General features: G+C 36.8%; 1 protein-coding gene and 1 long non-coding RNA gene across 2 annotated transcripts; one reads left to right on the forward strand and one right to left on the reverse strand.

Moving 5' to 3' along the window:
* The first annotated feature begins 263 nt into the window (after nt 1–263).
* On the forward strand, nt 264–8,020 carry LOC149796081 (uncharacterized). Its single transcript, XR_016422484.1, has 3 exons — nt 264–2,587; nt 3,264–3,307; nt 3,437–8,020. It is a non-coding gene; the product is annotated as an uncharacterized LOC149796081 (long non-coding RNA).
* Nucleotides 8,021–8,170: 150 nt separating this feature from the next.
* On the reverse strand, nt 8,171–34,276 carry LOC149796082 (phosphoserine aminotransferase-like). Its single transcript, XM_089965994.1, has 10 exons — nt 34,122–34,276; nt 29,175–29,235; nt 26,663–26,732; nt 22,726–22,931; nt 20,676–20,753; nt 18,956–19,050; nt 14,580–14,749; nt 10,536–10,664; nt 10,182–10,319; nt 8,171–9,156 (listed from the first exon to the last, which is right to left on the reverse strand). The coding sequence occupies exons 1-10, from the start codon at nt 34,179–34,181 to the stop codon at nt 9,051–9,053; spliced, it is 1,113 nt and encodes a 370-aa protein (XP_089822120.1). The 5' UTR covers nt 34,182–34,276; the 3' UTR covers nt 8,171–9,050.
* Nucleotides 34,277–72,089: the final 37,813 nt, after the last annotated feature.

Below are 72,089 nucleotides of genomic sequence, written 5' to 3' on the forward strand. Positions count from 1 at the left end.
ATATCATGTGAGAGAGTGTTGCTGATGGTTCACCCAAGGTAAGTAAAGTTGCTGACTGCTTCCAGGGTGACACCATAGATTTTGATGGAAGTGGCAATGGTGTTATCTTGCACGCTGACGTTTGTCTTTTCCAGATTGATGGTGAGCCCAAACCGATTGCAAACGGTCCCCCAGTCTCTGGAGGGCATCCTCGGTGTGGGTCACAAGAGCCGCGTAATCTGCAAAAAGCATCTCCCTGATGAGCACCGACCTCACTTTGGTCTTTGAGTGCAGTCATGCCAGGTTGAACAGCCTCCTGTCGGACCTGGTGTGTTGATATATGCCATCATTGGGCAAGTCGAAGGCGTAGGACAGGAGCAGGAAGAATATCCCGAAAAGGGTTGGCGCCAGCATGCAGACCTGCTTCACGTCGCTGTTGATTGGGAAGGAGGCTGAGGAGGATCCATCGTACAGGACTGTTCATATCAGCATGGAAAGAGATTATCATCCTGCGGAGTTTTGGGGGGCAACCGATCTTAATGAGAAGTTCAAAAAGGCCCTTCCTGTTGACCAAGTCAAAGGCTTTGCACAATTTTCCATACATTTGGGCTTGTTTTTTTTCTTCTTCTTTCTTCAAATGTTTCTTCAGTGACATATCTATAATACAGGCAACTGCTGTTGGCAGCTGACAAGATGGCTCATTCTGTCAGACTCAAGACCACATAGTTGCATCCTACCATTGGAAAAGATGGGTTGGCTAATGTGTCCTCGGTAAAGGCACTTTACTCCCAGTTGCCTTGGCTATAATTAACCTACTTACATTTCTTTGCAGGAAAACATGAAAACAAGCCACATATTTGTATTGTCGGGAATTCTAACCACATTATAGTCAGCATGTGTATTAGTTTAAGACCAGTCATTCATTGTAATGATTGCCTGTTATCAGTTACAAATATTATAACCTTAAAGTGCCATACCAGTGTAGATAAAGGAAATACAATTCAATATTATTTGAATAGAAAATCAAGTCTGGAAGCGGTATAAAAAAAACCCAATGAAAAAGTTTGCCATAATAACTGAGAAATATGCTCAGGTGTGTTTTCAAAAATATTACACATTGGACCAGTTTTATCACTCGGTAATTTCTGGAGTGTGTAGACAGCCTGACATCATATTTTGAACACACACATTACTTCCGTTTCTATCAAAACATAAACAAAGCACTTGTTCCGTTCCATATTAGCTAGTTTGAAAAGTTTTATCATCACAGTCATGCCAAGAGGAGATCATGGAGGTACAAGCAAGGGCAGCGGGGTCAGGTGTGTTACAGCAAATTGTTGGAATTCAAATGCTGACGAGTTTTCCATGATTCCTTTCCGAAAGACCAAGCACTTCATCGCAGGTGGACAGATTTTGTAACAATCAAAAGAGCAAACTGGGATGGTCCGACTGAGTTTTCTGCCCTCAACTCCTTTCATTTCACACCAGAATGCTTCCCATTTAGGTATAGATTTGATGTTGAGCATATGGGTAGGGCACCAAAGAAAGTCAAACTCAATGATGCTGCTGCTCCGTCATTCCACTGAGTGAAGGAAACTGACAACCAAACCAAGGTAACTGCAAATGTATCAGAAACTTAAACACCAAAGCATCAACTGTGTAGGCTTGAAATGTTGTCACCATCAGAGGAAGTAACTTGTTAAGTGTCACCACCAAAGAAAGTAAGAAGGGGCTATTCAAAGAGAGAAGTTGCAAGGGTGAGTTTTTAATGACATGTACCATATTATATCTATGATATTCAACAGATCAGTCACTGCAACATTTCCATTTGTACCCTGTAGAATGTTCTTTCATAGTTTTCAAAACAAATGCAGTAAATATCTAATCAATCAAGAACTGAGATATAAACAGTGGATAAATATTGTCACAATTTTCATGTTCCCTTCAGTTTTGTTTGACCATGTGAATAGAAAAATCTTTCTGCTGGTAGATTTAGAAGGCCTACAAATATTTTTCATTGTTGGACAAATGTGTGAATCAGATTACATATAGATATTTACAAACATGATGAGGTTTATTCCCATCCGCAATTATTTAAAAATCTGAATAACACAAAATGTAGTAGAAAATTTACAATATTGTGTTATGATTTATTCAGTGGTGTTGTCATGTTCAACAATTTTTCAGTCCTATCTTGGCAACAATCATTTAAGTCCATCAATTTATTCAATTAGTAGATCTATTTCTTATTGATCAATGATATTTGGAATGCAAAAGCATCTTATGGAGTACATGTCATATAGGTATGTGACTTTGATTTAACTGTATTGGTCTAGTAATTTATTGAATTTAGATACATTTTTGTTAGTGCACACTTTAATTTTCATTCAAGATGGCATAAAACCAAGCTTTGATGAATATATTTTATAACTTATAGGATCTAAAGTATTTGACAAGCTTGAAGAGATTGTGACAGCACACAAATGAGAAAATATGTACCAATGCTGTCATCTGGACAACAAGCTTCATCATTGAGTGGATACAATTCTGTGATCAATTATTTTGCACCAAAGATGATTGGTTTCTCCTATCATGGAATGCTTTCAAGGTAAATCTTAAATTATTGCACACAGTGTTTTATTTATAGTCCAGTATATTCATCTTCAAATTAAATCATAGATATCACTGATCTTTTGATATCTTACAATGTAAAATTGTATAACAGTTTTTAGTGTTTTGGAATGTTTGCAAATAAAGTATCTATAAAAATAAATTACCTGTATTCTGATTTAATTATATACTGTATTTTGCATCTTTATTTACTTTGAAATAGGCTTTAGCTAGCTGCATTGCATTTTAATGAAAACAGCCAACGAGAGAAAGCATGCACAAAGGATGTGAGAGCCAGATATGAAATACTGTATCCAAAGTACAAGAAAGGAGAATACACTGTCAGGAAAATCCTTGATGACTCAACATATGGCAATAATATACATTAGTAATTAATGAACATAAAGTCATATATCACTTAGAAATATAAATAATGTTGTACCAAGTATAAGTACCTATATTATTTTTTTTAATTATTAAATTCAAACAGTAAAGGCAAAATATTTGTTAAAGCTGACACTCCTTTAATTTTAAAGGTCATGAATTTTCCATGTGGTAAAATAGTAAAAATATACAAACAATTGTAAAGACAAATACTTTTAATTCATGTATTAACTTAAAAGGTTGCAGTTTTTGGCTTGTACAATACAATGCACATTAAATTTAATTTGCAGATTATGTTGAATGTCTGATGAAAACAGCATTCACAATTGGACAGGTGTCTCACATGAATGATGAAAACAGCATTCACAATTGGACAGGTGTCTCACATGAATGATGAAAACAGCATTCACAATTGGACAGGTGTCTCACATGAATGATGAAAACAGCATTCACAATTGGACAGGTGTCTCACATGAATGATGAAGGAGTAAAACTTATGGTAGATGTATCACCACCATTATGTAGTCTGTATGAGAGGCCTGACAAGGATATTGCTACTCAAAATCTTCTTAGCAGGTTTAATTGCTGTCAGCCTCATGAAAGGCAGTGTAGTTCAGGTTTTGATCAGGAAAGGCAGTACGGATCCTCTGAACAACACATGATAGAATGCTGACCCTCACTTCCTTACCCAAGAAGTGCCAACACCACTGAGCAAATTGTCTAAATGCTGTATACCAATGTCTTCTGAAATAATAATTTGAAAATGGAGTTGAAATATAATATGCTTTATCATTAGATCAAATTTGGAAATCAAAAGTTTTAGTAGATAGTATAAGTAGTGGCCCAGTGTGATTTATCATTATTTTGTATATCAACAAAGTTAAATGATTCCAGTATAATCTGTGCACATACATATATATATATAAATACATACATATATATAACCATCTTATTTTTCAACACAAAAAATTAAATAAAACAATATTTGTACATGTATATGTGTTGTTTTTGGCATGATTCATCAGTATCACTGGTATAAAGGTTAGACAGTGTAGGCCTCCAGAACATGGGTTCAATCCAAGAAGATGTCATAAAATGACTTGAAAAAGTGGTTTATTTATTTGCTGTATTAATAACCCCAATACTATGCTGTCATGCATAGATCATGAAAGCAAAATTTATGAAAACAAAAGAACATGAAAAATTACTCAGACATTTTACTTACTCATTTCCTTGTTCTGGATGCTCTCCAAATTGTTGTCTTTACTGGTAGTATGCAACTTTTAAAACATTAATGTCGAGACAAACTGCAATGAACCCTGGATGGTGTGCTATACACTGTATCCCCTGGTATTCATTGTGGATACTTGTGACCTTCTCTATGTCACAACAACACACACATTCCCTTGCTGTAGGCATTACCAAACAATGTGCACAATTACACATAAAATAGAGTTTTCTTCTTTAATGCATAGTGCTGTGCTTGTCAAATGTAATCTCATATTTATGAACACATCAATAGCACAGTACAATGACACAAACTGACTAAAGTCAGGAACAGATAAAACATTTAGTACAGCACTGTGAAACTTAATTAGATATGAAAGAAAATAGAAGTTGCAAGAAGATGCTTACCACAGACAAAAAAGGTTGATTTCATAGTTTATCAAAATCAACTATTAGCATACATATGAGAAATTCAAAATTTTAACTTATAATACAGTGTGCAGAATATGAATTCAATTTTAATATCATGAGGGTAATATCCTGCGTATTTCAATAGTTGTGCAAAAGCGGACCTCCTCTCCTACAAATCTTAAGTACTTCTAAATCGTATCAACTTGTTCACAGGTTTTCAAAGCTTACAACTGTGATCCGCTGTACCTTTTACTTATCAACGTATAGATACATCTCTACCCATGAAATGCTATAATAGTAATAATAATAATTAATAATAATGAGGACTTTGTATAGCGCCTAATCTTTAGAAGCTCTAAGTGCTTTACAACATTAGACAACACCTATAAGATAAAAAAACATATAATAATATTATTACAAAAACAAACACCATGAAATTAGAAAAACATTAAAAAATAAAAAAACATGCTGAGAATATTTCAGGTAGGAAACATTATTAGGTCTTTAAGTTTGTTCTTGCAGTCGAAATAAGCGAGTTTTGAGAGCCCTCTTGAATGTGATCACCGTGTCTTTGTGTCCAAGTACAGTGGGCAATTCATTCCACGTTGCTGGGCCCTGGTATGCAAAAGAACGCTGTCCATATGACTGTTTTCATAGTGGGAATGAGTATACGATTGTCAGAAGAGGAGCGTAAGTATCTTCCTGGTGTGTACACATGGGTGAGGTCGGATAGGTATGTTGGACTAGAGTCCGACAGTGAAACGTAGCAAAGAGAACAAATTTTGTGTTTGATTCTGGATTGAATGGATAGCCAGTGTAGGGTACAGAGCAGTGGGGAGGTGTGCTCTGATCATGGTACTCTAAGTATGATCCGAGCAACTGTGTATTGAAGTTTCTTCAGTAGATATTGAGATTAACCAGACAGAATTGAGTTACAATAGTCCAGTCTTGAAAGTACTAATGAACACACAAGTGTTTTAGTGGCATCAACTTAAAGATATTTTCAAATTGAGCTGATGCATCTCAGCTCAAGATATGCAGCCTTGCATATGTTCATGACATGTTGGTGCAATGTGAGAGTACTGTCCAGAGTAACACCTAGGTTTTGTACTGATTGTGTGAATCTAATGTTGGCATTGCTGATATTTATTGTTTGAGGTAAAGGATGTGAATGAGCAAGTCTTTGTGTAGTGATCAGAATGGCCTCAGTTTTATCATCATTCATCTGCAGCTTGTTACATGTCATCCATGAATTCACATCAGAAATGCACCTCTTTCACCTTGGATGGTAGCATCAACTTCAGTTGAATGGCTAGATTTGTATATTTGGGTGTCATCAGCGTACAATTGGTGAGACACTGGATGATGATCTATGACACTTGAGAGCGACTGAGTGTACAGAATGAAGAGAACAGGTCCAAGAACAGACCAAAACAGATCAACTGGGCTGGAGTGTATTCCATTTACAGATACAATGTATCCTGTTGACCAAGTAGGACTTGAACCACAGAAAGGCTGTATCATGAATGCCAAATACATGCTGTTTATGAAGTAATACATCATGGTCTATTGTGTCAAATGCTGCAGACAAATCAAGGAGGGTGAGGACTGTAATCTTTCCGCTATCCAACGCAGAATGTCATTAACTACTTTTAGAAGAGTAGTTTCAGTACTGTGGCAAGGGCAATATGCAGATTATACATTGCTAAAAAGACTGTTTGAATTTATATAAGATACAAGCTGGGATAGAACAACCTTTAAGATTTTTTATATGAATGGGAGATTATAAACTGGGCGGTAGTTTTTTAAATTGTTATGGTCTAGTGTTGGTTTCTTCAGCAGAGGCTTTACTATGGCAGTTTTCAAAAATGATGGGAATTCCCCGGATGAGAGAGAGGCATTAATAACATTAGTTAGTGAAGGCAATACTGGATTTATACACTTGTGCAGCCTTTATTACAGGTGAGAAAAAATCCAAATTTGTAAAGGAACAGGAGACTGTCAATATCGTCGGATACACATATTTATCGTAACTTAGGCCGTAGACATATTCAGAAAACAATTACAATGAATTGTCCATCTATCTTGTCTTTCTTCTTCGTCATCTTCAACTTCGGATTGTTCGGTATTGGAAATATAGGGTTCAAACTGTTACGGATTAATTTGGGTGACGATACCAACTGAGCCTTTGTTTAAAGCAAGTGTTCATAGTGTGACGTCATGCTTTGTTTTCACTAAATACCGGAAGTGGTCAGCAGTTGCATTAGGTTATTATCGAAAACAGGTGCAAATGCGATATTAGGTAGGCTCCCACGCAGTTATTACTGAAAATTTTTCAATCTGATTTTTTACATTCGTATTTTGAATATATCATCTCTTTCACCAAGAAATGAACTGAATAAATGTAGATACACTGTTGTGGCACTTTAAGTCGATACATAGTCAATTCTCTTTGATCTAAGACTATTCCCAGTGAACATCCTATGAACTGTCCCAATACAACTCTTTGATCTAGGATTGTTCCCAGTGTACATCTGATGAAATGTCTGAATACATCTCTTTGATCTCAGACTTTTACCAATGTACATCCGATGAACTGTCCCAAAACAACTCTTTGATCTAGGACTAGTTGCATCTGATGTGCTGAATGAATACAACTCTTTGATCTAGGACTGCTCCCAGTGTACCTCTGATGAATTCAACTCTTTATCTAGGACTATTCCTAGTGTACATTTGATGAATTGCTCCAATACAACTCTATGATCTAGGACTTTTTGAAGTTACATTCGATAAGCTGTCAGAATACAACTCTTTGATCTCGAACTGTCCCAATACAACTCTTTGATCTCGGACTGTTACCAGTGTACATCCGATGAACTGTCCCAATACAACTCTTTGATCTAGGACTGTTACCAGTGTACATCCGATGAACTGTCAGAATTCAATTGCTTTATCTAGGACTATTCCTAGTGTACATCGGATGCACTGCCAGAATACAACTGACATACATCAAATTACCATCACATACAATGATGCAATCTTTAGCCTGACACAGGTAAGGTTATAATGAATGCTATTGGTGGAACATAAGGTTTATATTATGGTAAAATGGCAAAAAATGTAATTGCCATGGACAAAAACTTGTGGTCACTATACTCAGTCCCGATTCCTCAAAGGTATGGTAGTTGAGGTACATCCAAGGTCAATGAAATCTGGAAATGTACGAGACACACACACCCCGCCAGTACAAAAGTCCTTTGTGCTCTCCGATTTTAAACATAGAAATAAAGCAAAGGTTAAAAATTTTCAAAAATGTTGGACTAGGTTTGATTAGTCTTTAAAACAGTATGGCCAAATAGAGGCAACTCTCGTCATCATTTTAACTTGCAACATCCTCAATACCTGAAACACATGCACTAAGAATCAAAGTGAAAAGAATATTTTTTCCTAACCAGGATATTAAATCAAAAAGATTAATGTATTTTCTTTATTACCTGAGAATAATAAACTTGTCACATTGTAAAACAGAGTCAGTGGGAAAAAAAAGAGACCAAATTAATTTCTGTTACAAAATATTTTATTCACCTTTTAAGTATTCTGCACTTGGCAATGTAAACTGTGATTGTTAACTTGTTTGCATTTTTTTCATAGATGAATTATTTTAGGATGAATATACAGACAAAAAATCTGTGGAAAAACAACCAGGAATATTGCAGAATAAATAGCATTGTAATATTTAATGAACACTTTTCAGTTTCACAGCAATCAATTTCAGAAAAGGCAAGTATGAATGATTATGTAAAATTATTAAAGATAATAAAATGTAACACCATTAAAATGCAAACACAACCTCTATAATTCAATATTCTCCTGTGATGTGGAGAAGAAAAATAAATTTCAGGTTCCGTAAAACAAATTGTTTACTAATCATTTTATTAGCTTGGAGGTACTACTGTTAGATTAATTTATGATTTACTTTTCGTTTTAGCATGTTCTTGCATTTTTTCAAATAGACAATGGGAAAATTAATTTACACTAAACATGTTTATGGTTTAATGACTCTTCATGTAAATGAGTTTATGATATTCAACATGCAGATGTGTGAACATTTTTTGTAAGAAATTTCGGACTAGAAACAAAAAATAAAATTTGTATGCATTAGATGAAGAATGATGAGTAATGTTGTGATAAAAGGGTCATGAAATTAACTGAAATGAGAATAGAGGGTTGCAAGACATACAATTGAAACCCTGATATAACTAAAAAATGCAGCCCTGTAACCCCCAAAATGCCCTACTCTTGAAAAAATGCAACCCTGTAACCCGCAAAATGCTCTACTCTTGAAAAAAGCCAAGCTAGGCTCAAGTCTATTATATAAATCTTTTCATACAGTTTTTTGAAGCAATATCAATGATCAAAAGCATGATGAAAATTGTTCTTCAGTTTCTGTGACGTTCCATGAAGTCTTTCATGAATGTTACAAGAGTTTCTGTTTCTGCCACTGTTACAGCATTGTACAGAGATGCACGTATCCCACCAACAGATCTGAAAGGTAATGATAACAACATTAATAATAATTATAAGGATGACACTGAGTTAGTTAGAACAAAGACCATTCAGGGCCCAATTAATAACATGCCCCATACAATTTCAGTTAAAATACTAATTAAGAGCTGATTAATATCATGCCCCATATAATTTCAGGTCAAATAGTAAATACAAGCTTATCAGTAGTATCATTATCATGTACTATACAATTTCTGACCAAAGAATAACAAATATCAGAGTACTACCTTACTACAGCCTTAGCCCTAAGACCAGTCAATGCCACAATGTCTTGGACAATGCCTTTGCAACAATAAGACCGGTCAGTGCCACAATGTCGTTTTGGACAATGCAGTTTTAGCACTAAGACCAATCAGTGCCACAATGGTGTCTCTGACAATGCAGTTTTAGCCCCAAGGCTGGTCAGTGCCACGACAACATTTTGGACAATGACTTTGCAGCCCTAAAACCAGTCAGTGCGACAATGATGTCTTGAACAATGCAGTTCTAGCCTTAAAACCACTCAATGCCTCAGTATCTTGGACTATGCAACACAATACCAAAAATGAATTATGAACTAGAGTTTCAACTGAAAGAAAAGTATTTGGTGGAGTCACACAAGAGATGGGCATCAATGTTTCTTCAGTAATATTCCTGGCCTTATTTTCAGTGTACCAAAGAATACAGGCATATCATAAATCACAACAGTTGTGATAAAAACTCTGCAAAAGCAAGACCAGTTTGGTAGTGAATGCATACATCTGGTTAAACTGCAAAACAACAAAGAGCCTGATGTGGCAGCCAATCTAGGACTATGATCACATCTGATTAGTTCAAAGAAAACAGATCTTCCTGCTATCTATGCTGTTCTCAGTTGGATCCAAATTCTATACAAGGTAACGTCTCCTACCGGTTTGGAAAAATCTTTATGCTCCTAAAAATTTTGCAATTTGAAGAAAAAAGGGAAGTGGCAGAATAGCTGTTATTGCTGTCTGTCAGTTGAGGCATGGATGGTGCATTTTTACCTATGCCCTTTCAGCTGAATCATCCCCAGTTTTTCAGACTCTTCAAGAAACTTTTTCTCCAGGAATTCATCGCCCTCAGGCTTGCCAATTCGGAATGGAATGTTCATCCGACTCCTGCATCCCTTGTCCAGGGGACAACTGCAAAGAAAACATTGCCAGCTTAATTGTTATTTGTGGATAACAATAATATTTTAAATGCACATATGGATTTTATTTTTGATCATAACTTTCTTACATCTAATACAATCCAAAGAACTGCTGTACAAAAATTAATCCCCAGTTAAGAAACTGCTGCATTACTTTTTTTAATCCTACACTGGTAAACACAAGCGATTATCGTTGCATTTTACTCACATGTAGAATCCACTGGAGTTGTTAATTACATCATACACAGCTGATGATTTCACTATAGACTTTTCTTCCATCTGATGCACACCTCCTTGTCTCTTCATCCATTCAAACACTAAACCCATGATGTAAATGCTGCAAAAAATCCATAAAAGCAAGCATGACATAATAAGATGATTATAATAAACAACAATGTTATACATGTATTACTAACTGCTATTATTTTTAACATATTTATATTAGATGCAAGTGTTTAAACCATCTCTGATATTCATCAGTGATAACAAGATTTAATGTAAGCTCCTGTGTTAGAGAGGCCCACGGATATCATAACAGGTAATCAATGGCAGATCACTGAAAATCCAATAATTAACCTTTCATTTTGATTGGTTTCCCATGAACCAGAATATTAAAAATTAACCATTATCTTGCTTTCTTTCCATTCTTTATCTCTTGAAACTTGTATCATTTTCCCATTAAAAATAAAGTAATTAGGATGAGTTTGAAATAGGTACTTGGCTGTTTTGTTTTCAGTCATTATGACTGTCCATTATGGCCGGGTCAGTGACCCACTAATGCACAGTATTGATGCTTCACAACAGACAATTTGATTTGCTCTGTGCGTGGAGGTGTGTTAGTTTTAACCAATAAAATTGGGTTTAATGTATAGCTGACACTATGACCTTTCTCAGAATATTTGCACTAAGAAGAACAAGCAAGAACAAAGAAATGGGAAAGATTTTTTCTTTTTACTCCAGTATTTCTGGATATTTTAAGGAGTGTGCCGTCAGATAGATAAAACTTTTCTTCTGCATTGAATGAGCCCCAAATCGTGTCGTTTGCAAGCATTAATATGCCGCACTGCCAATGAAAGATTCCAAGATAATCGGGCACCCAGAGTAAAATGGCCGCTATGGCCCATCACATGTTTATGGTAGGTCAGTGATAACAGGTTGTTGCGTTACACATTTTCACTGAGTATGTAATTCAGCATGAATTCAATGGAAACAATTTGTACAACTCTTAAAAAGTGTGTTAATAATGATGTTTTTTCTAAACTTTAATTGGAGATGTGATTTTATTGGGAAAATGCAATACAATAAATTGACATAACCATCAATAATCATTCTGAATGAAGGTTCTTCTATTTTGTGCTCTTTTAATATGATATTTATGGTCAATTTAATTAATATAATCAGTTATTCATTAGTTTATAGTTTTAAAACCTGGTATATATACCAATTTCAGTATTTGAAGGTTTGATGGCATTTTGCAGCCCCCCCCCCCCCTTTATCTAAATTCATGGCAATAGTACATGTTAGTAAGCATTACTGTTTTATTAATGAATTTTCAGTCAGTATGTTATAAAGAAATTGAAAATGTCCTTGTATTTAGAGCATTTACAATTATAATAATTATAAAGACTTGGCATCTGTCTCCAATCCAGTCCCTAATTTTTCCTTAAATGGCTAAAATAATTTTAAAGCCCTTAAGAAATTTAAGAAACATGAATTTCGACATAAATTTCAGACATTCATAAATTCATTTATTGACAAAACTCAAAGGACACTTTAAACATGTTTGACCAAAATGTATAATTACTAATTCCATACAGTTTAATTAATTTTTGAGCTAAATTGTCTTTCAGATGTATATGCACAACTAGTATTTCTAGAAGGCAATATTCGGTTTAAGACTCTAGTCATCCGATTCCAAACTGGCCATTTCAGTCTTTGGAAAGTTTGCTCACGCTTGATCCACTTGTGTCGTCTGTAACTTTGGATTATTTTAAGAATCTCACAACAGGACAATTTCTTTGCCTCATCCATAATGCCAAAAACTTTGAAGCCTATAACCTCACTGTCAAGAAAGAATCTACTTGTTGGTCATTATTATTCCAGTAAATCGTCTTTTAATGTTTGCTTTTATACATATACGTGCATATGTATAAAAAGCAAAGCTCTAACAAAGCAAAAAAGCCAAATTTTGAATATTCATGATATGTTTTGCAATGAAATGTCATTTTTAGGAAGCATTATCTCAAAACGTACAATAGATAATGCAGTGATTTTTCACACGAGTTTTATAATGTTGCATAGTTTGTAGTTCTTTATCTATCTGAAACAACTTCATCAAATAAAAGAATTTTTTAAAATTGAAATGTGCTTTGTATGCTATTTTGACAGATGGGCCTCCCTACCTGTGTTGGACATACTTGTCAGATTTGCACCCTTTTCAGTTAAAACCAAGTTGACATCATTAGAAAGACTTTTGGTGAAAACCCATGTCAATATGACTATCCATTCTTGGGAGTAGTGACACCCAAGATTTTCAAGATGGCCATCTACACCACAAGAACTCTTATGGTGAAAATCCCAAATCACTTTCTAATAGTAGAAATAGCAAAATTTTAGGACCACATAGCAATTAATCTTTCGTTACCAAAATGTGTAATCCTCATTATCTTCTATGTACTGTCTGATATCTCTCAAAAGGATATGGCAAAGATTCTAGATGCTGGTTGCCATGGTTTGTCTTGCCAGTATGAAAATGCCAGTGTGTTTTGCCTGATCAGCTCGGCAATCACCTGGATGGACAACTCAGCTATAGGCTGGGCATTTATCTTTATTGGACAGATGGTCATAATAAATGCTTGAGGTCTAATTTGATAACCACCTGTGGTGAAATGGATGGAATGGCTTACCAAATCACATGTCATTACAAACATCCACCAGTGTGCAGCCACTGTTTGTTGCCAAATTAGTACAGCAATGCCACTGGATCCCCATATACTTCCATACATCATAGTTATGACTGGCATACTGGAGAAGTGACAGATTTCAGTCACTGATTGCCGACTAAAGCAAGCCTAGTGGCTGGATGGCAGCCTCAGCTGTGCTAAAGGTCCTAGACTGATGGCCAAATGGATCATCCACATCCAAAACATACCCCATATGTGCCCAGATTTACTGGCCCCCAAGGCCAAGCTCAAGCATGCTGGGGGACTTTAACCAACTGTACAATCTATAAATGGGATGACAGTCTCCCATGAGCTCCAATTAATTATTGGAGAAATATAAAGAATGGAGTGGAACAAATTCATCAAAGGACAGCAACTGTGTCATCTCTTGTACTAGCTGCCACTACGCCTTGTGGAGAAAGTATAGGTTGCAACTCCGCAACCACTTTTTTCTTTAATGTTAAGCTGATTTAGCAGTCACTGTGGATGGAGGAGACCACCAAAATGTCACCAACTATGTTGGACATTCATCTTTGATTATTAAAATGGCAAAATAATATCAGCAGTGTGTGCCAAAACAACCAACAACAGGTACAAACAGTGCATATTGGAGCACAAGGTCTGCAAAACGGTCCACAACTGCCAGAAATTCAAAATAAATACTAACAAATCATGCAAATTACTGATTGTGGCTACAAACCGAGTTGTTGATGCTTCCTTTTGAAACATGATTAAAAAGTGGGTGTATCTCCAATTCAGTGTGAGAATTCTCACCCTCATAAAGTCATTAATCATTTTTGCAGCTGACGGATAAACCTGAATGCTATGTATAGATACCTGATTTAAATACCTACCTGTATGTGGGTGTTTTGTTGTAGAAATGTGCACCTACCTGCATGTGGGTGGTGTGATGTAGAATTGTGTACCTACCTGTATGTGAGTGTTTTTTTTAATAGAATTGTATACCTACCTGTTTGGGAGTGTTTTGTTGTAGAATTGTGTACCTCCCTGTATGTGTGTTTTATTGTAGTATTGTGAACCTACCTGTATAAGGACATTCTGCTGAAGATTTGTGTACCTACCTCTAAGTGGGTGGTGTGATGTAGAATTGTGTACCTGCCTGAATGAAGGTGGAGTGCTGCAGTATTGTGAACCTACCCGTATGTGGGCATTTTGTTGTAGATTTGTATACCTACCTCTAAGTGGGTGGAGTGTGTTAGAATTGTGTACCTACCTGTAAGTGGGTGGTGTGATGTAGAATTGTGTACCTACCTGTATGAGGGTGGAGTGCTTTAGAATTGTGTACCTACCTGTAAGTGGGTGGTGTGTTGTAGAGTGAGTTGTTCCCTGCTTGAGTATTGAAACAAAATACAACTGGAGTAATGGGTAGAGCCTTTCCTAGCAGATCTTCCCGAACTATCACCACTGTTACACCAGCACAGCCAATGTTTTTCTGCGCCCCAGCAAATATTAAACCAAACTGAAATCATAAAAAAACGTTAATTGGATAAAAGCACTGCCCCACAAAAAAGTATACATGAAAGTATTTTTGTCGTCATAAGCATGTTTAGTCTTGCTGCAAATCTATGGTCAATTACCATATTGATCTCATTAGTAACTACACAAAGCAACTAGAATCAAAGCATACATGTCAACCGCAGGTAAGGAAAAAGTGTAATACAAGTGGACAAAATAAATAATCCAAGCAGAAAAAGAGTAATCCACATATAACATGATAAAAATTCAATGAGCGTATGTACAAAATGATTTATTCATCCCTCTGGACTTTTAACATCAATTAGTGATTCAAATTTTTGTATATAACACTTTGAGCTTTAAAAAGCAACAGACTCTCATAATGCAGTTCAAAACACTTTGTACCAGCCGAGACTATGAATGTTTTGGATACCAGTAGAGCACTAAGTGCTGGGTTACTGAGCCTGAATCTGGATTCAGTTTTATTTTTGTTAACAATACTAAACAATCTCTCACAGTCAGCATTTTAATGGTAAAGAACCAATATTCGTTTCATAACCTGACAAGGAAGAGGAAATTTATATCTTACAGTTATTGGGTCTTTTAGCTAGGAAATAAGATGAAAAAAAAATCAACTCTGTCTGCATGAAGTACATTGTCAGGTAGAGCGCCAACTTGATACTTCAAGAGTTCTCCTTCTAATTAATCAGCAGCCTTTCCTGCAGCATGGTGCATCATATGACAAGACAACCTGATATGTACAATGATGGAGACATTTTTCAAAATACTGAGTGTGTGATTTGGATTTTAACATGTTTTAACAATTGTTCAGTCATACTGCTATGATATCTGCAGTGTGGCAAGTTATAGTGATGTCTAGCACTGGGGCATCATGCCACAGGCATGTAGCATGATGTCCCACCCAGTCACATTATCCTGACACCAGGCCAACCAGTCCTAACACTAACCTCTTAATGCTGAGCGTCAAGAGAGGCAGCTGTTAGTACCATTTTTGTAGGTCTTTGGTATGACTCAGCCAGGAATTGAACCCATGACGAATGATGGAGACATTTTTCAAAATATAGAATGCAACTCCTTTATGAATTCCAGTCATCACTGATGCAGTGTCAGCAGAAAACCCCATACAGTTCTGCCAACTTATGTTTATTCAAAGCATTATCAAGCAAATAAAAAAAAATGTTTTCTCCAGTGGAATCTATTGTTAATTCTGGTAATGAAAGAAGAGCACTCTGACTTTGTCCTTTTCAATTTCAAAGCCTCTTACACAGAATGGGTACAACTTTTTTGTCATAATCACTATTCCTGTCTGTTGCAATACTAAACGGCCCAATTTTCATGGCTTTTGCAATTTTAAGTGAAGTATCTTCTGCTAAAAACCTAACAATATTAGACGATTTTGTTCTTGCACATGCATATTTTCTGCAATTTTGGAATTGGGGAAACATCAGTTTGAACAAAGGACCAATGTAATCTTCTACTGCTAGGGGTAGTCCATGTTACATTAAGAACTTTGTAGATAATACCTCTGCATTTATAAAATTCATGTCTGCAATTAAGTTCTGCTGTAAAAAATAGGTTACCTTAGTACTGGAGTTGGTAAAGCAAGCTAATTCAAGGTTTCTTTGTTTTACCACCATGACCAATATTAAAATCTATTCCACGCAGCCTGCAAGGGGCGTGAAGCTGCCCTGGAATGGAATGCTGTATTGTATAATTCATGTATTCATCTCTGAATCGTTTTTTCGTCTTTTCCTAATCTATCTGTGAAATTAACTGAATGTTTTTTGTTGCTCTAACACACACATTAACTAGATTAAATCTGACTCGACTTTTAGTGCCAAATACCTATAACTGGTTCTGTACCAGATATGAATTAGAACAAAGAATCTGAGCAAACATTGAAAGTTAGAAAACTAGTCTGTTCACTCCTAACTAAGCCATACTGCTGCTATAAATAAAAACCGAGGTCAAAAGTAGAAACCAGAATGTTTCATGGAAATAGGGTAACTGCTATAAATACAACAAAATACTGTTAGGAAAGTGCATTCAACTCTTTGGAAAAGCCTTCTCTTATATCGTAGTTATATAGACTGTCTTTTCAAGAATACAGTCTGTGGGATTAGTGGGATGTTAATAAATGAGAAAACAAATTATTAATGTTTTTCTGGAGAGGGATATACTGAAAATGCATAATCCGAATATAGTTACGCGTATGGCATTATTGAGTGAAAAAATGTGTAATCATTACAACAAAAGCATAATGGTTGGCATGTATGTCAAAAGTACACATGACATGGAGGGTACTGGTACATTAAAATGGAATCCAAGGAACCCAGGGAACTGGTACATTAAAATGGAATCCAAGGAATCCAGGGAACTGATACATTAATAGCCATAGTTTAATATTTACTTAACACTGAAATAACTATCTGTCTTTCTGCCTGCTCCATTGTGTTAGAACTCTGCTGAAACCAACATCAAAAGACGTCTCCTCTATTTGTAACAGTATTAATGGTTCATGCATTTAGTCTGTTCTTTATGTGTATAAATATTGTTCTGTGCTGAAAGCCACTTTCGCAGTCAGATGTCTAAATGGTCATATGCATAGCTAGCTTTGCCAGACTAAAGAAGTTGTGAATTTAAACAGAATAAACAAGTAGGGAATTCACCCAGACTAAACAAGTAGGGAATCTAACTAGACTAAACAAGTTGGAAGTTTAACCAGACTAAAAAAGTTGGGAATTTAACCAGACTGAACAATTTGGGAGTTTAACCAGACTAAACAAGTTGGGAGCTTAGCCAGACTAAACAAGTTGGAAGTTTAAGTTTAACCAGACTAAACGAGTTGGGAGTTTAACCACACTAAACAAATATGGAATTTAACCAGACTAAACAAGCAGGGAATTTAACTTGACTGAACAAGTTGGGAGTTTAACCAGACTGAACAAGTTGGTAGTTTAACCAGACTAAACAAGTCTGGAGCTTAACCAGACTAAACAAGTTGGGAGTTTAACTTAACTAAACAAGTTGGGAGCTTAGCCAGATTGAACAAGCTAGGAAACTGTTCTTTATGGTTGTTATGTACAGTTTTCCACAGCTCTTATGTGTTGCCTCTAGGATATCTTGCTCACAAATAAGCTTTCTTTTTTTTTAAAACGAACATGAGACAATGTGTAAACAGTTGCTTAACTGAACAAAGATGTATCACACAAGTGCTTCAACTCCTCTACAGGCAACCCGACTTGTGTCATGATAAGCACTTTAGTTAAATCAAAAGTTTTATACCGCACAAAGTACTATTTTATATTCACGACTTTAACATAATTTGTGGGAGTTCTGCACACCACAGCTCTTGAAGTGTGCAAATTCATAAAAAATTTGCAAGATTTCCTCATCTGTATGCCCTGAATTTCTGTATATGTTTACATCTTAACTGGTAAATACAGAAATGACCTTGTTACAGGAAACACAGACTATTCTTAGTAACAGACACCATGCCATATCTTCAAAATATGAATCCCAAATATGAAACAAAAAAATATAATAATATAAAATCAAGTAAATGCACCATTTTAGAAAATTTCTTTGAATTTTCCCTTTTGCACTTGAAGCCAAAACAATTCTCTGTGGAAATTCTTTCAAACAATCGGGGGGCCCCCAGTGGCCGAGTGGTCTAAAGCGCTCTCTGTCACGGATCACTGCCATTTCACCTCTGTCTGCGTCAGTTCGAGTCTCGGGCTCGGCCAATGTGGATATGTGAGAAAGCTTGCTGGTAGCTTCTCGTGGGTCGGTGGTTCTTTCCGGGGTTTTCCCGGGTTCTTCCTCCACCATTAATACTGGCCGCCATGTATAGCCTATCTTGCGCTGAAAAATGGCGTTAAACCCTATAACAACAACAAAAAATCAAACAATCATTCCAAGTATTCCCACCTCTTAACATTCGTATCACAAGCATTCGTGTATTGTGATTCCATAATTTTTTCTACTCACAAAAAATGTGAGAATGGTACATAGTTGTACTGGCTTTTAACATCACTGCTGAGAATGGTGCAGAGCTTTTAACATCACTGTTAAGTATGGTACAGAGTTGTACTGGCTTTAAACATGACTGCTGAGAATGGTACAGAGTTGTAACAGATTTTAACATTACTGCTGAGAATGGTACATGGCTTAAAGCATGCCATCTTACCTTGCTGACATCAATATGCCTAGACATAATGTTGGAGGACATATCACAGACTAGAGGAACGCCATTCGTTTCTGGCACAAACTGAAATTCCACACCTGCAATATAAAGCGAAAGAAAAAAAATATAAATCAACAGATAATAAAGATCTATAGAAATTTAAAATATGAAGTGTCAAGCTGTTGACATTCAATACAATTAATATTCCTATACTTAAAAAAAGCAAACTGAAGAACATATTGTAGTCAATACATACATACAACTGTATTCAAACACAACTGAACTGACCATAAAATTTAATCCATTTCTGACAATATCTTGCATTTGTTCCAAAATGTTCATTGGTGATTAAATGTGCAGTTTTGTTTTCCATTTCCATTTTACAAAACTTCAATAGGATTGTTTTCTACTCTGAAATATACAATTCTCTTCTTACTTTACAGGTGGAATTTAGTTCACACAGACAGTTCATGAGCAAATCTAGGCACTTTTCGAACACAAAATAAAATGTTCAAATATTTAAATTAATGTCATTATTGTGGTGTGCCATGTCCAATAAATTTTGTTTTTAGACCAGAACTCTTAAAAATATTTTTGCTAAAATAGGCCTTGGATGAAACACTAAAAAGCATTTGTGTGTGTGGTATTGTTTACACACGTTTGTGAGTTAGATGTTTTATAAGCTTTAGTCTCGGACCATCTTGAGCAGCTTCCATCTTTAAGCAGCTAATGATCCAGTGGCCGAGTGGTTAGAGCATCCACCTCAGATGCGGGAGGTTGCAGGTTCGAATCCCAGCCAAGTCATACCAAAGACTTATAAAAATTGGTACTAGCAGCAGCCTCGCTTGACATTCAGCATTAAGGGGTTAGTGTTAGGACTGGTCGGCCTGGTGTAAGGATAATGTGACTGGGTAGGACATCATGCTACATGCCTGAAGCATGATGCCCCAGTGCTAGGCATATATATAAAGTGCCATAGCAATATGACTAAAAAAAAATTTAAAGCTATATTTAAAATTAAAAAAACATCTTTAAGGAAACATTTCTTTCCAACGTCCCAAATTTCATTGGTTTTCAACAAACACAACACACACAGTAGTCTGTTGTGTATTATTTATAACCTATATCCAGGCATAGCACTAATGCCAACCACATGTGAAAACATACTTCCCATCACAGAATATATGAACGACCTTTTTTCAGTCAGCACTGATGCCCCAAGCCAACAATAACATCCAATAATTTAAAAATCATGATACAGATACAATACTCAATCAGGCAGAGTACTAATGAATTCAATCCTCAACAAGGCTGAGTACTTATGAATACAAGCCTCAACAAGGCTGAGTACTAATGAATATTTTTCACATCAAGGCTGAGTACTAATGAATACAATCCTCAATATGGTTGAGTACTAATAAACACATGAATAAGCCACACAGAAGCACTTTTCTTTGAATATGAAAGCAATCCCACATGGTATAACAATTTCAGGAAGATATAGTTTTTGACTTCTTTAAAACAGTTTCTTTGTTTTTCACAAACTGCTTATATCAATAAAATAACATATTAAAAAGAAATGCATCTTAGCTTGAAATTCAAGCATTTTTCAATCAAATATTTTATTTTGGTGCCAACTTAAAATTCAAGCACTTTTGTTAGCAACTAGAAAAACTGGAGCACTTGTTAAGACCGCAACCCTGGAGGAAATTTGTGTTCTTACCATGGATTGTCTCATTAGCACAGTAATATACATAGGAAGCATCTGGGTTAAGATTCCATGTTGACTGGTCAGGTATCACTGCAATCAAATAAATAAAATGTAAATATGCAGAGGGTATGATTTTGAAACATAAAACAATAGGCTTTCGAATCATTAAACAGTTACTCAGCTTAAGATCTCTATACATAAAACATGAAGAGAAACTACAAAATTTATTACAACTATGCACAGAACATCACTAATAGACTCTACCAATATATGGCCTCTATGCCATAGAACATCACCAATAGACTCTACCAATATATGGCCTCTATGCCATAGAACATCATGAATAGACACTACAAATGTATGGCCACTATGCCATAGAACATCACGAATAGATGCTACAAATATATGGCCTCTATGCCATAGAACATCACTAATAGACTCTACCAATATATGGCCACTATGCCATAAAACATCACGAATAGACACTACAAATGCATGGCCACTATGCCATAGAACATCACGAACAGACGCTACAAATGTATGGCCACTATGCCATAGAACATCACGAATAGACGCTACAAATGTATGGCCTCTATCACTACAAATGTATGGCCACTATGCCATAGAACATCACAAACAGACACTACAAATGTATGGCTACTATGCCATAGAACATCACAAATAGATGCTACAAAATGTATGGCCTCTATGCCATAGAACATCATGAATAGACACTACAAAATGTATGGCCTCTATACCATAGAACACCATGAACAGACACTACAAATGTATGGCCACTATGCCATAGAACATCACGAACAGACACTACAAATATATGGCCTCTATGCCATAGAACATCACAAATAGATGCTACAAATGTATGGCCTCTATGCCATAGAACATCATGAACAGATGCTGCAGAGTTTGTTTTCAAAAACAGATCTTGCCACAGACAAGAAAAATGACTGATAGCTGAAATAAAAAATAACCTGCCTTTAAACCTTTAGACAGCATTTTAGTATCGTATGCAAATAAATTCAGCAAAATCACAGACCTTACTGCAATGTATCCAAAGCACACAAAACAGTTCAGTTTCATGTAATTTGATTTATATTGTGAATGTATGATCATGATACATTCAACCATTATAACAATGCAACTAGGAAAAGCCTTATAATCGAGTCTTGTATTTATCTTTGTCAATAATCCATACAAATAATCCAAGTCCTAAATTTATCTTTTCTTGTACAAATGATAGCATCTTCATGATTTTAGACTTTTTACTATCACAAATACAATATGTTTATCAAGAAAGAAAGTTACACTGGCAGAACCCAACTTTGATATTCTTAAGCAATAAAATGATTTTCAAATTTGCACCATTTTATTGGCTGTAAATTCAGCTTTGTTTTTATGACAAGACATCATTAGCAGATTAAATCTTCAAAATAACATCAATTCCGGATTAGTGATAAGATTTTGGAGATAGCCATCATGGCAGCCATAATGGATGTCATTTCTGTTGTGGTTTCATTTAGGACTAACCAGACATTACAAGAAATCTTTCGGGAAATCCCCATGTTGATTTATCATCCCTTCTTAATACTACAAATTTCAAAATGGCACATGTGCTGGCCATACTGAATGCATGAACAGCCTAGATGTTGATCAAAACCAAGTAGAAACTGAGATGATTTTGTGTGTGTGTAAAGTTTCATTACAACTACCAATGTAGTAAAGGAGGCATGGTGATAATGAATGTTAAGCTAACAGATGGACAGACAGACAGACAGCCCATCACATTATCTCTTTATGGTCTCTGACCAGGACAGCTAAAACCCAGTTAATTATAAACCTGGTAGTAGTATACCATATAAAATAAATCTTATTCTTTGTATTTGCTATGGACAAGAGACCAAAGCCCAATATATCAGGAACAACTTAATGTAATCTACTACAAGTCAATCACTTCCACATCATTTTCAAATGCATTTTGTCTGTAAACTTCTATTCCCATGAAATTAAAAATTCAGTTCTATTTACAACGTTTTGCAATCCTCACCTGTATAGCTGTCAAGTTTTGGGATCACCCTACTAACTTTTCCGTACTTTTCTGCCTCCTTAGCTGCTGTTGAAGACCAGCTGCCTGTAATAATGTAGTCTGCCGTGTGGTCGGGTTTCAAGCCGATTAAGTTAAGTGGGACTGCTGAAAACTGGCCACACCCACCCCCTTGCAGGAAAAGTACTTTGTAGTTGTTGGGGATATTTCTGTTAAAAGAAAAAGAAAAAGATTTCCGTAACATTTAAAAATGCTTCTTGTACACAGTAATTTGATCAAACAATGTCTTACAATGCAAAAAGATAAGTAAATTTCATGAGCTAAAAACACTGAATATCTCATTGCTGGGCGTCCTTTAAATCTAGATAGGTCCCTCCCACATTTAAACTGAGTTTCCTGATGGGCATGTCCAAAACAAGAAATATAAGTCATCTGAATTCCTTGAAGCAAATTATTGTTAAGTACTTCAGTAATGTTATTAAAACAGGATTAACTAAAAACTTGGTGCAGCTATGCTCTAGCAATGTGAAAGGAACTCAAACCAACTTTTCCATAACAGTATTCGTTCAGGAATCTAATTAAGGTCTATTTTTTACTTTAGTTTGTGGTTATGATCTCTTCTTGCAAGAAATTTGGGTATTTATGCAAAGTGAAAACCCAAAATATTGTTTATGTGGCATTATTATAATTATAATGCACTTTTTGAGGCCAGAAAGTGTCCAAATTGCACTTGATAGTCTGAAACTGCAAAATATGTTCACAAAACTTCAAATTTCACAAAGATTACAATTGTAAAAATGAAACTAAAACATACATAAATTCTCCCAAATTAAGCCTTCATTTAGGAGTAAATCAAAATCAATTAAATTCTAATATACCATCAAGGAAATCTGCTCAAAGAGCAAAGAGAAAAAATGTTTTGTTGGAATTTTATATTCGTTGTTGGTGACTAAATAATGCATCTAATGTAAGGTAATTTGAAATGTTTTTATATTAGAGTTGTGTGAAATTATCCCATTGCTGACAAGAAAACTGATGATAGCCAAAATATGGGAAATGGTAAATTAGTGGTCTACCTCTAATATGACCAACCCTTCTGCATTGAGAAAGTAGCTTTATAATGCAGGTGGCCTTTCCAGAGAGGGACAATATTTGTGAGATGTATATGTGTATAAAGTATGAAAGCTACATATAACTTAAAGCAGTTAACATCTTCATTTAAAAATAGCATTAATCATTAAAATGTTCTTGTCTTAAAAACAGTTATTTCACGGTAACATAAATTAATAGTTCTTATTCTTAGGTGTGAAATGCGAGTTGGCATGCACATTACAATACTGTTCAAAAATATTATTTAAATTGGGTACATGCCTTGTTTCAAAGTTAAAATGATTCTCTTTCCATTTACTTCATTTCCCCACTGTTACAGAATATTCTATTTATCTTTTATGATCTGGTTTATTTGAGTCTCCCAACAATCATTTTGGTGAGTGAGCTCTCCCAAGTGTCATGTCAAATAACTGTTACTTTTCTTCTAAAGTATTATTTTTGTTTACCAGATGACACGCTCAAGTGTTGCAACATTTCTTCCTATGTTGCTAATTGTACAGTACTGCAATTTAATTTTTCAGATGAAACTTCTGTAAACGAAATGCTTTGTTCTAAAGGAAGTGATGCATATACTATCATTTTGTCTTTGTCTGGTACCCCGTTATGTTCAAGGTTAATTTCTGCGCGGGTGTTAATCCATAAATTGTATATTTAGCCTATCTGACCATTTTATGATTTTGACAATTACGTACAGTTGTAAAGCTCCATCGAAATATTGCTGACCCTATTTCTATCTAGCCATGATAGGATATTGACAATTACACCCAGCCATAATCGTCAATTTTAAAAAAAAAAAAACAATCCACTGTGCAAAGTCCAAAGCTCTATCAAAACATTGCTGACCCCATTCCTGTAAGTGTCCGTGTTAATGATACAATAATAACCATAATGGTACATGTACTTTAGCCAACACTCCCTTCAGTAATGAAAACCTTACATCCAGAAACAGACATCAGGAAACATAACCGGATTACTTACCGTACTGTAATTAAATATTGGTTTTGGACACATACTAAAATAAAATGTGGCCACTTGTGAGGGGTCAATTTGTACATTTTTGCACTAACATGTTGTTTGCTGGTCGCGTTAGAGGAGTGCCCATTTTTAGGAGTACTTTTGAACACAAACTCATAGGTGCCAAAGGATTCTGGCCGTAAGGAGTGGGTGGCCGTTCATGAGGTGGACCATTATAGTACTGTATTTAGCTATGAATTTCTGGGTTTCTCTTGCTGTAATGGTCTTGAGGTATGGGGAAAAATAATAATAAACACGCAATATTTTAAGGGTATGGGGAAAAAAAATAATAAACACGCAATATTCTAAGGGTATGGGGAAAAATAATAATAAACACGCAATATTCTAAGGGTATGGGGAAAAACAATAATAAACATGCAATGTTCTAGGAGTATGTGGAAAAATAATAAACATGCAATAGCACGGGGTATAGGGAAATCAATAATATGTAATACTTAGGCTGCAATGAATCGAAAAATTTATAATTACTCATGGAAACAAAATATTTTAAAATACCTTGGGCACAGCTACACAGTGATGTTCAAAATGTACATATTTTGCAGTAAAATATCAATTAAAATATGTAAAGTAATGCTCTTGCCAAGTCTAGATATATGGTCCAACTATTCAAAAATTAAACACATTATCATTCAATAATAATTGCTATATATCACTCAGGGGTACAGAAATAAATTGCCTTGCCACTTGGAACAATTCTATTTTAACTTCAGGTGGCCAAATGTATCAGTCACTGCTCACAGAGGAGAACTATTTTACCTTCAGGCAAACCAAATGTATCCCCCTCCCTGCCCCCAGAGAAACAACTCTATTTTAGCTTCAGGCAAATACAATGTATCCCAGTCCCTGCCCATGGGGAAACTAGCCTTTGATGATTTGAGTTTACAACAGTTTGATTACTATCATGACAAATCAGTTGGTAATGGAAATTCATGCTGGCTGTTATTTATGCCACGTGTATGTTTGCTGAGATTGTAGCTGTTTTCAAATCCCTCCACATCATCTAGTGTTAATAATTAATTATGATTGCTTTGCTACATCATGTATGTTTGTGGGGAGTAGGGGGCACAGTATAAGATATATACAAATAAATTTGCAAAAACAGATCTTGGTAACTAACATGAAACACTGGTATGCAATTTGGGGGTAGAAGAAACTTGCATACTGTGAAATGAAGTCAAAAAATGCATAAAATGTGAATGAACAATTTTGCAAAAGAAAAGAAAAATGATTGTAAAGACTAAAAAAAAAAATGTATTCCATGCAAGCTTAACATTCATTCCAGGCAGAATAATATCTAATAAAGAAATCTGAAATGAATTTCTTTATATCAACATTAAAGGTTTTTTATGTTCAAAGATGGAAACAGACCAGTCATAAATTGTAAAATCCATACTTCCTGGGATGATTTCTTAAAAAAAAAAATAAGTTAATTTTATTAAATATTTTGCAATAAAATGCTATTTTCTGGTTCATTAATCATACTGGGTGGAATGTCATTAGGGAATTTCTAACATGGACCACCATGACAGGCACATAAGAGTTTTCAGCCGTGTATTCATCCAGCTGGAAAACTAAGTTTTCCGAAAGATTTTCTGACACACACACACAGACAGAAGATGTTGAATAATTTTATTTAATTAAAGTTTAGGAACACTGCATCCAGATTTTCAAATCCCGGGAACATCCACAGATTTTCAAATCCCAGGAACAACCACAGATTTTCAAATCCCAGTAACAATCCCATATTTTCAAAATATTTCTACCCCTACAGACACATGTTGCATATGACACTTACAAAAGATCTCTCAAGCATGTCTCTGTGTTGTTGATTATCTTGGAGAACTGTGAGGATCTGTGGCTCAGCTCTGATGAGAGAAAAACATTCATGCATTTTGCCTTAGTAATTAAATGTTATTTAATACTGACAGGACAGTCTGCCTTAGTGGATATCTATACATGTAATGGATACCTGCTCAAAAAAGGACACGTATTTGTCATGTTTCTTAACTTCAGTATCAATCTCATCTCTATAAACATTTCTTGCCTAAAACTATAAACTTTGATATCCCTTTATATGTCTGTAAATGTCCTTTATTGACAGTGTAACAGTATCTTAAAAGATATATAACTATCCATCTGTAAGAAAACGTGGGTTCAAAAGAACTAAATATATGACCTGATACATATATATATAACTACCAGTCTGTAAGGTGACAGAGGGTTCAAAAGGGCTATATATGACCTGATAGTCACAGGGCTACATGCTAACTAAATAATACATTATAAAACCCCACAAGTGAGCAAGAGTGCAAAGTTAGATGACAATCAACTGACAAAATGACGGATGCCTGAACATGTGAAAGATGCATGCACATTTTATGTTATTGCATCAGCCCACATGGCCCTTTCAAGGTAAACCATGTACAGTAGTTGTTAATGACATTTAAGCCCTACATTACCTGCCAAATATGTAATCCATTCATGTATCTAAGGATCCCTCAAGCAAACTGTTTTATTATGTAAGTAGGTTACTCTCCTTAAAAGAAGTCTTTATTATTATTATTCACAAGGCATCCATGCCATTCAAAGCTTTCATGTATTTGTTGTGTGTGGGGTGAGGGCCTTAGCCTTGTTTAAAAAAATGGATTTCTGGCCCCAAAATAACTTGAAAATACATTCTCTTTCTCTTTCTCTCTCTCTCTCTCTCTCTCTATATATATATATATATATGGTTCTCAATCTGGGCCTGATCTAGTAGTGATTACCTTGCAAGTGATCTGTTAGTGATTTCCTTGCAAGTGATAGTGAACCTTCTTTCCATCATTGAGCAAATCTCTGCATGTCAATTCAGGATTTTTAAATTCACAATATTTTAAACTTGCTCCACCATAATGAACCAAAGCTTTTTATTCAGCATTTTGCTTGGTTGCCTTGCTATCTTTGGCAATTAATTAGGTTCTCAAAGAAGTGACAGTAGAATGACATATTTCATGTTTAAATACAGTAGCACATAATGTGTGTATTGTGATTACATTGAAACCAATGCCATTTTCTTAAAGCGCAACAAATGGGGACCAATATTGCTTCATTTTAGTAAACAAAAAGGGTTTCACACCTGGACCCAAGTATTCAAGAGAATGTTTTCTCTCTTTCACTCTTGAAAGAAAATTTTGAGGTAAACTAAAAAATAAAATATTCTGCTTCAAAATAAAATAACAGGTAAATTAAAGGTCAGTTCCTTACACCCATTTCTGAGAAGTTATTAACTACTTTTTTAACAAGGGCTCTTTTAGTTCTCTACAACACTGCAAGTACTATATGACAAAGGTATATGTATTTTTTTTAAGTCAGTGCCATCAAGCACTGACCCTGCAGGCTAGATCTAGTTTGTTCTAGTCAGTGTACATGTTCAGAGAGAGAGGGTGCAATTATGTAGTGTTATTCATTCATACATACTCAGTCCTGCCATCTGTCATCAAGCATTGAACCTACAGGATTAATCTAGTTTGTTCTGGCCAGTGTATATGTTCTCAGTATTACCATGTGCTTATGCTGTGTTCATTCATACATGATCTTCCCCAGTAACCCCATTCATGTGCACTTTTACCTATAAACAGTGAAGTCATCAGACAGTGCACTTAGTAACCTGTCTGTTGTTCCCAATCTGGCAAAGGAATTACCCAAGTTATATTGGAGATTATTGCATGATTGTTTGTAAACTTCTGGTCAAATCTAACAAAGGCTCCCCAGTTTAAGTTCATATGACCTTAAAGCAAGCTATTTACAAAATCAAATACTTGGCTAGCATCTAGAATGTCACTGGTCAGCTCTGGCTTAAGGCAGTTAAATAGACAGGTATGTGTATGAACCTTTTAATTTATTAATCTACAGGATATGCTAAGGGCATTAACCTTGTAGGAGGACTGTGCCAGCTGTCACTTGGAACTGGCTACCTCACAATGGTTCATTTTTCTGGAAGCATAATTTTTAATCAAGCAAGTTCAGATAAAAGATAACGAACATGTTATATCTACTGCTTACAAACTTTCCGTACCAACTATGAACAAGTAATGATCTGCAGTGTATGGGCCAACTAGTACAGCCCAAACAAAGCATCATGATTATCAGGAATCCTTGTAAACACGAGTATTACAGCAAAATGTGATAAGTCCAATTTAAAATATGAAACCTTAAGTATCAAGAAATCACCTGAATGGATACAATTTCTATAATTTCCCTTTCCTTCACAACATTAAAAAAAAAACCTCAAACTTGTATGTCCAGTTACATCCAATAAATACACTTACCCATAACACTTACACCAGCACCACCATAACTGACCAGTTCTTTTTGAGCTTGCAACAGAACCTGTCAAGGAAAAGAGGCAGTTAGGGGATGTACTTATGTATTTTGCAAATTAAAAAAATGAGCAATAGAAAATAGAGATTTGTTCCTCATTATGCCTACCTACTTGTCTTACACAACAGTTTCTTATTTGACCATTGATGATATATTTGCATTTAATGGTGCACAAATGTTCAGTGACAGTTCTAATTCAGTACTGATCTTCTTTATAATGCATTATTGTAATTCAAATTAGATTTATTATTCAGAATGTACGTCACCATCAACTGCTAACACAATATACAGTCCAAGTAGCAAAAGCACAAAAAGTATCAAAGTAAGGTGTCCTGCTGGAACAATAACTATTCAGAAATTGACTGCTGATGTTTCGGGTGTTTGTTTATGGTGATTTTGAGTGTTGGTGTTTGCTCATTTGTTTACGACGCTAGGTGGGGTATTTTTTTAGGTGTTCGATTGCCATGCTGCATTCAATTCAATGTAACACATGGGAACATATCAATCTAAATGCACACTAGATAAAAATTCTAAAAATTATTTGCGATTCAACATTCATGGAACCCTTACCACTGCCTCATAATGATATTACTCATGATACACATCTTACAATAAGATACTGTTTGTTACTTGCGTCAAATTAATGGTCATTTTATATTTTCAAAGATACTTCTGTTGTAGGTTAGTGCTATTTTGAAGAAATAAAGCAATGATTAAAGAAATCATAAACCACATATCCAAAATTTGATGCCAATATTTTTTACAAGTAAAAAATTTACAAACATTTGTATTAACAAAGACATTAATCAAAAATATAACAAAAGAACACATTAATGCTCTTAATGTACTGATCAAAAGGGACGTGTATTCAAAGTCATTAAGATGCATACATGCTACATTTGTTGATTGTCAATACAAAATGAAAAACATATCCTACTATAGCTTAAATTCCCAAGAAACTGACACTCGCGCCACTGAATAAATTTGGATTTTCTGACATAAGCAATGCCTTAAACTCACAGTCACATTTTGCACTGTACAACTTTTGTCATGTAAGCAATGCCTTAAACCCACATCCACATTTGCATTGTACAACCTTTGTCATCATGTAAGCAATGCCTTAAAATCACAGCCACATTTTGCATTGTAAACTTTGTCATGTAACCAATGCCTTAAACCCACAGCCACATTTTGCAATGTCAAACTTTATCATATAAGCAATGCCTTAAACCCACAGCCACATTTTGTATTGTCAAACTTTGTCATGTAAGCAATACCTTAAACCCACAGCCACATTTTGCATTGTCAAACTTTGTCATGTAAGCAATGCCTTAAAACCACAGCCACTTTTTGTATTGTACAACCTTTGTCATGTAAGCAATGCCTTAAACCCACCGCCACATTTTGCATTATACCTTTGTAATTGTGTAAACAAAGATACTACTCATAGCTAGAAATTTGTTTAAATCCCAGTGTTGTTGCCAGACAACAAACATTGATAACCTGATTGTCCATTTATTCAACTAATTTGGTCACATATACCGTTACAGTCAGCCCTAATTGCACACAGATTTACACCCCTATTTAATCTAAGATGAACCAATAAATGGTAATGAAACAAATTTTTTTTTTGGACACCATCTTGCTCTCCATCATTTTCTAGTAGCAGTCCACCCAACAACAAATTCTTTCACATTTTACATTTGTCCAAGTTTACATAATGTATTCACATTATCATTAATTCTATATTTTTAAACCTGTATCTAAATTGTTGCTGTTAACACTAAATATTTGTTTGAACATTATACAAGTCAATATAGTATGTAATAGTTATGATTTATTTATTTAAACTTGCCATATTCATTTTCCTAAACTTGGCTAAGAGAAGCAATCCAAATGACCAACAGCATGTGCCCATTTCTTGGACAGACTTATCAAGAAGTAAAATATCTGATGACAGGCACATGTTGAGGCCCAAGCTATGAAATATACAGTATAATACTGCAGACATATACAAGAGTTTACCCTGGGGAGATTCTAGTATGGACTGTTGGTTACTTAATTGGATATGGAACTCACAAGGATTAATGGGACACTTGGCAATAATAAATAGAAATCACCAAATACTTTACTACCAAACTATATTAGGTATTACAGGGCTGAGCAAATTTTTTTTTAACCACTAGCCCAGGACAAGTGGTTTCAGAAAATTCACTAGTCCCACCTTTCTCTTCACTAGTCCCACCTTACTTCTCACTGGTCCCAAAATGGTTTTTAAAAACACTGGTTGTTATATATTTGGCTTCTTCAGGTTCATGTATATGTTTTAGCTCATGGATGTTAAAATATGTCCATGTATATGTCTTGCACCTTCCGAGTCATATATTCAAGATAGGGATAACAAGCACACCCAGTATCCGTCTTACGTTTTATCCCTCCATTTTCAAACAAATTTACCTTCTCCGAATCACCGTTATTACCTTTCTTGTGAAAATAATTTAGCAAACTCATTTTATCCGCAGAGTAACTATCAGCTTGCTTGACAACTACTTCTAAAGTGATCATAAGATCAAATTTCTCTTTTAAATATGAACTGAAACAGCTCATTAATTAGCGTAATTGTTTCGCTTCAAACACAATATCGCACATGGAAGTTAACCATCTTCATAATCAATTATAAATTAAAGAATCATTACTGTCATTTAATCAGTTCATAAAGAAAACCAACACTGATGTCGGTAAAGTACCTTTCATTAATTTAATTACACTGACTCGCTGGATTAAAATCATAGTGAGCCGCTGGTTATGATCTAGATTGAGTAAACTCATTGCAACAAAACCGCTTACAACACTGCTAATTGATCATACTGGCTTTCTTTTGTTTGACGTGTTTTGATTTGCCGATAATTTGGTTGCTTAGCCCAATCAAGCGGTAACAGGATGTAAATGTATAAAGGAAGAGGAGTAGAATCAAGTATTCAGTACGCCCAGAGGGCATGACTGGCCAAATAAAGGTAGATATAGTGATTAAAGAACGAAAAAAGGACAAGCCCGACTTTTTAAAAAGCGTTTGTCCTGGACTAGCGACTTGGAAAATTTTACTTGTCCGACTTCAAAAATGACTAGTCCGGGACGTCGGGCTACGGGATTTGCTCAGCCCTGCGGTAATATGGAAAACTGCTTTAGGAACTCAGATGGACAATTTAATGATGAAATGTTTGTCACTGAAAACGGATAAAATTCCATCTCAATTTTTTTACGAGGCTTACAAATTTAGAAGAATCATTACATATATATTTAGTTGTCCGAGACTCCAGGGTAATGGACGTTTCTACCACTCCCCCTTCTAAGTGTATGCACCTTCATCAAAGATAGTATGGAGTTACTGGAACACACAAACACTTTGAAAGCAGCATTTGGAATATAGTTTCTGAACATCTGGACCTAAACCATGATCTTCCTCAAAGACAATGAAGTACTTGTGTACTTGGTTACAAGTCGACTCCATCAGCACAGACCCTGATATGCCATCACATAATCTGAGGACAAATCTGTGCCTATGCAGTAAGTTAAAAGCAATAGTAGGACACACAAGACAGACTATTGTGCCAGCACATTATGAAATGACTACAAGTCTCTAATATTTGTGGTTGCACTTAAAAAGGAGTACATATGGTACAATGAACTGCAACAAGGCAAACAAAAAGTTCATGTGTAGGCCTAGAACAAACATGTTATTCTGGCACAGACAAGATAAGCAGGAATCTATTTTCCATGAAAATGCATTTGATCTATAGACCAACAAGAAGGTATCCACTTATTTTCCGACATTACTGGAAGTGGTCAGAAAAAAAAGTGGAGACCTACTTGTTGTACTAGATGTCAGTATTTATTGTATTGCATCACTAGATAAGTTGTAAATAAGGTCGAGACCTGAACATTGTTCTGGCGCTTAATGTACAGAGACAGTATTTATACAAAGAATGTGTAACAAATATTGTTACATGCCAAGCTCTACTCTGTGTCGAATTTTGTTTCTTTAACATGGTCCGTGATTTGTGTTATTAGAAGTACAGAGAGGCTGGTGCTACATGGAACACAATGAAACCTCATATCAGTAAGTACACGTGCTAGACCAACACGAAGAACTCCGCTTTGTAACAGTAATGTCAGAAAATGAAAAAGGCGGCGATATACTTGTTTACTTGTTGGTATCGTACATGTGCTACGTCGAGACCAAGGAAAAAATCATACAAAATATAAAAAAACAAATTATATATATATATATATATATATATATATATATATATATATATATATATATGCTCGGTTGCGGAAGAACCATAATTATAAATAGCTCATCTGATGTCGTCTGTTACCAGTACTAAATATAGATTAGGTAGTTTTCCATTCGTACACGCTGTTGACACTCGAAAGGGAGCATTCACAAATAGTTTGTTTACCTCAAACTTTACATATATTGTGTGCTGAATGTGACAAACGCGTTTATATTTACTATATTATGCATACGGGGGCGAGGAGAAAGAAACGACGTCAATAAGAAAGTTGGTCAGGTAAACAAGTTACTTCGTACTACAAGTAAAACAGTTAAACAATTAAAAATAGATTTTTTAAGTCCTACAATTATATACAGTGTGTGTGGTTTAGATATTTAACGTAGCTTTTACAATTTTAGTCATATCGATCATGATTTGTTTGTTATATCTAACGATGTGAACAATATAGTATCGTATTGCTTACATTATTAGATATACAAAAAAAAAAAAAAAAAAAAATAAGAGGACTCAACTTAACTGAAATTTCTAACGTCAATATAAACTGTAGCGTTCTCAGAAAGTAACTATAACCGACATGTAAGAAATGTAAAAACTCACCTCCTCTGGTAATTTAGCAGGCCCTGGTGAAAAGTTTATAACTTTCTTCGATTCCGACATTTTGATGTTTACCGATACTATAATTAATTCACTACGTTCTCTAGTACTCGCCGCTAATGCAAAACGAAGTAATTGAGTCTCTCGTCCTTATAAATGATTCCAATATCACGTGATAAGGTTCCGCTCTCATTAGCTTTGATTGGATATGTGGAAGGTCATGAAAGTTCAGATTGACACGCGAGCGAAGCATGACATAAACATGGTAGATCGCGTCAACTTTCCAAGCACGACCGAAAAACATTGACTTAAAATAAACTATAATCCGGGCACCGCTGAAAATCGCATGAGAACAGAATGTGTTCTATTATGTATGCAGATAGCTGTTTCTTTTTCATCTTTTTTAAATACAAATTTAAAATAAAACTTAAATTTATATATTGTAGCTGCCCCCGTAAGGAGCCATATGGTAAACGGGCTAGTGTTGCATCATACTGCGATTTCATCACAACACCCTATGCATGCCAGTGATTGCAAACTATAACGAGGCTTTTGTGTTCGTGGAAAATCAATCGAATAAAATCAGATTTCCACTATCCTTCATACAGGACAGTACAGATATGATTTTAATCAGATTGGTGGAAAATGGATGAGGAAATGGGCTTCTTGATTTTTCTTCATGTTCGTCGAAAAGTTTGTTACAACATTGCGCAAAAGTCTCTGAACGTAGACAAATGAAATTTAGCTATGATATATTTGGTTGCATGCATAGATCACTGTATTATATTTTTCATAGAATGATAGCATTATTTCAGAATTGTCTTAATTTTAGATTTTCTTCAACTAATTTTTTTATGTTCCTCGTTTTCGTTTTTTGTTTTTTGTTTCCATGTCTGCACTGGGGTCATACGAGTTTTGCAAACAAACATCTAGTTTATATGTGTTGTTGCTGCTTTAGTTTTCAACATTTATATGCCAATATATTATATAGCCACTGACAGAACTTAAGAATACCGGACACTTCTTTTGCACACACTAAAATGACGGACAGAACAGCCGAAAACCAGACGAACAGCCATACAAATGGCTAACCACGTAAATGGAAAGTTCTCCAATGGCCTGAATAATCGAGTATCGGCAGCTAATAAAAGTATGCGTTTATTTATTTTTTTAAAGCGTATACACAATTTAGATTTCATTATAAATTGTCTGTTGAAACTGGTTTAGATCAAACAATTGTACAGATTTTAATATATACTTGTGAAATTTGGGGGATTTGTGAGCTCTCATAGTCGAAAATAAATTCATCTCTCTTTCCCCAGAAGTATTGTAAATGTCCAACAATTTACGCCTCTATATATGGTATACGACGAACGTGGTCGTTTCCTATTCATCGTCAAAATTAAACGTCGCATGATAAATTATTGGGCTAGTTTGGTTAGTGCAGTGGTTCCCCAACGTTGTGCCCGCCAAGGCCTTTTTTTTTTTTTTGGTGCACATGTTTTGGGTTCCTAATTTTGTAGGTCTATCAAAATTATGTGGGTTTTTTTTTTTTTTTTTTTTTGTTTTTTTGTTTTTTAGGAAAGGGGTTATAACGAATAATGAAGGCCATACTATGAGTAGGAAACATACAATGAGATCATAAACTCGCGATGCACGTCGAGGAAGCGCGTATGCCAATGTATTAGAGTTTGTTTGTAACTGGTTGTGGTTAGGTACCCGCCTCTCAAAAACTCTCAGATGTCCCTATCGGCACTGAAAGGTTCGAGACTACTGGGTTAGTGATTATGAAGAAAAAATACCTATTCATAAGTGTTATCTTTTATACAAACATTTTGGTGATGATGATTATGCCAGTGAATGGTTACATGAAGTAAAATCGATATTAGATGATATTGGGTTATGTTACCTATATAGAAATCCAAGTTAACAGTATATGTAGAACAACGACTAAAAGATCAATACATATACAAGATTGGACAGTATATGTAGAACAACGACTAAAAGATCAATACATATACAAGATTGGACAGTATATGTAGAACAACGACTAAAAGATCAATACATATACAAGATTGGACAGCTTACGTCAATACTCTACGTAAAGGTCCTAATTGGTTATTTATGACTAGTTTAGAATTAGAAAAGATCAGTGACGTTATTTCAACTTTGTTAAGGGGGGGGGGGGGCAAAACTTGACAGGCTTGTTAATTTTCGTATATGGAATTACGTCACAATTAATACTTCCAGTTCAGTACCAACGAATGTAGTTCTAGTCTATTTTTAGAACATTTTTTCCTCTCTCATTTTGATGGTGATAGAAGAGTTTTATTTATGCATTTTTGGTAGGGATTTAAAGGTAACTGTTTATTCTTGATAATATGAGCTCAGGGTGTTGTTGTCTGTGTGTATTTCGGCGACAGTGCACAGTGAGTAATAAGGCCTTGGTGATGATCCGGAAGTGAAATCTGTGTTCTGTTTAGATGCTGCTATGTTGACAGCCCAGCATCTCAAAAAAGAGCAGGTCAACCTTTGACAAGAACTTCATCGTAAAGTCATCTTTGAAGGTATTTTAGATTAACATATGGTTTGCATTTATTGTCACTCAGTGGAAAGGTCAGTATTGAGAAACAAATGTAGAGAACATATAGTAAAATTGATTGTGTTCTATGTCCATATAGGGAATGACCACTGCCCCTCCCCATGACGTCCCTGGAAAAGATCTATTATTAGTCATTACCATTAAATACATATAAACTCTTAAGTAAGTTTACAACTACAAATCATAAGTTTCCCGTTGGAACTGGTAGATGGACCGCTGCTCCCTGTAACAAAAGATGTTGCACACTCGTCTATTCTCAAGAAATAGGGATGAATATCTCTATCTTCTGTCATGTTCTCATTATCATGATGACAAAAAATTATACCTCATTTTTACACTTCCAGGACTAACGTTTATAAATATAATCAGTTAATGAATACAGTTAACGTACTACACTAGAAAAATATTTGTAGGTTTTTAGATTGTGTTTTCCGAAGTTTGCAATCCCTGTTAAGCACCGTGTAATAACATCACACGCTACATGTATTCGTGTAATAACATCACACGCTACATGTATTCGTGTAATAACATCACACGCTACATGTATTCGTGTGATAACATCACACGCTACATATATTCGTTTAATAACATCACACGTTACAGGTATTCGTGTAATAACATCACACGCTACATATATTCGTTTAATAACATCACACGCTACATGCATTCGTGTAATAACATCACACGCTACATGTATTCGTGTAAAAACATCACACGCTACATGTATTCGTGTAATAACATCACACGCTACGTGTATTCGTGTAATAACATCACACGCTACATGTATTCGTGTAATAACATCACACGCTACATGTATTCGTGTTATTTTCCTTCTATACCTCATGTGTTGTCAATTTACAACCGGAGTGTAATCGAGTCTTGCATTGTCTAAATAATTTGGTGGAACAGGGAAGGGGTGGATGCTTATATTTCTGTGCCTTTTAGTGTGTGTTTTCGTATTTATGTGTATGTCATTTTGTCTATTACGTACAAGCACTGGCGTAGCTAGGATATTTAGGCCCCTCCGCGGGCCCCAGTGCAAGGCTTACCATTGGGACCCAGCCTAATGTATAATGTAAAAAAATAATTCATATTCACCTGTGCTTTGCATAATCTTGCTGTATGGTAACTACTCTACGGCATCGTAGAAAGGATGATGCAATTCCTTATATATGTATGACTGACTGATTGAATGACTGACTTTATTTCCTCTTTAACAGAGATTACATCAGATTAATCAAATTCAGGATAATACAAGATCATAAAATACAAAAGAAAAGTGACAAAAATACAATAGTAAAACTGTGTCAGTACTGAAAAAAACGAAATATCTCAATACCTGCAATTATGCAAATCTGCAATCATTTGGCTGAGCATGGCACTGATCTTTTAACAATTGTTTGATGATGATAATATTTCGAAAAGTTAATACGACTTTTTTGTTATGTGCTTAACATTAACTTTGAAATAGCAACGAAAAGGAAAAGGAAAACTTATAACAGTGTAATTCTATATGTAGTTCTTTTTATATGACACATGTATATATATATATATATATATATATATATATATATATATATATATATATATATATATATATTTGTTTGCGCGTATGCGTGCGTGCATGCGTTTATATATGACTGACTGTCTAAATGACTTCATTACCTCTTCAACAAAGATTATATCAGGTTACTAAGATACATATTATATGTATCATAAGATTATGAGATACAGTATAGACGAGAACGCAAGCATGATATATATACATCGTCAACTAATGCATTTACAAAATGAGATATATAAATACAAAAAACCATATGGAAATCTCTAGGAAATATACATAAACAAATACATAAACACACACACACACACACACGTATATATATATATATATATATATATATATATATATATATATATATATATAATCGTATACACATACATACACACACACATACATATACACACATACACATATATAACATATACACTTATACATACACATACATACACCCATACGTACATACATATGCACATACATATATATACATAAATATATACACTGTATACAGCTGTCATACAACAAAATTTGCGGATTTTACAAGAAGACGTTGGCCTTTAATTTTTAAATTTTAACGTTAATTTACTACGTACTTTTTATATCATGTTTGAACATTTTGGTTGATAGTAGGGCATACATTTTATGGTAGAATGAAGCTATGCTGTTTGCGGTCACCAACATGTGTCTCTCTGATACATCATCGTCAATATACGACATGCGGTCAACCCTTCTTCCAAGAAGTGTCTCCAACAATATATCTTCATCTTGATTGAATAAGTTAACCCCGTCTCTCAATTCTAAAGAGTCAATCACTCTCTCAGAGAAAACGTTTCGTTCCTCAAGTGGCATGATAACAGGTGACATGGTCATGTAAAAACTGTTCATAGGAATACTATGATGTGACTAACTTGGGACAAGTGGAATTGTAATGCTAAAAGTGTCCATATGAATAACAGAATAGAACAGTCTAGGGATCAGGGGAAATGCAATGCTAAAACGACACTTACTAATGAAAACGCCATTTTGACTGACCTACATCCAGTAATCTAATGAACAATACCTACAATTACAAACCAGCACCCGTATGACCGACAAACACCCACAAATCCAATAGCAAATATATTCAGTTTGATTGACCAATGCCTACACTTACTAATCAGCATGCCGTTTGACTGACCATCACCAAATCATCTACTAAGCAACACACATTTACCTTTGAAACATGAAGCCGTTTGACTGATCACATAATTATATATTGACCAACACACACTCATCAACTAATCCACCCATTAACTGATTAGCACCCACACCTGCTAACCAATATGCTGTTTGACTGACCATGACACAGTAAGCTACTGACCAAAATCTATATGTACTAACAAAAATGACATTTTGACTGACTCTTACCCACTCATCTACTAACCAACATTGGATGGGGTATTAAAGAAAGGAAATGATATAGAAGCTGAACGATTTATATTTAAAGAAAACTACCATAGTTATAACCGTTGCAGTGCAATGTAAGGAGCAAAATTGTTGACAGAAATTGTTGTGTATATTTAATTTATATTGAAGGATTGACTTTTGTCATTATTTGGGGGAGATGTTTTGACCTACCTTTAAATTGTCTTGATTGTGTCTACGTGATTTTTGACAATTTTTAAAAAGATATTTACTTGAATTAAAGTTCAAAGCCTGACATTGTTTACGATTTAGTGATCCCATTTAAACTGACCCACATCATTGACATTTTATTGTGTCTAAGGTCAAGTGAAATTAGTATATATATATAGGATCAGGCAAATAATTATACATTCCTGATTTATGTTCAGTCAGTGGAATCATTTACTATTGTATTCAGATATAATTTAAGAAAAACTATTTATTTAAATTATTTTTTGAAATTCCAAAGTGTTCGTTGACGTTTTGGACTAAAACACTACTTTGGAATTATTGTGAACTCATTTAAGGACATTCTGGATTATATTATTGTGATACATGAAAATTGTTGGTAAATCGTCACTTTCAAGATTATTGGAATTAATTCTGAACACTATTGTTTTGGACTTGCGATATAACATTTTGTATTATTTCGGATTTAATTCACAATACTGTAATTTCCTCTTATATTTTCAGTTCGTTACAATAAAATAATTTATTTGGTAACTGTAGTAAACTTGATGGTTTCGGTTCTTTCTATGATTAGTTGAAGACCATAGATTCGTAACAAAATTACTCGCACACTATACCCACAAACATACTTATGTACTATCACATATAAGGGTAGGAAAGTTCATATATACACAAATATACTATCACTCCTGAAAAGGATAGAAATTGTCAAATATACATTCAAACATCCATGAAACCCGTAAGGTTGCTAATATACCCACACTCATAATACCAATCCTGAAAAGGATAGGAACACTTGCATACAAACATCCTACCACCCCTGAAAAATGTAGAAGTGCTTAGGAATACAAACAAATATCCTTGATAATAGTAGGCGTGCTTAAACGTACAAAAACATATTACCCCCTAACTTGGACAGGAGTACTCACAAATGCACACAGTTTTCATGACAAAGATATGAGTACTAACACTTATACAACCATACTCTCGTCCATGAAAAGGATAAGAGCTCTTCCATATAAACAATGGGTAGGAGTCCTCAGACACACATATTATCACCCCTAATACATTTACATACATATCAATGAAAATGGTATGAGCGTTTTCTCCTACACAGATATACTATTACACTTGAAAAGGTTAGGAATGCTGACCCATGCACACAAACATCGACGAAAAGAGTAAAAGTTCTAACACGTGCGCACACATACTATCACCATTAAAAAGGATAGAAGCACACACACATACTGTCCCCTCTGAAAATGGTGAGAGCTCTTATACGCCAACATGTTATATTGCCTGAAAAGAGTAGGGTCACATGTACATACAAACATCCAGGTGGGAGGCGGGCTGCTAAATAAGTACACAAGCATAATATCACCCATGAAAAGGGTAGGATTGCTACTCAAAACACACCCCACCCATGAAAAGGTACGAGAGTAGTTATATATGCCACTTGGGAATGGACATGAATTGACATTACGTCATAGGGTTACATGGAGAAACACTAGGGTGATAAACGGGAAATCCTGTGCTAAATATCTCCATATATTTAACATGGGGATTGTATTATGAGGACAAAGTGTGTTGGGGGGGGGGGGCAAGCAGGAATGGTATTGTTAAAATTCTCAATGAAGAAAAGGTCGAAAGTTTATGAGTTCAAACGGGAATGGCAAAGTTAATTTTCGTATCTACAGTCCAACACACATCACAATCCATCAACTGCTTTTTTATTTATATTCACACCCCCAATCCAGCACCCATTTTTTTTGATTACTATCCAGCAGACACTCCACCACCCAGCACCCATTTTTGATTAATATCCACCGCATGCTTCATCATCCAGGACCCACTTGTTGATTAGTCTCCAGCACACACTCCACCATCTAACACCCATTTTTTATTACTGGTGAAGCACACCAGACTATTCAGCAACTGCTTTTTATTACTATCCAAACATATAACCCTACTATACAACGGAAAAAGTAGAAATGTTTATACACACACACCATATATTTATATGCATACAAATATACTATCACACACAAGAGTACATATGGACACATTACTATACCCTCTCACACAAACATCCTAGCATAAGAGAAGGGATAAGAGGTTTTAAGTTTTTGTGTTTGGGAAAGACATAGAAAACACAAACAACTGTTTGGCAAAAATGATTAGTATCTCTCTTTTATAGAAATTAGGTTGACCTGGAAAAGGCCGTTGTGGTTTCTGCTACCATCACCTCCCTCAGAAATGGTCGCACCTGTCTGGTCGGGCACCTCAGGCTACACATATTTGGCTCCAGTTACGTTTTCCTTCATGATTTGTATATGGAGGCCACGAGCCTAAAACTAAGTTTGTTATCCTCGTTCTCTCAGTCTTCATTCTCCTCCTTCTCCGGCATTCAATCTGCATGACCCAGTAGGCGAATATTTTCTTGGATTTTTATCCAATATTTATTGCGCCTGGCAAATTTCTCCTCTCCTCTTCTGTTTTTCTCCTCTTCCCACTCCCTGTATTTCTGCTCATTGAACCTTCTCTCCCACGCCGCCTTGATCTTTAAAACTTAATCTATCATCACCGCTGTGAAAACTGTTTAGAATTTTTCAAAGAGTTTCATCTTCAAGTGTATCATGTGGGAGCAGCATTCCATCTCCTCCACCAGACACAGGAGGTGCTGAACTTGTTCAATCAAGCTGATGACCTTCGTTAGCTTGTACACCTTGCAGTGTTCTGCCTTTCTTCTTCCTTGTCTGGTCGACGATATGTGACAAACTGGTGAACGCGCCGCGTTGTATACTTTTAAGCACAGATGTAAAGGGTAACGTTCCTCAAACAAAATACAACCCTCACACCAAATACTGAAGGAAAAGAAATCACGCCGACCCAAACGAAACAGTGCTTTTGATTTCGTTTATATAGGTTTACACAAGGGTAATTGAGTAGTTACTGACACTCGATTACCACATAAACACATTAAATCCAACAAACATTTTATAAAACAAGGAGTTGTAAATATTTTTTGCGGAGAAAGACATAAATGGCCATAATGTTCACAAAATAAACCATCTTTCTATTTTATCATCATTTCTGGAGAACTCACGATCAAAATAAGTCAATAAATGTTCTAATGGATACCCATGACTGCCCCGATGAAGAAAATCCACATAATATTATCCACACAACATGGAATCTGATCCTTGTCATCTGACATTGTTGAACTGATTCGATACAGCATTTCTCGTCATTAAGAGAGTGACGTCTTCATCCAGAGGGAGATAATCCATAAGAAACAAGACATTCCACACTGTGATCGTTTGAAAATTAGTCAGCAATAGTATATGTAAAGGGAGTTTTTTCATGGTCTCTCTTCACCTTTTGTGTACAATCTAGGAGCTCAGAAAATGAAGGTATTCACCACAAGACGCAAGCGTCGTCAGGAGAAAACGAATTTTGTCTGCAAATTGTGCCATCGGAAAAAGCTAAGACGGACGATTAGAAAAAAACTTACGATGTCTTTCATAGCTCCCCTTACTCATACTGCTTATTGCCACTAACATGATAGAAGGATAATTGTTATATAACGATTTCATACAGGTCGGTCTGCGTTTTGCCCATAAGAATGGTGGCAGGATGTTACTTATATAATGATTTTAGATAATGGTGAAGGAGAATCGGTCTGATGGATGATGCCAGATAGATCTTATAAACTGATTTTATATAAAAGTGAAGGCATGGCTAGCCAATAAGATGGTGGTAGATGGATGTTGTATATTGATTTTACGTAAAACTTAAAGTTTATTCAGCGAATGTTATATAGTGGCCGTGGGCTAATGTTTTGACGCAATTATTTTGGAGAATTTTTTGTCGTTAGGAGAAACCGATTTTAGTTAGTGTGATTGCACTTAGCACGCTGTAGTCTGAACGAAAAGCATTTATTTTGAAGTAGGTTTTTTTTTAATAGCCAGCGCCGTCATGTATTTCTCACGTGATAACGTTTTACAACATTATTTTATACCTTTAGAAGACTCAGAATCGTCATGCAGCTACAGTAAGTACATTTTTCTTTTCAGTGCGACTATCTCCTTCTTCTCTGCCAAGTTGTTCCCTGTGAATTTCCTACGATTTTTTTAGCTGCCTGCATAGAGTACTTGTTGAGTGGGTTTTCATTATCTCTAGGGCAACCAGAAAAATCAATCTTGTCTCAAACAGCCAACATCTTCATAAACATTTTCACCACACAATGAGACGGTATCAGTCAGCAACAGCCATTTTCGGTCGCCATCTTTGTTCTTACTCGTGTTGTAACGAAAGACACACATCAAGTACGTTGAGAGCACGAGTACGGCAAAGACATCAGTTATTGTGAAAACGTTTCAGTGAGACGAACGCAGGGTTGGCCTCTAACTTCTCACGCCTCTATGCGTCATTGACAAGTTCTGTAAAAACTCTACTTCTCCTTGTTTTTTCCAGATACATAATGATTTATAGCGCGTTTCGTCAAGAAGATTCAATATCAATTTTGGCACCCTAAAAACTTCACGACGCCAAATCTATTCTTAAGCGCTGCAGAATACAGATTCAGCTTATCATCATTAAGAGATCTGGCGCTAGTGGGTATCCTTGTAAGCGTCAGGTAGCTCAGAAGAATAATCTAAATCTATCTCAAGAACGTAGCCTATGTCGTCATCACTACGCAGTATCGAGTGCCATGCAGGAGAAATCAGTCACAGTGAGCTTCTGTGAAAGAGTTAAGCCATACAAGTTATTATCATCAAGAGAGGGACCGTCCATTTAGTACGTCGCATGGAGGGGGACAGGTGTTTACCCAAATGCATACGCTTGCGTATGTGGGTTGGGGGGGGGTCTACTGATAATGTACGTACGCATAGGAAACAGGGTGGGTGGGTGAAACCTCGATACTAATTTGTCTAATACGTAACCTGTTCGACTGGGTTCATTCGGTGTTAGAATTCTAGCGGACACTAGACAAACTTTTAAAAGTTACGCAGCTTATTTCTTTGATGCAGTAAGACATTCAACGTCGGTGGACTATCTGTTTTATTGAAATCGTTAATGTTATTAATCCTTGATCGTTTATGCGTGGATTAAATATAGACCCTTCTATAGAATTCGGGTGGGGTGGGGTGGATTTGCGTCAAGTGTACGTATACAGGTTTGGGGTGTAAAAAAGTATGCATGTGTACACGGAGGGGGAGGGATCAAGCTTTGTCAGATTTTTTGCGTACGTACTAAATAGATGGCCCCAGACATGATATTTTTTATCGCAAGAGTTTCGTCGTAACATGATGGTCATTTGCTGTTGGCGACAGCGTGTCGCTTTGTGATGGCAAGGTTCCACACAGTCTGCCTTTTTTCGATGAAATTATGTATGCCAATATTAATAAGCAATTCTTGCTGATTTGTGCTGCGTCCCAAGACAGCCCTGGCAAGAATATTGCAAAGCAGGATCTAAACTATAATATGTCATGCAGACATCACCAGCGTTTTAAAACACGTCGGCATGAAACAGCACGTCTGATTTTCAACACAGGTCATGATACTGCCCTCAGTATTTGATACCGAATTCCTAGAACGTCTTTACGCATTACTCTTGCCTTGGATTGATGCTGTCTTCCACGCATGTGTCGGCAATTTAAAAAAGGGTTAATAACCTATTGACGTTTTTTTCTGACAGTAATTAATACTAAAAAAGTGAGCGTTCGGAAGCATTACTAGGGCGTGGCTGACAGTTGGTCTGCTCATTGAGTAATGTAAGAAAAAGCGAAGATCTACTTGTTGGTCTCGTAACCTACTATGATTACATTGCTAAGCTTAATCAAGACTAATTTATCATTAGCTAATATTGGCCACACCGTCAAATCGAGTAGTGTGTCCAATGCAAAGTTTCCTTGGCACGGTTATCTGATAAAAGAAATAAAAACGTGGCTTCACGCTGTGGTATCCACGTGCATGATTTGTGTTGAATTATGAACAAAACTTTGTCGCCCGATACATATTTTTGACATATCAGATGGTGGTAGATACAGCGGGTCAAAATAGTCTGTGTCGCTAATATCTAGCTTGCTTACGATGGCGACCAGATGTGTTCCAGAGCGGTCAAACCAATTTTCTATGCTGATAACGCAGCTCTCTTAGCGCTTAGTTTGTGTTGACAGCGAGCCCTTGGAGAATGCGCCACGAAATGACTTTATGTCTTTGAGCGCTTTCTCTATATTAAAATTACTTAGCGGCGATGTGTTTTCAGGAAGTGTTAGACCGCTAGCTCGCTTTTGTGTCACCTACGTATTTTCCTATAACATCAGCCTTGTCTTTTGGCTCCTCTACTCGGACAAACGGCATTATACTATATGCTTATTTATCTTATATACATATTAGCGACCACACACACACACACACACACACACACTGCTACGCACAGGGATTTAGTCTGGTATATAAAATTTGTCAAAGCTACGAAGGTTAGTTTAAGAACCTTCTCTGCATCGCGATGTAATATCATACAGTTATGTTTGCTAACGTCTTTTGGCCTCTTGATAACATTGTTTAAAATTAGCAAAGTCTATGCTACGACAATGATCACGCGCAATCAAGTCACCTCAAGTACAGCGTCAACAATTTCCGATGCTGAGCTGAACAGGCGCGTGCTGAGATATGGAGATAGTATGAAAGGACCATGTAATATGTCAGTGCAAAAAATAAGCAAACGTTGCCACGACTTCAGATAACATTGATGTTGCCAAAGATAGAATAAACGGACAAATATGTGAGCACGAATGTTTAGCTGACTGAGGCCAATACTTATTTAAAGTTACTTACTTTCTGCAGTCAAGTGTCATTGGAAATCAAATGCACTGTCTGCACCAGATGTGTTGCCACTATCTGGCAAACCATGATAGGCGATATCAACATGGGAAGTAAAAGGATTACAAAGATTCGGTCAGGTCTGTAGCTGATATAGAAGTGAAGAATAAGAAATATGTTGATCATACATTTCTGGGCAAGTTTATTTTGCCAAACCTGCCAGGATGTCTGTTGAGTTTTGGTGCCAACGAATAGCTAAATAATGGTACCGCAATGACATTTCGTTACGCGACATAACATATAAATTTATTACGACCGAATAGCAGATGTTTTCCTATATCGTTTTAGATCAGCCAACGGTCTCCGATGCGTGGATAGTAGCTACGAGCAAACGAATTTGGATTACAGGTTCTTGCATGACATCAAAAATGTCTTCATGTAAATGAGCAGTACTAATATTACAGGTTTAGTGACTCCAATAAGCACTGCATTTTTATTTCTTTTGTTTATATTCTACATATACAGAATCGTCCTAATTCAATTTATTTGGTAAACTACAGACGGAACCATTATCTTGGCGGGTGATCTTAATTGTAGGACCGGTTTAAAGGCGGATGACGTAGAAAATGAATATATCTTCATAACGCATGACGAGGTAAATGCTACTGACCTTCCGATATCTCCAGCTAATCGTGACGAAAATAGTAACAATTTTGGACGTCACCCACTTGACTTATGTAAAAGTACATGTATACGGGTTGTATATGGAAGACTGGGTGACAATGCAGAGAAGGGTTAGTACACATGTTTCACAAAAAATGGAGAAAGTATAATTGATTATGTTTTGACTTCTCAGAATAATTTCTTCTTCATTAAAAACTACTGAGCACAAAGTTTAAAAGAATTTCAAAATGCACTTCAATTTCATTCTTGTTAAACACCGCACTTAATCAAATTGAAATTTACAATGGTACAAAATGAATGGAATCCCGATTTTAAAACAGCGTTCCTTTTTGATATCTAACATGACAGTAGGGAATCGGAAGATCACTTTAATGGCAGTACTGTTCGACTCGTAGACCAGACATCATTCGATGAAAAAGCTGAAGCATTTACACTCTGTGTTACCAAAATTGCAAATCGAAATTTTGAAGAAGAAAAAAAACCCCGCTCATTGTCATATAATGTCTGTATTAAAGATTATGTTCCTTGGTTTAATGGTAAATGTAGTGAAAACAGGAAAACATATGAAAATGCTTTGATTGATAACAATTTCTTTTAATCCATTGTAAATACATCATAATGAAGAAGGAAGAGTACAAAATGTACTGCCGAACTAATAAAAACTCTACAATAAAGCAAGAGGACAAAAAATGCATGATTTAGGAAAAGGAAATCCACGTGAGTTTTGGAACCTTTTTAAACGTCCGAAACTTGTCAATAATCATTCGAATGATTTTTATGAACGTTTCTAAGAAACTCCCAACGACGTTGTAAAAGGATAATACTGGTCAGTTTGACCAGAGTATAAATATGCAAGACCAAGGTAAAACTGAGAATTTAAGTTATGATTTATAACAAGAGTTAAATCAGTAGACGTTTCATTTAAATACAGAGATGTATTTCTAGACAATGTCAATTATTTAAGACTTTACAGGCTCTTTCCGATGTGTTACATAGACGGTAATTGGAGAAGGTGTCAAAGCAATTAAGATACTTCTAGACAATGTCAATTATTTAAGACTTTACAGGCTCTTTCCGATGTGTTACACAGACTATAATTGGAGAAGGTGTCAAAGCAATTAAGATACTTCTAGACAATGTCAATTATTTAAGACTTTACATGCTCTTTCCGATGTGTTACACAGACTATAATTGGAGAAGGTGTCAAAGCAATTAAGATACTTCTGAATAATCCCAACAGTCTGCAATGTCCAATGCATATAGTAATTTATTTGATTAATCTTAATCTCCAATATTTTTCTTATTGCTGTGAAATTTTGGCAGATTTGAAATCAGAGAATATACAGTGGAACAAAAAATATTGCTAGTGGTTACTATATGTTCTACCAGCCACATGTTTGTATATGGACAGATGGGCCGATGTCCACTTTATCTAAATAGATACGTGCGCTTCATTAAGCACTGGTTCAAATTGCTATAGACAATTAATTTTATTATTCGAAACATATACCAATGAATGCTTACCGATTGCGAAAGAATGAATCATTGGAACCGGTTTCTAATGTGTGAACTATTCTACTGAGCTCAGGATAGCGGTAATTCAGTCCATATATCTTCATATTTATCGCTTTTTCGCCAAATACTAACATTCTGACTAAAGCACAGCAGTTTCTTCGAAAACTGCATATGGGTATAAAGATATAAAAGATATATTCGAAACCACATCTTATCTTAGAAGAATTGCTGATGCCAGCTACAGAAAGGCTCTAAGTAAATTAAGGGTTCTATCTCATCCATTAAATATCAAGAAGTGTATTAAACAAACGGCATGAAAGGCATTGTGAAAGGCATTTGAGTGAAAGGCATTGTGAAAGGCAATGTGAGTGAAAGGCATTGTGGAAGGCATTGCAGTGTGAAAGGCATTGTGAAAGACATTGTGAACCTTTTATAGACAACGAGATCGATGATTTTGTCTTAACCTGCCTTTTATACCTCTCACGTAGAAAATCTTATACCGATCCCTATTACAACCTGCCTTTTATACCTCTCACGTAGAAAATCTTATACCGATCCCTATTATAACCTGCCTTTTATACCTCTCACGTAGAAAATCTTATACCGATTCCTATTATAACCTGCCTTTTAACCTCTCACGTAGGAAATCTTATACCGATCCCTATTATAACCTGCCTTTTATACCTCTCACGTAGAAAATCATATACTGATTCCTATTATAACCTGCCTTCCATACCTCTCACGTACAAAATCTTATACCGATCCCTATTACAACCTGCCTTTTATACCTCTCACGTAGAAAATCTTATACCGATCCCTGTTATAACCTGCCTTTTATATCTCTCACGTAGAAAATCATATACTGATTCCTATTATAACCTGCCTTCTATACCTCTCACGTACAAAATCTTATACCGATCCCTATTACAACCTGCCTTTTAACCTCTCACGTAGGAAATCTTATACAGATTCCTATTATAAGCTGCCTTTTATACCTCTCACGTAGAAAATCTTATACCGATCCCTATTACAACCTGCCTTTTAACCTCTCACGTAGAAAATCTTATACCGATCCCTATTACAATCTGCCTTTTATACCTCTCACTTAGAAAATCATATACTGATTCCTATTATAGCCTGCCTTCTATACCTCTCACGTAGAAAATCTTATACCGATCCCTATTATAACCTGCCTTTTATACCTCTCACGTAGAAAATCTTATACCGATCCCAATTACAACCTGCCTTTTAACCTCTCACGTCGGAAATCTTATACCGATCCCTATTATAGCCTGCCTTTTATACCTCTCACGTAGAAAATCTTATACTGATTCCTATTATAACCTGCCTTCTATACCTCTCACGTACAAAATCTTATACCGATCCCTATTACAACCTGCCTTTTATACCTCTCTCGTAGAAAATCTTATACCGATCCCTATTATAACCTGCCTTTTATACCTCTCACGTAGAAAATCTTATACCGATCCCTATTATAACCTGCCTTTTATACCTCTCACGTAGAAGATCATATACTGATTCCTATTATAACCTGCCTTCTATACCTCTCACGTAGAAAAATCATATACTGATTCCTATTATAACCTGCCTTCCATACCTCTCACGTACAAAATCTTATACCGATCCCTATTACAACCTGCCTTTTATACCTCTCACGTAGAAAATCTTATACCGATCCCTATTATAACCTGCCTTTTATACATCTCACGTAGAAAATCTTATACCGATCCCTATTATAACCTGCCTTTTATACCTCTCTCGTAGAAAATCATATACTGATTCCTATTATAACCTGCCTTCTATACCTCTCACGTACAAAATCTTATACCGATCCCTATTACAACCTGCCTTTTATACCTCTCACGTAGAAAATCTTATACCGATCCCTATTATAACCTGCCTTTTATACCTCTCACGTAGAAAATCTTATACCGATCCCTATTACAACCTGCCTTTTAACCTCTCACGTAGAAAATCTTATACCGATCCCTATTACAACCTGCCTTTTATACCTCTCACGTAGAAAATCATATACTGATCCCTATTATAACCTGCCTTCCATACCTCTCACGTACAAAATCTTATACCGATCCCTATTACAACCTGCCTTTGATACCTCTCACGTAGAAAATCTTATACCGATCCCTATTATAACCTGCCTTTTATACCTCTCACGTAGAAAATCTTATACCGATCCGTATTATAACCTGCCTTTTATACCTCTCACGTAGAAAATCATATACTGATTCCTATTATAACCTGCCTTTTATACCTCTCACGTACAAAATCTTATACCGATCCCTATTACAACCTGCCTTTTATACCTCTCACGTAGAAAATCTTATACCGATCCCTATTATAGCCTGCCTTTTATACCTCTCACGTAGAAAATCTTATACTGATTCCTATTATAACCTGCCCTCTATACCTCTCACGTAGAAAATCTTATACCGATCCCTATTACAACCTGCCTTTTATACCTCTCTCGTAGAAAATCTTATACCGATCCCTATTATAACCTGCCTTTTATACCTCTCACGTAGAAAATCTTATACCGATCCCTATTATAACCTGCCTTTTATACCTCTCACGTAGAAGATCATATACTGATTCCTATTATAACCTGCCTTCTATACCTCTCACGTAGAAAATCATATACTGATTCCTATTATAACCTGCCTTCCATACCTCTCACGTACAAAATCTTATACCGATCCCTATTACAACCTGCCTTTGATACCTCTCACGTAGAAAATCTTATACCGATCCCTATTATAACCTGCCTTTTATACATCTCACGTAGAAAATCTTATACCGATCCCTATTATAACCTGCCTTTTATACCTCTCTCGTAGAAAATCATATACTGATTCCTATTATAACCTGCCTTCTATACCTCTCACGTACAAAATCTTATACCGATCCATATTACAACCTGCCTTTTATACCTCTCACGTAGAAAATCTTATACCGATCCCTATTATAACCTGCCTTTTATACCTCTCACGTAGAAAATCTTATACCGATCCCTATTACAACCTGCCTTTTAACCTCTCACGTAGAAAATCTTATACCGATCCCTATTACAACCTGCCTTTTATACCTCTCACGTAGAAAATCATATACTGATCCCTATTATAACCTGCCTTCCATACCTCTCACGTACAAAATCTTATACCGATCCCTATTACAACCTGCCTTTGATACCTCTCACGTAGAAAATCTTATACCGATCCCTATTATAACCTGCCTTTAATACCTCTCACGTAGAAAATCTTATACCGAACCCTATTATAACCTGCCTTTTATACCTCTCACGTAGAAAATCATATACTGATTCCTATTATAACCTGCCTTCTATACCTCTCACGTACAAAATCTTATACCGATCCCTATTACAACCTGCCTTTTATACCTCTCACGTAGAAAATCTTATACCGATCCCTATTATCACCTGCCTTTTATACCTCTCACGTACAAAATCTTATACCGATCCCTATTATAACCTGCCTTTTATACCTTTCACGTAGAAAATCTTATACCGATCCCTATTACAACCTGCCTTTTAACCTCTGACGTAGAAAATCTTATACCGATCCCTATTACAACCTGCCTTTTATACCTCTCACGTACAAAATCTTATACCGATCCATATTACAACCTGCCTTTTATAACTCTCACGTAGAAAATCATATACTGATTCCTATTATAACCTGCCTTTTATACCTGTCACGTAGAAAATCTTATACCGATCCCTATTACAACCTGCCTTTTAACCTCTCACGTAGAAAATCTTATACCGATCCCTATTACAACCTGCCTTTTAACCTCTCACGTAGAAAATCTTATACCGATCCGTATTATAACCTGCCTTTTATACCTCTCACGTAGAAAATCTTATACCGATCCCTATTATAACCTGCCTTTTATACCTCTCACGTAGAAAATCTTATACCGATCCCTATTACAACCTGCCTTTTAACCTCTCACGTAGGAAATCTTATACCGATCCCTATTATAACCTGTCTTTTATACCTCTCTCGTAGAAAATCATATACTGATCCCTATTACAACCTGCCTTTTATACCTCTCACGTACAAAATCTTATACCGATCCCTATTATAACCTGCCTTTTATACCTCTCACGTAGAAAATCTTATACCGATCCCTATTATAACCTGCCTTTCATACCTCTCACGTAGAAAATCTTATACCGATCCCTATTATAACCTGCCTTTTATACCTCTCTCGTAGAAAATCATATACTGATCCCTATTATAACCTGCCTTTCATACCTCTCACGTAGAAAATCTTATACCGATCCCTATTATAACCTGCCTTTTATACCTCTCACGTAGAAAATCTTATACCGATCCCTATTATAACCTGCCTTTCATACCTCTCACGTAGAAAATCTTATACCGATCCCTATTATAACCTGCCTTTTATACCTCTCACGTAGAAAATCTTATACCGATCCCTATTATAACCTGCCTTTTATACCTCTCTCGTAGAAAATCATATACTGATCCCTATTACAACCTGCCTTTTATAACTCTCACGTAGAAAATCATATACTGATTCCTATTATAACCTGCCTTTTATACCTCTCAAGTAGAAAATCTTATACCGATCCGTATTATAACCTGCCTTTTATACCTCTCACGTAGAAAATCTTATATTGATCCCAATTATTTTCAGAAACCAAGCATATATAAACTACTACAATTACTCAAAAATAAAGATTCAACAGCTGTGAAATACAAAAGTATATATATACTTAATGCATATAATTATTCTCTCTCTCTCTCTCTCTCTCTCTCTCTCTCTCTCTCTCTCTCAGGATTATTTTGCACACAGGTTTATATCGCCGTTATTCGTTCATCTATTCGTTCATTTATGCAACAGTTTATTGCATATAAATCATGCATTGTATTGCCTATGTGCTTTTCTGCTTACATCAAAAATCAATAAAATTATATTTTATTTATTTTATTTAGTTTACTAATGGCATATTAGCGTTGCACTGTGACTATTGGCCAGTTAGTGTTGCACTGTGCCATAATTTCTGAGAAAACTTATTTCAAATCCCATTTTTAAAAAAATCAATTAAACTGATTTCCATCTAGAGAGAAAGCCTCTAATTCAAGCGATAACTATTGTCTACACATACATACACACACATACATAGTAGTTCTACAGGCAGAGCATATTGTATGTGAATCATGCGATATTCTATGTGAATCAGATCCTATTCTATGTGAATCAGAGCATATTCTATGTGAATCAGGCCATGTTCTATGTGAATCAGAGTCTATTCTATGTGAATCAGGCCATGTTCTGTGTGAATCAGAGCATATTCTATGTGAATCAGGCCATATTCTGTGTGAATCAGAGCATATTCTATGTGAATCATGCCACATGCTGTGTGAATCAGAGCATATTCCATGTGAATCAGGTCATGTTCTGTGTGAATCAGAGCATATTCTATGCGAATCATGCCATATGCTGTGTGAATCAGAGCATATTCTATGTGAATCAGGCCATATTCTGTGTGAATCAGTGCATATTCTATGTGAATCATGCCATGTTCTATGTGAATCAGAGCCTATTCTGTGTGAATCAGGCCATGTTCTATGTGAATCAGAGTCTATTCTATGTGAATCATGCCTTATGCTGTGTGAATCAGAGCATATTCCACGTGAATCAGGCCATGTTCTGTGTGAATCAGAGCATATTCTATGTGAATCATGCCATATGCTGTGTGAATCAGAGCATATTCTATGTGAATCAGGCCATGTTCTGTGTGAATCAGAGCATATTCTGTGTGAATCAGGCCATATTCTGTGTGAATCAGAGCATATTCTATGTGAATCAGGCCATGTTCTGTGTGAATCAGAGCATATTCTGTGTGAATCAGGCCATATTCTGTGTGAATCAGAGCATATTGTATGTGAATCATGCCATATTCTATGTGAATCAGAGCCTATTCTATGTGAATCATGCCATATTCTGTGTGAATCAGGCCATATTCTATGTGAATCAGAGCATATTCTAAGTGAATTAGGCCAAAATTTACGGTAGAAACAAACATGGGCTGCTTTTTTTTAAATTAGCGATACTTAAAAATCTTTTGTGACGAAAAGTTATAATATTATTCTAAATGTATATTTTAAAATGAGCTTTTCTATACTATCATAAATGATTTGTGTTTTATTTTTAGATAATTGTAACTTCTGTAAATAAATTAATGCCACTGTGACTCATCAGTTCGCATTCAGGACTGGCGACCAAAAGGCTTCTAGTTCGACTCCTGCCATAGGATCAGCTTGGATCGGTTACACTGGCATGTGCCTGGGAAAGAAACTTTTCCCAAACTGTTTCGGCACTAAATAACCTACCTGTGTGGCTTTGTCATAAAAATATATAACGTTACAAAAGTTGGGTGGATTTTCCTTCTGAATGATGAGATGTTCTTGTGCGGAATAAAGCAAGATATGGAGTGCGTTCACAAAATTAGTGTAGCGGCAATAAACATAAAAAGACGCATCAATTACTGAAGATAAGAATGTCGTAGCAATACATATTCTAAATGGTCTCGCTGTCAGCGTGTTTTATACGGTTAAAATTTGACTTTTAAAAAAAATGAAGCCTGAAATGTTCTTTATCCACCGTGGGTTAAATGCCAAACTTTGAAAATCAAACTAACACGAACAAGGTACATGAATATCTATAGGACGTACGATACACATTTATTCATAATTTTGAAAGTTCCAAAAGGTTTTTCTACAAAAAATCTTGCAAAATTTAATTATGCTTTATAAATCCACTGCAATTTCAGAGGAAGGTACAGAAAAATATAAGTTTACTTGATAGGTATTATAAAACCGTTTGATTTGGAGAGGAGCATCATATATATGCTGTAAAACTATGTCAAGCCCCCCCCCCCCTCCCCAATCTCCCCATTTCAAATACAGTATTAAATATGGTTGCTTCGCAATTTGTACTGGTCGTACGCAAAGAAACATATTTCAGACATGCGTTTAGGTCTAACTGTTTTAAAAATAGTGCAAACCTTGATTCAAATTTGACACACCCTGATTCTAATTCCATGTGCACAAAATGGTCCTAATTTTTTCTATTATTTCTCACACATCGTTGCAATTGCTGTACTTCAAATCTGAAGAGAAATAAATAAAATAATATTCAATTGACTTCTTTACTCAGATCTCTCAATAATATACATAAAGGAATGTTTTACTTCCGGTCCTGATATCAACTATTTATCAAATTGCTCGATTGATTGACCTGCAATGTTGATGTTCATTAGAATCTCAAGTGTGTCCTGCCTCATACTTCTCTTTACACTTTTGCTCAAGCGTGGCATATCTCATACTTCTCTTGACACTTTTTGATGCAGCTGAAGCGTGTCATGCCTCGTACTTTCTTTTACAATTCTGATGCTGCTCAATCGCGTCCTGCCTCATATTTCTCTTTATTCTTTTGATGTTGCTCAAGCGTGTCTTGCCTCATGCTTCTCTTTAAATTTTTAATGTTGCGCAAGCGTGTCATGCCTCATGCTTCTCTTCACATTTTTAATGTTGCACAAGCGTGTCATGCCTCATGCTTCTCTTTATATTTTTGATGTTGCTCAAGCGTATCATGTTTCAAAATGCTCTTGACACGTTTGATTCTGTCCTTGTTTGCCGCTTTAAATGCTTAAGCAGTATTGCATTACCTACTAAATATTTTGCCAAAATTATTTTTGGTTGGTCTTTCCTTTTTATCTCACCTCCTCCAAAGGACAAACTAAATTCTACAATGTCATATATTAGTGTTTTTGTGAAGAAAAAAAATCCAATTAAAAGCTATCCCTAACACTCGGCAAAGAAATAGTTCATAAAAGTGACTCACATTGGATTACAACAGGATAGGCCATGTTCCTCCATCAGCTGTACCCACAACGATTGCAGACAAGTAAGACAAGTATTTTATTTGCTCTTGCAAAATGTTGGGATGGGTACCCTTAACCTAAACATATGTACATCCGTCAGTCTATGTAACAAAATCGTGATTCCAGCTTTACAATACGACAGTCTATGTAACAAATCGTGATTCCAGCTTTACAATACGACAGTCTATGTAACAAAATCGTGATTCCAGCTTTACAATACAACTGCTAACCGTAGAATGAGTTTTGATGAAAAGGAGATCTAATGGATCTCAACAAGTTGCAATACTTTATAGAAGAAAATAGATCAGGGATTACCTGAAACAACGCGGTCAGATCAGTTTGAATCAATGTTGGGGCTATTAGAATCACTGCATTCATCCATTCATTACTATTGTGTTTTATCTACTTCATCGTTGCGTATGCATGTATGATTGGGTGTTTTATGTATATTTAAGTTAATTGTTTGTCTTTAATTTTAATTTTTTATTTTATTCAGTTATATTGCTGTTGTAATGTAATATTGTTCACTGGACTTGACCTTGTCCAGAATTGAGTAAATTAAACATTGTAACTTGTTGCTGACCTTGTTCCAAAATCAGTGACAGTTTTGCTAAACAACTGTTACGTTGCGTCAAGGTCATGCCTAGACTAGGTGCTATTTTATCATGTGCCAGTTGGTAACAAACTTCTATTTTTCCCCCAGATCCTCATCTGGGAATCTGGTGTGTGTCTTAGTTAGTCTTTCAAGTGATGTTTTGATAAAAGGTTTGTCAGTCGTGCTTTAACACCCAGTACTTTAAGTTGTTTTATAGTGTGACCATTTTGGGGTGAATTTTTATTTTCTTCAAATTATTGAATTTAAGTGATTATTTTCCTTGGAAATACATAAGTGTCCTGATATAATTCTTGGACAAAGCCATTCACTGGAATTTATACGGAATTCAAAACTGGAATAATATTTATGTGATTCAACAAGAGACTGTTGACACATCTACACTTCGAAGGTTATTACAGACGTCATTGCCTTCCATCTTGAATTTAATCGGGATTTGAACTGAGATTCACTTAGAACTTTTCATTGATAAGATTTGTGTTTTTAATTCTTGGATTTAATTCGCAGTACGGTAAGTTCTTTTGTTTCTTCTCATTTTTCACTTTGTTTTCATGGGAAATACATTTTTTGTTAAATGTTACAAAGTTTGTTGTCTTCACTCTTTTCGGTTACTTATTTTAAGAGCATATACTCGTAACAGATGACTGTAGGTGTGCACAATGGTTTTAAAATTTTACTAAGACCGTAGGTTTAGCAATATTGTAAGTATTGAAGGTTGATATTTATATGTTTGTTGTATCATCATGAAGGACAAGCTATAACATATGCATGGGGTTTTAGATTACATACACTACTCTTTCACTGGGTATGGGCTCTGTGGGATTGCTGCCTCTGAGTTATAACTTGAAACCTGTCGATATACCCACTTTATAATCATACATAGGTTTAAATAAGAAGCGGATATGAAATCATGCATGTATCTCGTAGGGACCATGGGTCATGCCCCTTAGGATGTGTATTTGCCCCTGGTTCATAAGTTGTAACAGTTGAAATACCCACCCTCTACTCATATATTGATTTTAAGGTCACAACATACATGCAGACCTATCCAGACACGTCCAGTCCACTGGAGAACGGGACTTGTTCCTGGGTTGCAACTTGGAAGCTGCTGCGATCCATAACCTATAATCATGTATTGGTTGGAAGGAACGATGAGATGATATGGGACATATATCCAGTATAGATCCTGAATATTGAGTCCCATGGATTGAGATCATGACACTGGATTAAGTCTCTTGGATTGGGATCCTGATCCTGGATTGAGTCTCTTGGATTGGGATCCTGATCCTGGATTGAGTATCTGAGACATGACACGCTTGCGCAACATCAAAAGTGTAAAGAGAAGTATACTCATGACACGCTTCACATTAGCGAAATCAATAATCCAATATCACAATATGAGTGAAATCAATAATTCAACATCACAATATCAGTGAAGTCAATAATCCAATATCACAATATGAGTGAAATCAATAATCCAATATCACAATATGAGTGAAATCGATAATCCAATATCACAATATGAACGAAATCGATAATCCAATATCACAATATGAGCGAAATCAATAATCCAATATCACAATATGAGTGAAATTAATAATCCAATATCACAATATGAGCGAAATCAATAATCCAATATCACAATATGAGTGAAATCAATAATCCAATATCACAATATGAGCGAAATCAATAATCCAATATCACAATATGAGTGAAATCAATAATCCAATTTTGCAATATGAGTGAAAATCAATAATATATATACCCTACTTATGGATGAAACATATATTATTGACATTTTCTGTACGAACTCCATACACTGATGCATATATTATTGACATTTTCTGTACGAACTCCATACACTGATGCATATATTATTGACATTTTCTGTACGAACTCAATACACTGATGCATATATTATTGACATTTTCTCTACGAACCCCATACACTGATGCATATATTATTGACATTTTCTCTACGAACTCCATACACTGATGCATATATTATTGACATTTTCTCTACGAACTCCATACACTGATCACTACTGGTGATATAATCATACATTATTAACTTATTCTATGCATTGATCATCCATGGTGACATCATATTTGTTTATAAGTTCCATACATTGATTCTTGTTTGATTACACTTTGAAGTTACTAATTCTGATTAGTTCCTATTAGAAACAATATCGTTTCATTGTATCAGTTGTTGAACGCAGTGCGCATCGTTCTGTTAGTTTCATCCATCGTTCAATTATAGTACATCTCAATTACGACATTGATTTCGGTATCTTCGGTAAATCCAATTTTATCTCGGTTTTGTCCTGTTTCGCTCATAATATTAAACAACGCATATTTGCTTCTGCTTTGACCTTGGGAAAATATGATTTTTACATGAGGATTGATGATTTAAGTGTGATTTTACTAAGTTTCTTCTCTCTCACATCTATACAGCAGATTCTAAATGCTTGTACGTTAAATGTTTGCCGTAGTCACACTTTTCCTAGTGATTAAGTTAAAAACACTTTTCCAAGTAATTAAGTTAAAAACATACAACCATGCATGCTATTTACTCCCTTCATCTTCGTTTTTCATAGGGCACATTTATTTCAATATATTAAATGTAGAGTTAATTTCGCCATTTTCCAAAAACCTGACAAGAAAATGTTGCAATCATGCAAGAAATCCTAACGTAACAGAGCCTAATATTTTGTTAGTTTGACAATATAATAAATAATTCAATTTTTCCCTCAACAGCAATGTTGTCACTTATAGTTTAAAATATAAAAAATGCAATATCTGAAGCACTGAGAAAGTCCAGTGTCTACTTAGTGTGAGAAAAAAAATTCGTAATTTTGGAAAGAAACAAGAAATCTTTGGTAAATGCATCTATAAGTGTAGTTTTAACATTACATTTTATTCGTTAGACCCTCTGCATTTACCTATTCTTTATTCCTTTTATTCATCAAAAGCGACACTCTGGTGCCACGATCACAATTTCCAATAGACACCCAAGTGGCGTTTTTGTTCCACAAGTGACGTACCCATGTTAAATTCACGTTATGGCCAGAGTTCCATCCTCTTGTTTAATTTCCGTTTGAGCCCAGAGTGCCATCTTCACGTTTAAATCCCGTTTGATTCCAGAGTGCAATCTTCACGTTTAAAACCCGTTTGAGTCCAGAGTGCAATCTTCAGGTTTAAATCCCGTTTGAGTCCAGAGTACTATTCATATTTTAATTTTCCTTTATGCCCCGACACACATACAGATGTTCACCTAATGGACATTTTTAACATAGGATATCCCGTTGGAAGCCTTCCAAACAGCCAATACAATGTTACATTTTCCACCAAACAGTCCCTTAGTGTTAAACCCATATACATTTTTCAACATAATTTCCCGTTTGATTCTATAATCCAAATACCCTAATTGCTGATATTCTTACACAAAACAAAGTAGATAAACTGAATATTTTTGGTAAAATTCAGTCAGCTGTTCATGCTTGTGGATGCTTAGAGATGGATGGAGAAAATAAATATGTAAAGATAATCGAACGAGAAAGGGTATACATACGACATAAACATATGCTTATGAAATAAAGGAAAGAAATTAAATCCATTGATAATGTATTAAAATAACATTTTCTAAAGTCGTATTTGCGAGATGCTAAATTGCGAGAAATCTATGTCGTAATTATAGGGATAGCTAATCCACGATGACAAGACTGGGAATCTGGTACTTACAAAGTTGAAATTACGAGGTACAAATTCGTATTTTGATTGTGGCACCAATAAATTGATAAAAGTTAATGTCTTATTTGTAAACTCATTTGTTAGTTCGAGACAATCCATGCTATTCATTTGTCCATGGAGAGATAATATTCAACATTATCTGGGTTTCAGACTTTGGCCTGAACACTGTCTGGTTATAGAATGATTTTATTCATACATTAGCTGTCATTTACTGCTGCTGCATGGATCCGGTATCAGTCTTTATGTAGGGCAAACGACCTATCCAGCTTTAGGAAAGAAATAAAGTCATCTTTTAAATCTTACAATTTGCTTGAAAAAATATAGGACTCATTTGCTTTAAAAACCTGGGCAAATTTAAACAGTTTTAAAACACCAAGTTTTCGTTCATTTGGTTAAAAATAGTAAAGTGCCTTTGTTGAACAGATGTCCGAGTGAAAAATTCCTTGTTTTGAAATTATCAAGCAGTAGTTAAGTGGGATACCCTAGGGACAATGGGACTTAGCATTAAAAAGACCCCTGGGACACTCTAGGGACAATGGAAATTTAACATGAAGAAAAATCGTGGGTCACTCTAGGGACAATGGGAATTTAACATAGAGTTTGGGTCTGTCTAGGGACAAGGGAAATTAACATGGGAATAGAGTTTGGGTTTGTCTAGGGACAAGGGGAATTGAATATGGGATTTTTTTTTTTTTTTTTTTTTAAAAAGTTTTTTTTTTAAATTTAAATTTAAATTTAAATTTAGAAAAGGGGTAGGCAATGGAAAGGCTATCTCTTTTCGAGAAATATGGCTGGCCCTGAAAAGGGCCTTTGGGTTTATGTTAATATTAATATTAACATAGATGGCATCTGTCACATCTTCTTCTTCTTCTTCTTAAACTCCTTCTAACTACCGGTCCATACACAAGTACCCTCTTGAGACATCCTTGTCTTTCTATGTAAACTCTCCTCATCCATTGACTAGTATCTGTCCTATCAACAACAGTCCACTTGGACCTGACATACATGAGCATGTCCGTCCTAAACATCATGGAAGACACAAGGGTGGATGACTCAACTGTGGTCCACATCTTGAAGCGACGAGAATAGGTGAATCAATGCAGTGAACTGTGCTTATTTATAGGTACAGGAAGGATTGAAACGGATTGAATTCATTCACCAATCCGAACACGCGTTACAAAATTCAGTCAGCTCGCATCCAATCCGAAGAGAGCAGTCTGTGACGTCACGTGGTCTATATAGATTCGTTAGCGCTTGTGTGCAGTCAATCTATGCGACAGTGATTCAACATGAAGGAAACTCAGAAAACGATCCATTGGAGTGCACCAGCAGGGGAGACTGCCCAAGGGAACCCGGACTTACTTTCAGAAGAGGTACACTGGGATTTTGTGGATTTTCTTACCTCGCAAGAATTTGTTCCAGAACCTTCGTTACCTTCTTCATTACCGCAAGTGGAGAATTTTAGACAGAGACAGAAAGAAGAATTGGAGAAATTTATGCAACGACAAAAGGAAGCGGAACAAGCTTTTCTCCTACAGCAACAGCAACAGCAACAAGAAGAGGTAAGAAAAAAACAACAGCAACAACAGCAAGAAGAAGTAGCAGCAAAGAAACAAGAGGGTGAAAATCAAACGGCTACGGTACTGTTGGACATTTTAGCGGAGTTAAGAAGTCTGAAACAAATGTATCAGACTTCTTTATCACGACCGAAGAGAATACGACCTTCCCGAGCTAAACACGCCAACCCTGTGACTAAGCCTGTCGTACCACCCTTAGTGATTTCAACCCAATCATCAGAAGTAGGCCTTGGCCGTGGCAAAGGCTTAAGGCAGTTAAAGTTGATTGGTTTAACTCACCCCTACACCAAAATAAAAAGGCCCTTTTCAGGGCCACCCACACTTCTCGAAAAGAAATACAATTTCAATTTGCCAATAACTCAAAAATAAACCCCACCCATTTTACCCTTATAGTACGTGTCTGTGTATGAGTGCGTGAGTGTAGCTTCTTATTTTAAAATCAAAACTCAAAGACACTTACCTTATATCATTCATGTATTCTTTTATCCATTTTTTTACAATCCAATTCACAATTCACCACAGAACACTTTAATTAAAAGTTCATTGACTTCTTCTTTCTCCTTGTTTAGTATCTCTGTTTTTTGAATTTCTTCACCGTTTTTACCTCATTTTCTTCCCTTCATCTTTTCTTCTCCTGTTTCTTTTTCTTCACCTGTCTTCTTTCTTCCTCTTCTTCCTCTGAAGAATCCCTCTCTTCTTCCGAAGAATCCCTCTCTTCTTCTGAAGAATCCTTCTTTTCTTCTGACTCCTCTTGTTTCTTTTTTGGGCAATCTGGAGACCAATGTCCTTTTTCTTTACAATAATAACAGGTATCTTGACTTTTGTCTCTTTCAGTCCCTGTTTTTGTTCTTTTTTGACGGTCTGGACACTCTGAAGACCAATGCCCTTTCTTCTGACAGATATAGCAAGTATCTTGACTTTTATCTCGAAAGGAAGGAGAGTAGTCCGTCGGCTGGTCTGAAGAGAATTTTCTAATGACCCCTCGCAAAGCTCTGACGAAACGTTCCATCTGGGTAGTCTCTTCCATCGTTGTGCTCGGCTTGAGAGTGAAATGAATAGTGAAAGGACAAGACACACACCCTTTTTATATACGCTGGTTTGCCAAGACTATAAATTAGTCTGTGGTGTTTAAACTTGAGTCATTTGACGTTTTGTACTCAAGATGAAACGATCCCATTCATTCGAGAAGAAAGAAAAAGAAGAAAGTAAGAGGCAGAAACGTGATCTATCGCCTCGTACCAGGGCTGAAATCTTGGCACAAATTCATGCCAGTGATTTTGAAGAGGACATGAGTGAACCAGAATCCGAACCCTCTAAACCAAGTTCACCACCCTTAGTCAACCCTGAAAAGTACTATTCCATTCGAGAGACGGAAAAGCGCTCCTCTAGAAAATTTTGAACCACGGCTTACACCTACACGGTGAAGTTTAAAGATTTCAAGGCCGACGTACCCTTGGAGAAAGCAGAAGGGTTTATCACCGAGATGTGGGATTCTTTGCTCACCTCACTCAAGCGACAATGTCAACCCAAAGAAGACGATCGCTTGACACTATCCATAGATCACGACGGTTTGAAATCCCCTGTTTGGATCGAGTTTAGCAGACCCGCAGAACTAACCCCTTCCAAAGTCATGGACAAGATTCAACACGTACAACAATCTAATGACCAGTTTGACATCACCGATGGTAAAGCCACACTGAAAATGGCTCAAGTCTCTCTTCCTCAAGGGACAGGACGCAAAAAGATGTTATTGGTGGACGACCTTCGCAACACCAAAACAAGTCTCGTCCGAATTAACAACCCTCAAGACCAGATGTGCTTAGCCCGTGCCATCGTGGTGGGACGAACCTATGCCAACAAGAACGACACGGTAGAATGGAAAAGAACCTGGGAGAACATTCGAAAATCGAACCGAACCAAACAACGAAACGAAGCAGAACTCCTGTTGCAACAAGCTGGCCTGTCCAAAGACACACCCTGTGGCATTCCTGAGATGCAAAAATTGCAAGATGCCCTAGCTCCACGCTACACTTTGAAAGTGCACCCTCAAGAAATGCGCGGGTCTCTGTTGTTTCGAGGCCAAGACTTTAAGGACGGAAAATACATTCATGTCTATCATCACGATGACCATTTCGATACCATTACCAGTATCACTGGATTCCTGGGATACGGTTATTATTGTGAGAAATGTGATTATGGTTATAACAATCGAGAGCAACACAAGCATTGTGGATTGAAATGCCCAGGATGTTTGGCCTCTCCACCCTGTCTGAGCGAAGAACCAGTGCCTTGTTCAACTTGTCTGCGTACGTTTGTCAGCCCTGCCTGTTACCAGCAACATCTGAAGACACAAGGTTCACAGCAGAAATGTGCTTGTCAACTCTTGAGATTGTGCCCAACCTGTGGACAAGGCATACTTACCAACAATGCCAAGGCACACGTATGTCGAGGAAAGAAAAAATGTCACATTTGTCACCACATCGTGGACTTGGAACACGAATGCTACGTGCAAAAATACCAACCCCCACCAGAGAAAGAGGACGGTCACAAGAAGAAAGGCAATTTCATCTTTTTCGATTTCGAATGCATGCAAGAGACTGGCATTCACATCCCTAATTTCTGCATGGCTCATCGAGCGTGCGAGAAGTGCATTCAAGAACCTATCTTCAGTCATTGCCCTCACTGCAGCAAGATTCCTGGAGGGCGTGAAAAAATCTTTCGGGGACCAAACACGTTAGCCGATTTTGCCCAATGGGTCTTAGACCCGATCGACAAGACGTGGAGCCAAGAGGACATCGAACGTTACGGAGATTGTTATCGTCATGCCACGGTGATGGCTCACAATTTCTCCGGATACGATGGACAGTTTCTTTTGAGGTACTATACGGAACATGGCACCGAACGTCCTAAAGTGATTTTGAACGGAGCCAAAATCATTTTCATGCAAGTGGGACAAGTACAGTTTAAAGATTCGATGAGTTACTTGGCCATGCCTTTGAGCCGAATGCCTAAAACGTTTGGAATGACAGAAATGGCTAAAGGGTACTTTCCACACTTTTTCAATACGGAAGCCAATCAACATGCTGTTCTACCCCATTTGCCTGAGGCTCACTATTACGACCCCGACAACATGCGTACCGAACAACGAGAAGCTTTCTACGCTTGGTACCAAGCTCACGCCTCGGACCCTTTCGACTTTCAGGAAGAAATGTTAAAGTATTTTCGTTCCGACGTGGACATTTTACGGCGTTGCTGTGGAAAATTTCGAGAACTGTTCATGGAACACGGAGGGGTCGATCCTTTCAAAGAAGCTTGCACCATTGCCAAAGCGTGTTCCTTAGTGTACCGCCAACGATTCATGCCTGAAAACACCGTGGCTGTCATCAGTCCTCAAACGACCCACTATGTCAAGCGTCAATACTCGGTCAAAGCCCTACGTTGGTTACATTACTTGTGCGACAAGGAAGACAAATGGATTCAGCATGCCCGCAACGGAGGAGGCGAAAAGACCATCGGAACGTATTCGGTCGATGGCTGGGACTTAGAAAACCCCAAGATCGTGTACGAGTTTAACGGTTGCTTATTTCACGGATGTCCCGTCTGTTACCCTGACCGTGGCACTAAAAATCAGTTTTTGCAACGAACCATGGAAGACTTGTACCAGGACACTTGTCAGCGACGCCTAAAGTTAGAACAGCAAGGATACCAAGTGGTGGAAATGTGGGAACACGAGTACGATCACCGTTTGAAAACCGATCCCGAGTTTAAACGCCTCGTGGAAAGTTACCAGTTCATGGACCCGCTGAACCCGAGGGATAGTTTGTACGGAGGAAGGACCAATGCCACCTGTTTGCTGTACCAAGCCGACGAAGAGAAAGGAGAAGAAATCAAATACTTGGACGTGTGTTCGCTGTATCCCTACGTGTGCAAATATTGTCGCTTTCCTGTAGGGCACCCGCAATTGTTCACGGAACACATCGACCTGAAAAACATTCGACAATACGAAGGCTTGATCAAGTGTAAAGTTTTGCCTGCCACGAACCTATTCCATCCCGTCTTACCTCACCATTGTCAAGGCAAACTGATGTTTCCCTTGTGCCGTACTTGTGCCGAAACGTGCAACCAGGACCAACCTTGCCATCACAGCCAGGAAGAACGTGCCTTGACGGGAACCTGGGTCAGCGTGGAATTGTTCAAAGCTCTGGACATGGGATACCAACTGTTAGAAGTGTACGAAATTTGCCACTTTCCCAAGACACAACAGTACCACAAGGGTGACCCTACTCAGAAAGGCATTTTCGCCGACTACGTGGATGCCTTTTTGAAACTGAAACAAGAAGCCAGCGGCTATCCTTCCTGGTGTCACACTCCCGAAGACCAAATACAATTCAAAGAGAAATACTACGAACAAGAAGGCATCTCTTTAGACCACATCGAAAAAAACGAAGGCAGGCGATCGTTTGCCAAAGTGATGTTAAATTGCTTGTGGGGTAAAATGGCACAACGACCGTGTTTACCCAAGACGGAATATTTGACAGAACCTTCCCGCTACTTCCAGATGATTCACGACAAAACCAAATATATGAAACACGTGGACGTCGTTCGAGAGGATTTGATCTTGGTCAATTACGAAGAAGATCTGGACTTTGTACAAGACGACCCTTTTGGAAATGTCATCATTGCGGCTTACGTGACAGCTCATGCTCGCTTAAAATTGTACGAACCTTTAGAACTGTTAGAAGAACGCGTCCTGTACTTTGACACGGACAGTTGCATTTACATCCATCACCCGATTCAACAGCACCCTGACATCGAAGGAGACCGTTTAGGAGCCTGGACAGACGAGCATCCCGACGACAAGATTCTAAGTTTCGTCAGTGGTGGTCCCAAAAATTACGGCTACGAATACCGGGACAAACAAGGAGAAGTGCACACGACGTGCAAAGTGAAAGGACTGACTCTGAATCATCGTACCAGTCGAGTGGTCAACTTTGGGGTATTGAAAGAAGCCTTGCAATCGAGAGAGGATGGAAACTTTAAAGTGACCACCTATCAACCGAACAAGATTGTACGTTTACCCACTCACCACATCGTCAGTCGACCCTTGGAAAAAGTCTATCAAATTGTATACCAGAAGCGAGTGCGACTTCCCAATCACTTCACCTTACCGTACGGTCACGTCGGTATTGGTCTGTATATGAAAAGGAACCCTAGGCAAGATCGATAGTTCATTGTTCATTGAAGTAACTTACCATGTCGTTGACGAAGAAGAAACCAGATTGGTTAGGAGTCAAATGTTGGACATCACTGAGACCAGGGTTTTGAGGCTTGGACACAAGAGGTGGCCCAGTATGCATGAGAGTTATTCAAGGAAAAAAGTTACTTTTCAACCTGTGTTAGTGACGGTGCCAGAAGAACCCGTCACCCAGGACAGGACTGTCGTGGACAGGCCTGAAAGACCCTTTCGGGAGGACACTTGTGTGACCTTACCCCTACTATAGAACTGGTTAGAACTTTACCCAAAACATGTTGTACAGACACTTGTGTTTATTCCACGTTCATGGTTATCATGTGCCTTTTATTCTTGTACTTAAGCCTTTGGCTTTTATGCATTTTTGTCTTTCGTATTCATGTTTGAAACATTCAATAAACGTGTTCTGAAAAAGTATATAAACTCTTGTCTTGTTTGTTTTTTCGTGTCACAAGTGACATTTCTCACACCATGGCTACCTCTGCTGTCTCTGCTCCCTCTTCCTCTACTGTCAAAGTCATCGACGAACACTTAGATCGTGCCAGTTGGGAGGCTTTGTATCTTCGCCATCCCTTTAACATGCTCATTGCTGGACCTAGCGGTTCAGGCAAAACCGAATTCGTCAAACGTTTGATCGAACATAAACATCATTTGATCGATCGACCCCCTCAACGAATCGTGTGGTGTTACAGAGAGTGGCAATCGGCGTACAGCCTCTTGCGAGAAAGTCAAGGCGATTCCATCGTGTTTGTGGAAGGCATTCCTAAAGAAGACGACGGCATCGTCTCTGACTCCCGTCTAACCCATTTGGTCATTTTCGACGACATGTTAGGAGAAGACGAAGAAGAAATTAAACTGTGGTTCACGCGCAAAGGGCATCACCGTAATGCCAGTGTCGTTTACATCACCCAAAATTTGTTTCAACAAAGTAAAGCCCATCGCACCATTAGTCTCAATGCGCATTACTGGTCTTGTTTAAAAGCCCTCGAGATAAATCACAAGTGCAAGTCTTAGCCAAACAGTTAGGAACGCCTTGGCTGACTCAGGCGTACGACGATGCCACTCAAACTCCACACGCCTATTTACTCGTCGATTTGAAACCTACGACTTCCGAGGATTTGCGATTTCGAACCCACTTGTTTCACCACTGGTGCCAAGACGGAGGGCCTGTCCTGTACACGTCTCCGTCCTCGACTTCATTTCACTCCCCATAAAAAAATCTATAAAAACCTCAGACCCTTTTTTCGTCTGTCTCACTCTCAGTGCGAACATGACGTCCCTTCAGTCGCATCTTCCCGTCAAATTGATTCGTGCCTTGTATGGCATCAGTCGAGAAAAAGATCCACAAACACGAGCTCGTGTCTTAGAAGCTAGTCTCAAAGAAGTCTTACGATGGTTCACGGTGACAGCACGTCAATTACTCCAAGGAATCATTCAGATTCCTCATCAAACCAAACGCTTTTTCGATCGAAACAAAGTCGCTTTGGTCCAACTGGCCGATCCCCGCATCGACACTCAAACCAAAAAACAAATCATTTTGAAACCTGGAGGGAGCGGTACTCTAGGAGGGGTCATCATTCGCTCACTCTTAAGATGGGATCCTAATGCCCCCAAAGTTATCCCCAAGACAAAGGTCCAACGAAGCCCCAAGAAGAAAAAGACCAGGTCCCCAAGGAGAACTTCTCCAGTGGCAGGACCCTCCTCTGACCAGACACCACCCCGGAAAAAGAAAAGAAGCCCCCAGAAAAAGAAAAGTCCACAGAAAACTAGTCGCAAGAGAGGCACTTCGGCCAGGACGCAACCTTACACTCGCAAACCACGACCTGCCACGGCGGTGACTGCGTCTCCGGCAGCTTCACGTTTGTCCACTTCTCCGTTAATGACACCCAGAACTGAAGACTACTTGGAGACGTTGATCACACCAAGAACTTCTCCGTTGATGACCCCCAAAAGAACTTCCCCAGTGGCAGGACCTTCCAATTTAGTGGCAGTGGCTGCTGCTCACAAAGTACCTTCTCCCAAAATCAAAGTTCAAGAAAGATCGGGCATGTTACAAAGTTTACTGGATTTGTCCAAGCAAGAACTGGCTCGATTTAGTCCGTTACGTAACCCTGCACGACGTGTCATGCCTGTCCTCAAACTAATACGACGTAAAGACAATCAGTGGCGACGCGTTCCAGTATAAAAAAGGCCTGTGACCAAGTCGGGTATCAGTGTTTTTTTTTGGTGCTCCTGAAGACTCAAAGATGTCACCCTCCAGAAAACCCCAAGGAAAGAAAAGGAAAGGACTGCCACCACGTTTAGCCAAACATGGGGACATGTTATCTGTCCTGTCCAAAGCTTCTCCACCCCTACGAAAAAAACTCATTCAAACAGCTTCCAAAGAGGTCATCGATACCGTGTGCGAATGTTGTTTGAACGTTTTGAAAGGCACGATCCCTTTGTCCAAACACCAGAAACAATGCTTAGGCAAACATCGTCACGTTCTTCGCCAAATGGTTCAAAAGAAAATTCCCATTCGTCAAAAAAAGAAGATGTTAGTGCAACGTGGAGGTATTTTACCTCTCTTGTTAGGCCCCATACTGAAAGGAGTCTTGGGAACCATGTTGGGAGGACTGGTGGGAGCAAGATAAAAAGGCCTCGGAAGTTCCAAGATCTCAGAATCGACCCCTGACAACCCCATGGAAGGACGAAAACTAGCTTTAGTACCTTACAAACGATGGATGGAATACCATCGGTGGCAAGAACAACACACCCCGCATTTACCTCCCAATCCCCATTTGAGCGAGATGTCCCAGTTACAACACGAATTGCAGTCCTTGATGGATCGCCAAGATTTGTCCGAAACAGAAAAATCGCTAAAGTACGGTCAACTCTTGCAACGACTGCAACTCTTTCACCAGAAAGCTTTAGACGAAACAGCTCTACCCACTCTGAAAGATTTTAAGACCTTGATGAAAAGTCCAGCACCATCACCAGTACCAGTACCAGTACCACCAGTACCCGTGACCAAGACAGAAAAAGGAGAAGAAGAGGAAGGGTTTCAAATTCCACCAGAAAAAGTACGCAAGTTAACAACACCACCTACCTCCAGAATTGGATGGATTAAAAAGATGATGGCCACCCCTTCTTCCTCGCAAGAGAAAAAGAAAGTGAAGACAGAAGTGAAGACAGAAGTGAAACAAGAACCGATATCCCCCGCTCAGACATCCTTCTCCTCTTCGACACCTATTGCTGGCCGCACACGCAAAGCATTGCAATCCAAGAAAATACCCCAAGAGAAAAAGAGTAGCCTCCTCCAAGAGTGGGTGTCTTATTAACAGACCAACCAACACACCAAAAATAGAAAAAGTCTTAGCCAGCATTTACTACGATCCCTCGCATCCTGCAGGTTACGCAGGAGTTCAAAAATTGTATCGTGCTGCCAAAACGCGACTGAAAAGTCTCCGTTTACCTCAAGTGCAACGATGGTTACAAGAACAAGCTACCTACACTTTACACAAACCCATTCGACGCAAGTTTGCCAGAAGTCGCACCCGAGTGGAAGGCATCGATCATCAATGGCAAGCCGATTTAGCCGATGTCTCTCATTTGGCCAGCTACAATCGTGGCTACAAATATTTGTTTTGTGTCATCGACGTCTTTTCCAAATTTGCCTGGGTCGTGCCCTTGACTTCCAAATCGAGCAGCGAGTTAGTGCGAGCCCTGCAACGGGTGTTGAAACAAAGCGGTCGTCACCCTCTTCGATGGCAAACGGACAAAGGCACCGAATTTCTGAACCAAGCTTTCCAAAAAGAATTAAAGAAACGTGACATTCATTTTTTTACCACCGAGAATCCCGAAACCAAAGCCAGCATCGTGGAACGTTTTCAACGCACTTTGAAAGAACGCATGTGGAAATATTTTACGCATCACCACACTCTGAAGTACATCGACATCTTACCGCACCTGGTGCAAGCGTACAACCAATCTTACCATCGA

This window comes from Sinohyriopsis cumingii, chromosome 7, assembly GCF_028554795.1.
Source record: "Sinohyriopsis cumingii isolate HCF-2022 chromosome 7, ASM2855479v2, whole genome shotgun sequence".
NCBI classification, from domain to species: Eukaryota; Metazoa; Mollusca; class Bivalvia; order Unionida; family Unionidae; genus Sinohyriopsis; species Sinohyriopsis cumingii.

Coding starts and splice junctions, on each gene's coding strand:
- LOC149796082 (XM_089965994.1), bottom strand. CDS start 34,181: ATGTCGGAATCGAAGAAAGTTATAAACTTTTCACCAGGGCCTGCTAAA. Junction 26,733..29,174: donor TGCTGGTGTAAGTGTTATGG/GTAAGTGTATTT, acceptor TTCTCTCATCAG/AGCTGAGCCACAGATCCTCA. Junction 10,320..10,535: donor AACTCCAGTGGATTCTACAT/GTGAGTAAAATG, acceptor TTTTCTTTGCAG/TTGTCCCCTGGACAAGGGAT.